This window comes from Bos taurus, chromosome 9 (genome assembly GCF_002263795.3).
Source record: "Bos taurus isolate L1 Dominette 01449 registration number 42190680 breed Hereford chromosome 9, ARS-UCD2.0, whole genome shotgun sequence".
Lineage (NCBI taxonomy): Eukaryota > Metazoa > Chordata > Mammalia > Artiodactyla > Bovidae > Bos > Bos taurus.
Genome location: NC_037336.1, coordinates 75,597,848 through 75,669,936, shown reverse-complemented (window position 1 = coordinate 75,669,936; position 72,089 = coordinate 75,597,848). Strand labels below are relative to the sequence as shown.

Below are 72,089 nucleotides of genomic sequence, written 5' to 3'. Positions count from 1 at the left end.
TGAGATACATACAGAAAAATGAATTTATCATTTGTTTAACTAAAATAGCTCCCCTCCCAAGTCCCTATTCACTGGTAAGTAAGAGAAAAGCTAAATGTCCAGTCTGATTTAAAGGTCCAGTGATTTTAATAGTCACTTAGCATCTTAAGTGACTTTTGGATAAAGCTGCTCAGTGACCCAGTTAGACTGGTCTTCCCCTAATTGAAATGGTGGATTCTAGAGCATGGTTTACTGATTCTCTGTTGTGTTGGGGGCTGGAGGGAAGGAAGGGTTTGGACAGGCCCCTGGCCTCATGAGGGTTCATGGGTTGCACTGGCAGAAATCTGCCCATCTCTAGTAGGCAGCTCCTTGTCCAAGATGCCCTGTTGCGTTTAAGGACTAAAGCTGCAGCTGGCAAACTCTAAATCTGCAGCTGGCTCCAGCAAGTTTCTTGAGAAGAACTTGTCATGCATTTCCTGCTCACTGACTCAAGGGGAGCCCATTCCTCTGAGTGATTCCTTCAATTTATAGAAAATATATACAGTCAATCCTCATTATTAGCAGATTTCATATTTGTGAACTGGCCCACTTGGTAACATTTATTTTTAACTCCCAAATCAATATTCCTGCGCTTGCACCATCATTCATAGACATGTGCAGAGTGGTAAAAAATTAGAGTTGCTCTTTGTATATGTTTCCAGATGAAGTCCTATAGGTGATACTCTGCCTTCTTCTTTCAGTGCTCACACTGTAAACAAGTGTTCTTTTCATGTTTGGCATAGTGCCACACTTTTCATATTTTTATGCTTTGAATTGGTGATTTTGCTGTTTAAAACGGCCCGCTAACGGCAACCCACTCCAGTGTTCTTGCCTGGAGAATCCCAGGGATGGCGGAGCCTGGTGGGCTGCCATCCATGGAGTCGCACAGAGCTGGACACGACTGATGTGACTTAGCAGCAGCAGCAGCAGTGTAGTGCTGAAGTGCTGTGTAGCCTTTCTAAGAGCAAGAAGGCTGTGTCCGACTCTTTGCGACCACATGGACTATACAGTCCATGGAATTCTCTAGGCCAGAATACTAGACTGGGTAGCCTTTTCCCTTCTCTGGGGATCTTCCCAACCCAGGGATCGAACCCAGGTCCCCCACATTGCAGGCGGATTCTTTACCAGCTGAGCCACAAGGGAAGCCAAGAAGGCTGTGAAGTGCCTTAATAGAGAAAATACATGTGGTAAGGAGAAGGCAACGGCACCCCACTCCAGTACTCTTGCCTGGAAAATCCCATGGACGGAGGAGCCTGGTAGGCTGCAGTCCATGGGGTCACTAAGAGTCGGACACGACTGAGCAACTTCACGTTCACTTTTCACTTTCATGCGTTGGAGAAGGAAATGGCAACCTACTCCAGTGTTCTTGTCTGGAGAATTCCAGGGACGGGGGAGCCTGGTGGGCTGCCGTCTATGGGGTCGCATAGAGTTGGACACAACTGAAGCAACTTAGCAGCAGCAGCAAGGACTGAATACTTGAGAAAATACATATGGTGTGGACTGAATGCTTGTGTCCTCAAAATTCATATGTTGAATCCTAACCTCTGGTGTTGTATGTGAAGATATCTAAGGACATAACGAGGGTCAAATGAGACCTTAAGGGTGGAGCCTTGATTAATAGCGTAAGTTGACAGCTCACTTTCTGCAATCAGAAGAAAGGCCATGTGAGGACAAAAGACCATCTAAAAACCAGGAAGAAAGCTCTCACCAGAAGTCCTCTGTAACCTTGGTCTTGGACTTTCCAGCCTCTAGAACTGTGAGAAAATAAATTTCTGTTAAGTCACACAGTTTGTGGTATTTTGTTATGGCAGCCTGAGCTAACTAAGACAACAAGCTTTAAATAAGCTTCCTTCATGTGTTATAGAGCTGTTGGCTGTGAGTTCAATATTCTTGAATTAATAATATCTATTAAGTAATGTCTTTTTAAACAGATACACACATTTAACAGGGTTATATATTGGTTGGTTAATGAATTTAAAACTTCTGCTTCATGAAAGACACTGTCAAAAGAATGAGAAGACAAGCCATAGAATGGGGAAAGTATTTCAAAAGATACATCTGACAAAGGACTGTTATTCCAAACATATAAAGAACTCATAAAACTCAATAATAAGTAAAGGAACAACATGTTTAAATCATGGGCAAAAGGCATGAATAGACATCCCACCAACAATGATACACAGATGGCAAATGACATATGAAAGGACACTCCACATCACATATCATTAGCAAAAGGCAAATTAGAATAGCAGTGAGATACCACCACATGCCTATTAGAATAGCCCAAATCCAGAACAATGACAACACCAAATACTTGCAAGGATGCAACAGGAACTCTCATTCATCACTGATGGGAATACAAAGGTACAGCCACTTTGGAATATAGTTTGGTAGTGTCTTACAAATTAAACATATTCTTACCTTGCGATTGAGCAGTCATGGTCCTTTACTCAATGTAATTACTCAAATGAGTTGAAAATTTATGTCCACACAGGAAATTTATGTCCACAACATGGATGTTGATAGCAGCTTTATTCATAATTGCCCAAACTTGGAAGCAACCAAGATGTCCTCCATTACATGAAAAGACCAATAAACTGTGTATATTAGTCTTCTTCAGCTGCTAAAATAAAATATCACAGACCTTATGACCTAAATAACAGAAATTTATTATTTTTCACAGTTCTGAAGGCTGGAAGTCCAAGATTAAAGTAATGAAAACTTTGGTCACTGGTGAGAAATTTATTCCTGGCTTGCAGATGGCCAAAATCTTGTTCTGTCTTCACTTGGCCTGTTTTCTGTGTGAGCATGTCTCTTCCGATAAGGACACCAGTCCTATTGCATTAGGGCCCCTCCTCTGAGACCTCATTTACCTCCGTAAAGGCTTTATTTCCAAATGAGAATCCCATGGACAGAGGAGTCTGGCGGGCTACAGTCCATCACGTTGCAAAGAGTTAAACATAAACTGAGTGGCTAATACTGCCACTGCTACACATAGTCATTAGGGCTTAGGTGTTCAACATACAAGTTTTGAGAGGTCACAGTTCAGTCCATAACACTGAGGTCTATCCAAACAATGGAATATTATTTAGCATTAAACAATGAGCTCTTGAGCTATAAAAAGACATGGGAGGACCTTAAATGCATATTATTAAGTGAAAGAAGTCAAGCTAAAATTGCTTCATAATGAGTTTCCAACTACATGACCGACTATGGAGACAAAGAAAGAGCAGTGATTGCAGGCATTAGAGGAGACAGACAGATTTTTGGGTAGTGAAACTATCCTATAAGATGCTATAATGGCAGCTAAGTGTCATTCATCAAAACCCACAGAATATACAATACCAGGAATGAGATATAAAGTCAACTCTGGACCTTGGATAATTATGATGTGTCAGTGTAGCTTCATCCATTGTAAGAAATGCACCACTGTGGTGGGGGATGGTGATAGTTAGGGAGCCTGCAAGTGTAGGGAGTGGGGGAGGACGCAGAAGCACACTCTACTTTTTGCTTGGTTTTGCTGTGAACCTAAAATTGCTCTAAAAATACAGTGTATTTAAAAGGGGGAAAAAAGGGTGACCATAGACTCACAAGATCATAATCTTGTATTTCCCCTGAAGCAATGGTCCAGTATTTGCTAACTCAGTGTTTGCAGTGATTTGATAGAACAGACTGCAGTGAGTAAGAATTGACTAGATATAGTCCCACTCTCAACCAAAAGCCAAGAAGGGGCAAATGGGACACTCATTTGACTATGTGCCTCCCTTCCTTTTTTTCTTCTAGTTCCTTGCTTCTCTAGGGTCAGAAAAAGAGCCTGTTCCCCACCGCACACACTGTGCTTCACTTACCCACTTCCTGTTCTTGAGATACCTCATGTAAAACTCTGTGATCTAGTTGGTCAGGCAGGCTCACAGCTTAGCTAAAGGGGTAAAGACCTGGGGACAAACTTTTCTCAAGGATTTAGGCAAGTTTGTAAAGCTGATGTTATGCTGCAGATTCCTGTTATGGACTACCAGAGGGTGATTATTGTCTTCCATCTCCTTCGGTTCCTTATAGTAATCTCCCTAATCTCCTCCTGCTGTGTCTGGCCTTTCCCTCCTCTAGATATTCCAGGGCAATGAAGAAAAAGATGAACGCCCCAACAAGGCCAAAAGAGCAAAGTCCATGAATTTGTGACAAGTCGATCTCATTTTCCCTGACAGCCCCATAGCACAGAGCTCTGTACCTTGACAATGACAGGTGTTCAGTCAGGGACCACACCTGAGCCAGAAGCAGTCAGGTCAGGCAGCCACACCTCCAGACTGCAGGCGTCCACGTCTATCTTTTCCCCTGCCTTCTTCCTCCTTCAGTTGTCACACCTTAGTGATCCAGTAACCAATTACCTTTAAGGACAAAACCCTCCATATATACAATCATCTTGGTGACACATTTTCTACCCTTTTCTGGGAAAAGTGAATGAGCCCCTCCATGAGCTACCATCCCTCAAGGAATCACAGGGTCTTCAGGTTTTCACCTAATATCCTCACATCCTTTCCTAATGTAAGCACTTGGGAAGGTGTCCCTAACAACTGACATGAGACTACACACTACGTTAAATTAAGAAATCAATGCCAGGCAGGAGAGGGTGGGTTCAAAGGCCCATTAGGCTCATCTCCTGTCAGCAATGGCCCAACTCTGGCCTGGCACCTGGCGGGTGGTGGTTTTGGAGGATGGAGCTACACCTGTCTCCACTGTTGATTTCCCCTCAAATGGATCTTTTTTCCTGAGTCCCAGAAAATGAGGAATTGTTTCTATGAACACTTTTTTAAGATTTTTTTTTTTTTGCTGTGGACAATTTTTAAGTCTTTATTGAATTTGTTACACTATTGCTTCTGTTTTACATCTTGTTTATTTGGCTGCTAGGCAAATAAAGGCAAATAGGCTGCTAGGGATCTTAGCTCTCTGACCAGGGATCGGATCCACACCTGCATTGGAAGAAGTCTTAACCACTGGACTGCCAGGGAAGTCCCTGAATATCCATTTTTAAAGGTGGAAAAAAGAAAAGAAATCAGCTCATCAGACCAGCACAACCATAGCAAGTGATCCTATACATTCACTAGGACTATCAGTAAACTGAAGGGATGTAGTCACATACAGAAAAAAAGAAATGTCACCCAAAAAAGAAATTCATCAGCCATGAACACAGAGGAAAAGGAGATTCACCAACACACATGTGAGAAGAAGGTATTCTATTAGGGACTATGCTTTTGCCCAGTGATTTGATTCACTTGGGCTTCCCTAGTGATTCAGATGGTAAGGAATCTGCCTGCGATGCAGGACACCCAGGTTCAATCCTTGGGTCAGGAAGATATCCTGGAGTAGAAAATGGCAACCCACTCCAATGTTCTCGCCTGGAGAATTCCATGGACAGAGGAGCCTGGTGGGCTATAGTCCACGGGGTTGCAAAGAGTTGGACACGACTGAGTGACTAACATATGATTAACTTGGTTGGCACCCGTGCTCACCAACCACTTTGGTGATAATGCAGATTGTCTGGAAGGAAAAAGTAGGCTACTCAGGCCATCATGAATGTTAATTTCTAAATGAGCATTCTAGCTTTACTCATCATTGACTTCTGGGCTTTGTTGGAATGAGTCAGCATTTCAAGTCTAGCCGACTCTAGGATGCTTACAAGATCATTTCTGCACCTACAAGATTACCAACAAGATTTGGGGAAGTAATGGGTTCTCCAAGGAAAGTGCTGAGTTGTAGGGTCTCTTTTGGGAACTGGCCAGCCTCCACATCACTCTCTAAAACTTCTGCTCCCTACTTAAGCCCTGGGGCTAAACACCAATTGTTGGGTAATGTACAAGAATGATGTCTCCTTTGCTAGATGGTTATGTTGCTTCTCACTGCCAGTCTGGTTGGAAATACCCTGGGGGCCTTGTTATCCCATACAACCGAGTACTTCTGCTTCTGATAAGACAGTGCTCTCAAGAGTTTAATGTTTGTAAAACATAGAGTAAATTTATTTAAAAAAAAATTACCAATACTTTAACAACTTCCAGCAAAAAGTTTCTGGGAAGTTTGGATTTAAGAGGAACTTCTATCCCACTCCCCACCCCTACCTAGTTTCCTGACCTAGCTCACACTAGGGGCTGTAGGCATGCTAGCAATGTGAGATTTCTTTCCAAAGCATTGTCTTGCATGGAACAGAGGTGGCAGTAGTCAAAGGAGTGGGTTGAAGTGGTTTCACTTCCAGAGCTGGCTGAAGCTAACATTTCTGTCACTGAATTAAACTACAGAAAGTTTAAAATGTGTCCAAGATCTTGATTGACTGATCTGGCTGTTTTCTAGCAACTTCTTTTCATTTCTGGACAGGTACCAGTGCCCTAAGTATTTTGCCCTGGCATCATGAGGATGCTTGTACAGAGAGCAGCCTGTTTTCATTCCTGAAGAATAGCTCATAATATTAATAGCTGCATGTGTGCATGCTCAGTCCCTCAGTCATGTCCAACTCTTTGCAACCCCATGGACTGTAGCCCACCAGGCTCCATGGTCCATAGGATTATCCTAGTAAGGATACTGGAGGGGATTGTCATTTCCTTCTCAAGGGGATCTTCCCAACCTAGGGATTGAACCTGTGTTTCCTGGTCTCCTGCATTGGCAGGTGGATTCTTTATCATCAAGACACCTGAGAAGTCCTCCTAATAGCACAGTGGTAGCAAATGTTAACCACATATTGTTGTTGTTGTTTAGCCACTAAGTCATGTCCAACTCTTACAATCCTAAGGACTGTAACCCACCAGGCTCCTCTGTCTATGGGATTTTTCAGACAAGAATATTGGAGTGAATTGTCATTTCCTTCTCCAAGGGATCTTCCTGATCCAGGGATTGAACCTGTGTCCAGTGGTTGGCAGGTGGATTCTTTGTCACTGAGCTAGCTGGGAAGCCCATGTTAACTACACATATAGTATCTTAAATAGGATTTGGTTTGGGATGTGATTCTGACCGAATAACAAACTATCAATTGTCTCAAGGAAGGGTCTTCATTTGACAGATGACTCAAGTCAGCCTTAGTCTTCATAATGTGGCTCTGATTGTGATGCACAACACTTCTTCCCAGATATCTTAGCTGGCTTGTTTCTTGTTTTATATTGAAAGTCAGGACCCTCCTTCTTGAATTTGCCTTCATGAGCTAGATGAAAATCTAATTCCATGGAACTTTTGAAGTTCATTGGCAAAGGCTAAATTTTATCTGCCTATTAAGTGACTGTAAGCCTTTGCATCTCTATACACAAACAATAGCATTTTCAAGAATATAATATATTTCCTAAGTAGGAAATTTAACATGGTCCAGAACCACTTCAATCGTGGACATCTGAGGTACTAAAACACATTTTTATAGGGGCCAACATTAACTTCTAGTTAATTCTGTTTTATCAATACCTTATCAATCACTTACTTTAATGAGGAATTGGCACATACAGCTTTTGATCTGGGCTGGTTTGTGTTCTTTTTGCCAGTATCCTTATTCTAAATTTCAACAGTGTTTGAAAGGTCTATTATTTATCAGTGTTTCCAAAGGTGTGAGTTAGAGTGGGGTTCTCTTCCTGTCTCCATCCACTCTCCACTCCCATCAGTCACCCTAGCACTCAGTCAGAGCTCACTGTCAGGGTAATGTTAGAGGACTCTTGTTTGGTGCTATCAGTGCATATCTTATTTTTAGGAAAATGTTAACTCATTGGGGGGAAAATTGTTGACAATAACCCTATTATATTAAGTTCACAGTTGCTGCTGTCTGCAATACCATTAATGTTTAGTCTGATAATTTTCTGGGGCAAGAAAACCCTCCTGTAATGTACCTAATGTATTATGCAGAGAGGTGAAATTTTCCCCGTCTTATTAAATATTCTATTTACTTGTTCTTATTTTACTTAGCTACAAGTTTTTTTTTTTTTAACTTTGATGGGAATTTATGTTTGTGAGTGATAGTACCTGTTTAATCAGATTCTAAAACAACTCTAATTTTATCATTTCAAATCTAGGACTCCATATCAGATGTTTCCTTAAGATTAAGTGGTTTTAAACTTGATTTATTTTAAAAAAAACTTAGAAAGGCAGCACAAGGAATTTTTTAAGAAGTGTTTTCAAAGTACACATGATTTTCATGGGATATATAATTCTTAAAAATGAAACAACTTGCATGTTTTTCAAGTTCAAGACTTAACCAACAATGTAAGTGAACAGAAGAGTACAACATCTCTTCTTTGACAAGTAGATTTTAAAAATTTATTTTTGACTTTTGGTTCAGTTTAGAACTTGATTAACATCTTTTGGCCAGCATTCCTGGGAGCAAGTAAATTCTGCTACAACTAAGAAAATTAGCTTATGCTTTAAATTTCAGAATTTTGACTTTCTTTAGGTCCTGAGTTTTCAGACCCAATGTGTCAGTCATTTGTTTGCCTTGCTATATCCATTCTCAAAAAGAACATGTAGGGGGGAGTTGGAAATGGTTAAAATGGACTCCATTTGATTGGTGTGTCAGAAGCCTCAGAAGTCAAGTTCAGATCCCAGTGGAAGGCTGTAGAGGGGCTTGAGACAGAACCTCTTAGCCCAGATCTCTGTATTGCTGGTCTGGCTTCTGTGACAGGCACGCTGTTTCCCCTTGCACAAGCTTCTGGCAGGCAAACCAGTGTTTCTCATATGACACAATGGTATCCCTAAACTTAGAACTAGGCGGGGGGAAAGCAATTTTTAGCATTTTTGATTTGGGGAGCTCTTACTGAATAGTGTTAGGCATGATCAATTTGAATGATAAAATTTTCTACATGAGAGGAGTAGATGCAGTTTATCCTAGTCTAGAACTTAATCCCTATGTCATTGGCAACTTTAGAAAACTTGAGAAAACAAGCTTCAGAAAACTAGGCAGACTGGCTAGGCAGTATCTACCTGGCAGCATCCCTTCCAAAGGCTTCCTCTGGCACCGAAAGTCGGTTCCAGCTCTCTGCTGCTCCGGGCACGTGTGTGATGTCCTGGGTTCTGCCCCACCCAATCCTTGCTGTTTTGCTTCTGATCATTCTTCCACGTAGCACCATCTGTAAAGCCCAGAAGCTGTGTACCCAGCTTCTTCAACACCTTCACAAACTAATTTTAAATGATTGTATAGTTGGCACTGGGTATCCACGGATTCAGTTTTTGCGGGTTTGTTGAATCCACGAATGCAGAACCCTTGAATAAGGAGGACTGAATTTACTGCACAATTTGAATAAGGGATTTGAGCATATACAGATTTTGGTATCCTCGTGGGCCGTGGAACCAATCAGATACCAGGAAACATGACCCATGAAATGCAATAAGGCTTGCTATCCTTTGCTTTGGGGCCAACGCTCTCAGAAAGCGGAGCTGTCTTTTCAAAGCAGGAAACTAGGCGCCATCAGAGACAGTTTTTGAGGTCTCGTTGCTTTCCATTCTGGCTTCTGGTTGCTAGTGGCAGCCCCACATCCTCTTAAGCCGCAGGCAGTGGAGGAACTGCCAGACGTTTCAACTAGTTCAGACTGGGTCTGAATTCCCCCAGGAAGTACAGCACTCTGTGTGTGTGTGTGTATGTGTGTGTGTGTGTGCGCACGCGCGCGCGCGTCTCTGTGTGTATTATCATCCATCAATCAATATGCCTGAAAGACCTAGTTCCTGGAAAAAACCCTGAAGAGAAGTATGTGGTGTATTTTTGGGGAACTTGGAGAGAGTAATACTCTGCTGCTGCTGCTGCTGCTAAGTTGCTTCAGTCGTGTCCGACTCTGCGACCCCATAGACGGCAGCCCACCAGGTTCCTCGGACCTGGGATTCTCCAGGCAAGAAGGCTGAAGTGGGTTGCCATTTCCTTCTCCAATGCATGAAAGTGAAAAGTGAAAGTGAAGTCGCTCAGTCGTGTCCCACTCTTCGTGACCCCAGGGACTGTATCCTGCCAAGCTCCTCCGTCCATGGGATTTTCCAGGCAAGAGTACTGGAGTGGGGTGCCATTTGCAGTAGCAGGCATTTAATGCAGAGAACTGAGAAAGCTGTAGCTTTCCTTACTGTTGACTGAATTTTTGTGTTGTAAATACTTCTATGGTAAAGGTTCTGTCTGCTGTAAAATAATCACTTTGAAAAGTAAGTGAGAGCAAAGTGTGTGTGTGTGTGTGTGGTGGGGGGAGGGTTGTGCTTCCTTTAGGGTAAAGTTGGGGGGGGGTCAAGAAAATGGACTGTCCACCCTCTGTCACCTATCCACCCCCCTCAAACAGAACCACACATCCTTGTAAAAGTGTCCACCTCTCCTAGACCACTGTCAACATTCTTGGTTCCCAAGAGTCCAAAGTTACATAATGTATTGTTCATACTCACAGTTTAATATCTCTCATGATTGTTATGATTATGATGTATTCTATTTGTAATAAAATCCACACTTGTTAAACTCCATGACTTTTGACAAATAGAGATGCCCAGTTACTGCCATATCAAGATACAGATTATTTCTATCACCTTGAAGAATTTCCTGGGACTTCCCTGGTGGTGCAGCGGATAAGAATCAGGTTGCCAATGTAGGAGACACAGGTTCGATCCCTGGTGCGGCCAGATTCCACATGCCGTGGAGCAACTCAGCCCAAGTGCCACAACTACTGAGCCTGCATGCTGCAGCTACTGAAGCCCATGTGCCTAGAGCCTGTGCTCTGAAACAGAAGCCACAGCAATGAGAAGACTGTGCACTGCAATGAAAAAGAGCCCCCATTTGCTGCAATTGGAGAAAGCCCATGCAAAAGCAGCAAAGACCCTGTGCAGCCAAAAAAAAAAAAGAAGTACATTTTTAAAAAATCTAAAAAACAAAATCTTTCCTCTTTCATAGTCAATCTCTCTATCTCACTCCAGGCCCCAGAAAACCAGTGATTTACTTTCAGTCAATATAGATTGCTCCCCTGATAGCTCAGTTGGTAAAGAATTCACCTGTAATGCAGGAGACCCTGATGTGATTCCTGGTTTGGGAAGATCCCCTGGAGAAGGGATAGGCTACCTACTCCAGTATTTTTGGGCTTCCCTTGTGGCCCAGCTGGTAAAGAATCTGCCTGCAACGCAGGAGACCTGGGTTCGATCCGTGGATTGAGAAGATCACCTGGAGGAGATCAGATTTGCCTATTTACACTTTTCAATAACTAGAATTATATGGGGTATGTATCTTTTTGGGAGTTTCCCATGTGGCTCGGTGGTAAAGAATCTACCTGCCAATGCAGGAGACACAGGAAACACAAGTTCAATCCCTGGGTTGGGAAGATCCCCTGGAAAAGGAAATGTTAACCCACTCCAGTATTCTTGCCTGGAAAATTCCATAAACAGAAGAGCCTGGTGGACTACAGTCCACAGGGTCGCACTATCAGACACGATTTAGTGACCCTGCTCGCATTTTTATGTGTCTTATTTATTTTTTTACATTGCATAATGCTTTCAAAATGTCAAAGATCTGTATTGCTGCATATATTAGTAGTTCATTCCTTTTTACTGAAAAGTAATATTTCATTAAAATAGACTTACCACAGTGTATCTGTTCATTCACCTCTTGATGAACATTTATGTTATTTTCAGTTTGGAGTTATTACTAATAAGGCTTATATAAGTATTGGGCTTCCTAGGTGTCACTACTGGTAAAGAATCTGCCTGCCAATACAAGAGATGCAAGAGACACAAGAGATGCAAGAGATGTGGATTCAATCCCTGGGTCAGGAAGATCCCTTGAAGTAGGAAATGGCATCTCACTCCAGTGTTCTTGCCTGAAAAGTTACGCGGACAGTGACCCTGGCGGTCTACAGTTCATGGGGCCACACATAGTCAGACGTGACCAAGCACACACACACACAACAACATATGAGCATTAGTCTATTGGTCTCTGGATAGATATGTTTTCATTTCCTTTAGATAAATGTGTAGGGATAATATTGCTGGGTCATTTGATTTCATTGATTTTTTTCTGTTTATGAATTGTATTGTATTAATTTTTCCTGTTTATAATTTCTTTCCTTTTAATTACTTTGTGTTCAATTTGCTCTTCTTTTTCTAGCTTTTGAGGTCAAAATTTAGACAATTGCATTTGAGAATTTTCTCTCTTCCTCCGGTTTTATTGAGATATTGACAGGTAACATCATAAGTTTAAAATATATAATATAATGTGATAATTGACTGACTACATGTGTATATTGCAAGAATTTTCTTATTTTCTAATGTAAACATGTGTGTTTTAGTTGCTCAGTCTTATCTGACTGCTTGCGACCCCATGGACCATAGCCCACCAGGCTCCTCTGTCCATTAGAATTCTCCAGGCAGGAATACTGGAGTGGATTACCATTCCTTCTCCAGTGGATCTTTCCAACCCAGGGATTAAACTCAGGTCTCCTGCATTGCAGGCAGATTCTTTATTGTCTGAGTCACCAGGGACCTGATGTCAGTGTATACAACTACAAATTTTCCTTTAAATATCACTTTGACTTCACAAATTTTGATACACAGGCAGTTTTTGCTTTACATAATAGTGAAATAATAAAAATGACCAAAATGATCTTAATAATCTTGCAAAGTGATCTTAATAATCAACAGGAAAATGACAACTGTTCTGTGATTTTGAAAGTTTTTGTTATCACATTAAAAACTCTGTTATAAATATATAGGAGAAAATTTAAATTAGTTTTATTTAGCATACTTTAATTAAAAACACTTTAATGTTTCTAATGAAACACTTTGTGAATTAAACTGTTTGAATTCTTTGTAAAAACTTAGGCAATAGATACAGAATTTCAGTCTGGGAAAATTTTAAAAAGTTCTGCAGATGGATGGTGGTGATGATTGCATAAGAATGTGAATGTACTTGATGTCATTGTACTACACACATTGTACTACACATGTTAGAATGGTAAATTCCATATTATGTATATGTAAGCACAGATATTCAAGCTGGATTTAGAAAAAGCAGAGAAACCAGAGATCAAGTTGCCAACATCTGTTGGATCATAGAAAAAGCAAGAGAATTCCAGAAAATCATCTACTTCTGCCTCATTGACTATGCTAAAGCCTTTGACTGTGTGGATCACAACAAACTGTGGAAAATACTTAAAGAGATGGGAATACCAGACCACCTCACCTGCCTCCTGAGAAATCTGTATGCAGGTCAAGAAGCAACAGTTAGAACTGGATATGGAACAACAGACTGGCTCCAAATTGGGAAAGAAGTACATCAAGGCTGTATATGTCACCTGGTTTATTTAACTTCTATGCAGAGTACCTCATGTGAAATGCTGGCCTGGATGAAGCACAAGCTGGAATCAAGATTGCAGGGAGAAATATCCATAACCTCAGATATACAGATGACATCACCCTTATAGCAGAAAGCGATGAGAAACTGAAGAGCCTCTTGATGAAAGTGAAAGAGGAGAGTGAAAAAGTTGTCTTAAAACTTAACATTCAAAAAACTAGGATTATGGCATACGGTTCCATCATTTCATGGTAAATAGTTGGGGAAACAATGGAAACAGTGACAGACATAGTTTTTTTGGACTCCAAAATCACTGCAGATGGTGACTGCAGCCATGAAATTAAAAGATGCTTGCTCCTTGGAAGAAAAGTTATGACCAACCTAGACAGCATATTAAAAAGCAGAGATATTACTTTACTGACAAAGGTCCATATCGTCAAAGCTATGGTTTTTCCAGTAGTCATGTATGAATGTCATAAAGAAAGTTGAGCACTGAAAAACTGATGCCCTTGAACTGTGGTGTTGGAGAAGACTCTTGAGAGTCCCTTGGACAGCAAGAAGATCAAACCTATCAATTCTAAAGGAAATTAGTCCTGAATATTCATCAGAAAGATCAATGCTGAAGCTGAATTTCCAATACTTTGGCCACCTGATGTGAAAAGCTAACTCACTGGAAAAGACCCTGATGCTGGGAAAGATTGAAGGCAGGAGGAGAAGGGGATGACAGAGGATGAGATGGTTGGATGGCATCATTGACTTGATGGACATGAATTTGAGCAAGCTTCGGGTGTTGGTGATGGACAGGGAAGCCTGGTGTGCTGCAGTCCATTGGGTGGCAAAGAGTTGAACACAACTGTGCGGCTGAACTGAACTGAAGCACAATTGAAAAAAGAAATAATCAGGAACAGTTTGAACAGTGCTGCTGCCTCTTCACTGCATAGGTTGTGATATGGAGTGAGTGAGCACTTTTTCTATGCCTCTGTGAATTGATATACATAGAATTTTCTAAGTTTGAATCAACTTCTCACTGTTTACCCTTTATACATTCAATGGTATGAAGTATCTGAGAGTTCCTTCAATGTTACATTTTTGCCAGTATCACTTCCTCATTTATGTCACCATCACCACATTCCTCTGATTACAAATCTAGAGTCTTTCAAAAAACAGCAATGGTAACATTCCCACAGTAGATATTTCTTCAGTAATTCCAGTTGGATTCAGTTCAAATTATGCTTCCAAGATGATCACTCTTAATGTTTCTGATACACTTCCATGTTTGTTAGCCAGTTCCTTCTTTGGCTCACCCATTTCTGTAAAATGTCATGTGGTTTATTACTGGCAGACAAGAAGGAAACAGCTTTACTATGTGTGTGTGAATTGAATAATAGATGCACAGTGATGAATCACCAACAGATTTTGGAAGAAGTAATGTGATCAGTCACTCATCATGATGCTCATTTGTTATTTGTATAGTGATTTATGGACTGATGAGTTCACATTAAAGTTTATACTTTATAGGGTTACTTGCATTTAGTATTTTGTGATATTGAAATGTGGTAACTGAACTTTGAACCATGTTGATGGGGGACTGTTATTAATGTTTATAATGTTATTAATGGTAACTGTTATAAAGGTGTTATTAATGGTAACTGAAATCTGTGCATATTAGAACCTGTGCAAAGCAAGGATTGCTTGTATTGTGTTTTCTTTCTTTGTGATTTCTTTTTTACCTATCAGTTATTCAAAATGTGCTTAATTTCCAAATATTTGGAAATTTTCCTGATATCATTTTATTATCATGTTGTATTTTAACTTGATTTTGAGCAGAGAACATATTCTATATGATTTAAGTCCTTTTCAACGTGGTAAGATTTGTTGTATGGTCTAGAATATGGTATATATTGGCTAATGTTCTACACGCACTTGAAAAGACTGTGTATCCTGCCATTACTGAGTGCAGCACTCTCTTAGGTCAAATTGGCTGATCATGTTGTTAGGTTCCCCAGGTCTTTACCAATTTTCTGTTGAGTTTTTAAATCAAGTAGTGAGAGAGAAGTATCTTCAACTATAATTGTGGATTTGAATATTTCTCTCCTCAGTTTATGTTTTAACTTTTTTACACAGTTTGAAGCACTAATATTAAAAATATGTATATTTAAGATTTTTATGTCCTCTTGATGTATTGAACTTTTTTGTTGTTAATGGAATGAGCTTTTCAAAATTTTTTTTATTGGAGTATAGTTGATTTACAATGTTGTGTTAATTTCAGGTGTTCAGCAAAGTGATCCAATTATACACAAACCTATAACTACTCTTTTCTTACATTCTTTCCCCATATAGGCCATTACAGAGTATTGAGTAGAGCTCCCTGTACTAAACAGTAGGTTCTTATTAGTTATCTAGTTCATGTATGGTAGAATCTCCCAATTTATCCCTTCCTCTATCCCCTGCTTACTATATAAGTTTGTTTTCTACATCTGTGACTCTACTTCTGTTTTTGAAGTGACCTTCTTGATCTCAACAGTATTCCTGAAGTCCATTTGTCTGACATTAATATAGCTATTCTAGCTTTCTTCTGATTGGTGTTGATATATTATAATTTTTTCTATCCTTTTACTTTTAATCTACCCTTGTATTTATGCATGTTAAGTTGCTTTAGTCGTGTCTAACTCTTTGTGACCCTATGGTTCTTAGCCCACCAGGCTCCTCTGTCCCTGGGATTCTCCAGGCAAGAATACTGGCCTGGGTTGCCATGCTGTCCTCCAGAGGGTCTTCCTGACTCAGGGATCGAACCCTCATCTCTTATTTCTCCTGCACTGGCAGGCGGGTCCTTTACCACAGCACCACCTGGGAAGTCCATCCTTGTCTTCATGTTTAAGAGTATTTTCCAGAGTAGCTTATACTAGGTCTTATTTTTCATCCAGTCTGGCATTCTCTGCCTTTTAGTTGAAGTATATTCAAATATGAAATCCAAATGTCAAATGGAGGCTATTTATATTTAGTGTAATTATTGAAAGACTCACTGTGTTTATATCCTTCTTTAAATATGGGAATGTATTTAAATCCTTGGATGTTGGCTCTTGCCTATTGGGCCAGTGGTTAAGACTCCACCTTCCAATGCAGGGGGTGTGAGTTTAGTCCCTTGTTGGAGAGCTAAGATTCCGCATGGTTTGTGACCAAAAAACCAAAACATAAAACAGAAGCAGTATTGCAACAAATTCAATAAAGACTTTAAAAATGGTCCACGTCAAAAAAGAAATCTTAAAAAAATCCTTATATGCAAATTCCATCACCCATGCTGGCTTTGTGTCTACTGACTGGTTTCCCTCTTGGTTATAGGACTTGTTGTGTTATTTTGCAAATCTAGTAATTTTTCACTGAATGCCATATGTTATGAATTATGCTCTTGACTGTTTGGATTTTGTTATCTTCCTTTCAGTTCAGTTCAGTTCAGTCGCTCAGTTGTGTCCGACTCGTTTCGACCCCATGAATTGCAGCACTCCAGGCCTCCCTGTCCATCACCAACTCCCGGAGTTCATTCAAACTCACGTCCATCGAGTCGGTGATGCCATCCAGCCATCTCATCCTGTTATTTAACAGGCAATTACATTACTTGCCATCAGCTTGATTTTTGAGACTAAATTTTCAGCTTTGTTACGAAGGGTCTAAATGAATTTTTACTCTAGAACTAATTTAACCTTATTACTAAGGCACGATCCTTCTGTGGTCTCCACTGAATGCATGGGGTATTCAGTGAGGCTTTTTCACTCTTGCTGGTAGGTGCTCAAATTTCTCCCAGATTTGTATGAGCTCAGGAGACTGTTCAGCTATCTTTTGTCTGTTTAATTCTCAGTCCCAGCCACAGAACCAAAGAGAGTAAAGAAAAAGTCTTTCCTTCTCTGTGGCACTCAGCCCAAAACTAGATTTTTTTCATCCAAATTCACATACTTTTTTATTTCAGTCATTGCCCAGATCCAATATAATTTGGTGAGGAGTAAATACACTTAGAGAATCTTTCCCTACTCCCTCTTTACTCTTTTCTAAGTTTCTGGGGGAGAGACAGGGATCAGTTCTATGATTATCTCCTCTGTTTCCATTAATCCTAGTACAAGGGATCTCTTCAAAGGCTGGGGAAAAAAATCTCATTGATCCTTATATTCCCAGAACTGAGCACAATGTCTGTCAGATAGTAGGTGCTCAATACACACTAGATGGATTAAAAAATATCCAAACACTCATGGCCAAACCACAGGTGAAAAGAGGCAAGGAATTGGTGTCTGATTGAAAAGGTCTGATATCTTCCTCTAGAAGCGTGTCCCCAGGGCCTCAGACTCTTCCACAGGGGACCCTGCATTGAGTCCAGTGCAAACTCCTTGCTCTTCATTATTCCATTGCTAGGCATCAGCACCTTATCACAGATGAATTCAGCTGAGTGAGGGCAGGGAGTGGGATTCTAGAGGAAGAAAATAAAATAGACAGGAGCTCCAAGGGGTGTTATAGGAAAGGCTGTTCCCCTAGAATAACCAGGATGCTGCTTCTTACGGAGATTCAAGGCAGTGTAAGGAGACCAAGGATGTTGCTGAGGAGTGTGGAACATGGATGTTTCATGGATGTGAGACCAGTACATTTATACATGACCCCCACACTTAAAGGGCCCATGCTTGGTTTAATCTGTTGTCACTGTCTTGAAATTCTTAATAATTTTTGAATAAAGGACCTGCATTTTTATTTTGCATGGAGCCTCCAGATTATTCATCTGGTCCTGGTTAGAAGGAGAAACAAATGGAAATAAAGGACACAGAAAAAGAGTCACAAGAAGTGTTATTCCATCCTCATGGTTTTGTACAAGGTCCTAGGTCAAGCCATAAGCCAGCAGCATGGCCAGGAGGACCAGGGCAACAGAGAAACCTGAGTGGCCACCAACTAATGTTTAGTGACTCCTACTGAAAGGCAGGCTTCCGAGACATCAGGATGCAGGGCCCTTGGGAGCCTCTCACCCGCTTCATTTACCAGAGTTCACAGCCTCTTTTTCTGTTGTGGTCCATCACTAATGCCATCTGGATTGTGTCACCAATGGCCCAGGCTGCATTTCTTTGAAATTGATGACCAAGAGTTGGATGTCCTTTGCTAATATCATGTCACTGACACTAGCGATATTCCAGGAGGTAGCCAGACAAAAGGGTCATCATAGCTCTGCTGTCCACTAAGAAACATTGGCAAGAGAGATGATGGAGATCATATAATACATTAATCATAAAATTGGACATCTTCATCTTTCTTTTTTTTTTTTAATTTTTGGTAATAATCAGTGGTTGCAGCCTGCTAGGAAACAGTTAAAATCATTAATATCAGATCTGAGAACCTTGTAAAGTACACTCATGGTTGACATACTATGGTTAGGAGTGTCCCCCAATCCCTTTCATGTGATTTGAAACAAAAGATGACAATCTGCTTTATCTAATACATTTCCTCTGTGAATTCATCATTAGCATTGTCATCTTCCTTTCCAGATAAGAATTCTTCAAGTACAACTAATCAAACATGTAAGGCTTTACATGTTTTTTTCAGTATAAACTGGAGTGAAGATGGATGGAACACTTTGTTCTTCATCTGTAACTAGAATAAGACAAAAATGACAAGCATTGCATAAAGAAAAGTCCCCTTTTTGTCATTTTCATGGACGTCTTTCAGTTCAGTTCAGTCGCTCAGTCATGTCCGACTCTGCGACCCCATGGATTGCAGCATGCCAGGATTCCCTGTCCATCACCAACTCCCAGCTTGCTTAAACTCATGTCCATCGAGTTGCTGATGCCATCCAACCATCTCATCCTCTGTTGTACTCTTCTCTTCCTGCCTTCAATCTTTTTCAGCATCAGGGTCTTTTCCAGTGAATCAGTTCTTCAAATCAGATGGCCAAAGTATTGGAGTTTCAGGTTCAGCATCAGTCCTTCCAATGAATATTCAGGACTGATTTCCTTTGGGATTGACTGGTTTGATCTCCTTGCAGTCCAAGGCACTCTCAAGAGTCTCTCCCACACCACAGTTCAAAAGCATTATAAGTATTTAATATATTTGGCTCTGGGCTAGACTTAAGGAAAATCCAGAGATAGTCCTTGTCCTCAGGGAAGTAATAGAATATTTGGAACATGTGGGGGAACACACAAATACCTCCTTACTGCTGAAGAGGGGCCATTAATTGCAGATATAGAATTCCCATGAGTGGTGGTACAGAAATCAGTTATGCTACAGATACTACATTCAAGATCAGATGAGCTTTTATTTTCCATTTCAAGAAGCAGGACAGAGACTGTGTTTTGAAGGTCTGCCACTCCTCAAATTAAATGGCAGGACTTTTCCAGAGTAACATAAGTGAGAACACAGCACTGGTGGCCAAAGGGAGCTCCTATTCATTGTTTACTGTGCTATGTCCATGGCAAACATTCTCTCATTTAGTCAGTACTAGACTCTTCATATGGCTGGCACTGGATAAATATTTGTCTAATGATAGAGGATATGAATTTAAATCTTGTGCTCCCCAAAAGAAATTTTGTTTGGACTCTTTTAGTTCTGTGGAAATCAATAAGTAAGTGTCACCAGGATAAAAGATATCTCCTTTTATCTCTCTTTTCCAATTACCATCTCCCTGTTCTCCTCTTCTCTGAGATGGGAAGAGAGAGGAGGCAGGTTTCATCTTGCATCAACCTGCAAGGTTGATCTCCTTAGTCTGGTTGGAGCTGACTCTTCAGTGTCCCGATAGGTAACCAGGAACATCTACGCTTAGAGGCTACACTATTTGCTCTCTCTCGCCACAATAGGGTAGTCTTTAGCTTTGGCCTGAATAATACAGTAAAAATAAGGTCTCACCACTTCCTAGAATAGGCCATTCAACTTTAGAAGCAAACATTTTAAGCAATTATTCCATGTGTTGAATTAAATATTTGTCTTTTTAATTCTTACTGCTGCCTTTGAACTTCCAGAGGGCATTCTATTTCCTTTATATCTCCAGCCCTCAGCACTGGCCTGACAAAGAACAATGTTTGTGGAACAATGGAAAGCTAGAATGGGGTCAAGATTATGAACAAACTGGGGTGTTGAGCCGATTCTAAGGGAGGTTGATAAATTTGGGTTTGATAAGATAACCAACTCCAGCTATAAACAAGAAACTAGGAAAATCCAATAGCCATTCAGGAATGAGAAAAAAGTGACAAAACTTAGGAAGAGATGAGATCATTCATGACAAGCGTATAGTGAAAGAAGAGAAAAAAATCACCACAGGACTTGGTGTCCCTCAACATGACCCATGGAAACTTCTAGTTGCAGTGTGTGTTTTCTGTGGCTCATGGGAATGTAGAGCGCTCCGTCGGATACATCATTTATTCACTGTCCTCCTCCAGTGTTGCTCTGTAGCTCCTTCTCCACGGTGATGTGGCTGTATCCCAAATGTGCTATTAGTCCAGAATGATCTCAGTCTTTCCATACCCATACAGGTATTTCTGCCGTTAAATTGTTGGCTTGAAAGTCTGAACCTTCTACCACTTCTCTCTGCTTCTCTTCTCCCTCCCATCATCCACCAAGACCCAATGGCAGACATTCTTGCTGTCTGTTGAAACCTTTCCTTGCATTGGGCCCTTCGGAAGGGGGACTCACTGTGGTGCTTCCCCACATAGCTGTGTGGGAAAGGAAATTTTAAAATCTATGAATATAATAGCTTTAAAGCATTATCACTATTATATAGGGTACTGGAGTTCTTGAAAGTAGGAGCCATCACTGGAAGACAGAGCCAAGGGAAGAGAAACTATGAAAACCACAAAATAGTTGAGGAGGTTGCTTAAACAAGGACAGCTGAGACACCCTCTGGGACACCCTTGTAAGCTTGAAGAATGCATTATCTTTATAAAGACTCTTTCATAGAAAGCAATCATTCTGTATCACCAACAAAAAAGTATTACCTTATTTTGGAATTTCATGCCTCTAAAAACCCATACTGGCCCTTAAGGATAGCTGCGTTTTAAAAAATGTGCTCTTAAACCAGATATGTAATAGTAGGTTTAGGAAATTTGCTAAGAATAAACATTAGCTCACTAGTCTGTAAAAGTCAGTTTCTATTTTCTCCTCACTAATTAAAGGATATTTTGCTATTTCATTTTCTTGAAATTTTTGATTGCCTGTAATACCAGAAAATGAAAGAGAGTGATTCTGATATTACATGGACTCTCAAGGGGCAAATAATATTCTCCAAAGTATGACTTTCCATCAAATTCTGAGGACTCATGTGAAGTATGAATTCAAATGCAGTGTCTTGAGCAGACCTTAGGTTTTCTCGAAGGTGTCTTTTCCTTTCCCTCTCAAAGGATAGGAGGATAGATGTTTGGGTCTCCAGATAGCAGCTAAGACAGGGCTTCCTGAGATAATTCTGTCAAAATGTGCAGGTTAAACAGCTCCTTATAGGAAATCACAGTAAAAAGTGGTGGTGAAAATGAGATCATCAAATTGAAAAAGTAAAGGATTCTTCAATGTAGCTTAATCAGTATGAACCCAGATATAATTTCCTGTGAATTACATGTCCTTATAAAATAAACATTTATGCACACACATACATGCTTAGTCATCCGGGAAATAAATGCTTGGCTCTTTCTTCATGTTTAACATTTGTGTTGGACTCATTCTCAGAGGAAGTCAGTGGCTTAGGGTCTTACCAGTAGGAGTAAAGAGGGAGACTCAAGAGTGCGAGTTTCTCAGAAGCTTAGGATGTACTAATCAGTTCAGTCCTTGTCCTACAAAATAGATACAAATTCATATCTTTATTGACCATATTCACATATGTTCACACGTGGAGTTGTGTGTTAAACCTACCTATGTCCACCTTTCTACAGCAGTTCAGAACTACAGTTCTTCTGGATGACTGGTTCACTGTAGGGAAGGAGGGAAAAAACCTTGTTCTCCATCCTTCTAAGTTTTCTGACTGGGGCCTTACACATTAGACTGACGAAAGGTATATCAACAAGAGGAAAACAGAGTTCATTAATGCCTGCATGGCACATACACTTAGCAGGACTTAGTGATGAGTAACTCAAAGGGGTGGCTAAAACTGGGACTTATGTAATATCTTGACAAAGATCAACAACTTTGTAAAGAAGTGATAAAAAGGGGGTTTAGACTTCCAGGGGTGGCAGACCGTGAGAAAGTAGATGTGTGGGGGAAACTAGTGAGAGATAAGGCTTGTTTTAGTAAGATTGGTTATGTAGATCCCTCTGGTGGCGTCTCTGGGCTGACATGAGTCTAGAGTTGTCTCCTGTGATTAAGAGTCATCCTGCCTTTCCTGGTAGAGAGGAGGATGCCAGAGAAGTCTCCTTGCCTCTGCTTCTTCTCACTTGCCTTTAGCCCAGAATAACCCTTACGCAAAAGTCGTAGACTTGAGGTTGGGATAGTCCGATTTCCTGCCCCAACCCAGGAAAAGCTGACAACAGTAACTACAGCTCTGTTTTGCTCTGGTTCTCACATGAGGCACAAGATTTCCAATTTGAAAAGGGATGAAAAATGTTGCCTTGAGGAGTGTTGCAATAATGATGGGAAATCTTGTGGTCTAGTAGACTATATGTGGTCTAGCAGACTAGCATTTATTGAGTATTTCCCATGTTCCAAGGCCTGGGCTAAGGACTTTACACACATTTAACAAAATTAAATGTGTCATTTAATTTTCATAATAACGCCCTGAAGGAGGTACACTTCTTATTGTTTTAACAGATGAAACCCTTGGAGTAGAAATACATTTACTTGTCCAAGGTCTAGAATTAGGAGTGATTCTAGGGTTGGAACCTGAACAGTCCCTTTATTAAATGAAGAAGTGAAGTCGCTCAGTCGTGTCTGACTCTTTGCCACCCCATGGACTGTAGCCCACCAGGCTTCTTGGTCCATGGGATTTTCCAGGCATGAATACTGGAGTGGGTTGCTATTTCCTTCTCCAGGGGATCTTCCCGACCCAGGGATCGAACCCCGGTCTCCTGCATTGTAGGCAGACACTTTACCATCTGAGCTACCAGAGAAGCCCGCTAAGTTAAATGAAGCCCCCTAAGTTACACTATGTTGTAGGCACAACCACGGCCCAGCTTTCACATACCAGGTAGGTAAAGAGGGACTGTATCCAGCCCCACAGAGAGCACACTACTGAGCTCAGGTACCCCAGTCTCCTGAACCTGCTTCCTCCTTTTCAGAACACTGCTGTCCCTCTGAGAGAGGCCTCTGCCCCCCATTCTGAGATGTCTCTTTGGACTTGGAGATGTGGGACACCCTAAGCATTCATTTACAATAGTCAGTCATTATGTAATCTCTTTGAATGGTTGGCAGGTCTTAACTAGACTTATCGGGATGATCATTTTGTAATATATCAGTTCAGTTCAGTTCAGTCCCTCAGTCGTGTCTGACTCTGCGACCCATGAATCGCAGCACGCCAGGCCTCCCTGTCCATCACCAACTCCCGGAGTTCACTCAGACTCACATCCATCAAGTCGGTGATGCCATCCAGCCATCTCATCCTCTGTCATCCCCTTCTCCTCCTGCCCCCAATCCCTCCCAGCATCAGGATCTTTTCCAATGAGTCAACTCTTCGCATGAGGTGGCCAAAGTACTGGAGTTTCAGCTTTAGCATCATTCCTTCCAAAGAAACCCCAGAGCTGATCTTCAGAAAGGACTGGTTGGATCTCCTTGCAGGCCAAGGGACTCTCAAGAGTCTTCTCCAACACTATAGTTCAAAAGCATCAATTCTTTGGTGCTCAGCTTTCTTCACAGTCCAACTCTCACATCCATACATCCCCACTGGAAAAACCATAGCCTTGACTAGACAGACCTTTGTTGGCAAAGTAATATCTCTGCTTTTCAATATGCTATCTAGGTTGGTCATAGCTTTTCTTCCAAGGAGTAAGTGTCTTTTAATTTCATGGCTGCAATCACCATCTGCAGTGATTTTGGAGCCCAGAAAAATAAAGTCTGACACTGTTTCCACTGTTTCCCCATCTATTTCCCATGAAGTGGTGGGACCAGATGCCATCAAATTACTATGTTATGTGTATCAGGAACTAACATAGTATTGTGAACTAAATTGCTTCAGTTGTGTCCGACTCTTTACGACCCTATGGACTGTGACCCACCTGTCTCCACTGTCCATGGAATTCCCCAGGCAAGGATACTGGAGTGGGTTGCCATTCCCTTCTCCAGGGGATCTTCTCTACCCAGGGATTGAACTCTCTCCTTGCTCTCTGCTTAGGAAATTGATGATGTGTTTGGGAGTGGATGCTCTCCTTTGCCACCTCAACTGTTCTCTAGACATAATTCTGAACTTGCTTGTTTCCACTTTTCCATCCCTCCTCTTAGCTCGTGCCTTAACTTTTAGCGTCTTAAGTTGCAGGCTCTAGCAGGGCCTGGCACAGAACAAGCTCCGAGGATACAGTTGGTGACATAGCAAGGAATGACAATGACTCATGTGCTGTCTTCCCAGATAATCTTGCATCAAAAGTGGTCACACAGTGCAGTAAACTAGAAGAAACTAGAAGAAAGTTTGAAGGTGAGACTTTCAAACAAAACAGCAGCCCTTAGGGCATCTCTGATACTTTTCTTCAGAAACTAGTTCCATAGAAGAATGATCAGGAAGCCCCTTTGGGGGTGGGGGGTGGGGGAGTGGTGCTACGGCTTGTGTGCCAATGCAGATATAAGGGATCTAACTAGGTGTTTGGTGTCCCTGAGGCGACAATGACACCCCACTCCAGTACTCTTGCCTGGAAAATCCCATGGATGGAGGAGCCTGGTAGGCTGCAGTCCATGGGTCGCTAAGAGTCGGACACGACTGAACGACTTCACTTTCACTTTTCACTTTCCTGCATTGGAGAAGGAAATGGCAACCCACTCCAGTGTTCTTGCCTGGAGAATCCCAGGGACGGGGGAGCCTGGTGGGCTGCCGTCTATGGGGTCGCACAGAGTCGGACACGACTGAAGTGACTTAGCAGCAGAGGCGACTTTGCTGCAGCAGCTCGTGAGACAAAGCTGTCGATAGTGGTCTCCCGAGGTCTGTTCCCCTCACTGCAGTCAGTCCTAGTTCTTTTGTAGAAAGAGCGTAGAATTAGTCAAGAGGGCCAACTCTCCCCTGTTCACCACTTTTTAACTGTGGTGATTTTAGAAGTCACTTTGCCTCCCTAAGCTTTCTTTCTGTCATCTCTAAAGTAGGAATGACATATGGCCCGACTATCTCATAGGATTATGGCAGTGTGCATCAAAAAAGATTGCAAAGATGAAAATCCTTTGTCAAACAGAGCACTTGGTTGAACGAACTGTCTTCACATGCTCACTTGGGCTGCCCATGGTGATTTATGTTTCTAGATCCCTTTGATACCTTTCAGGAAATTCCTGGCAGTTGTGACACTCAGGTGTAGCTTACTTCTCTTTGAGTTTTAAGACATGTGGGAAGATTCTCTTTATAACATTTCTTATAACATTTTCTGTCTCTCTGGTGCTTCTATTTTTTTGACATCTGTAAATTGAATGTATGATGTGCCTTTAGGCCAGTAAGTAAAAACCACATGCCTCTTATCTCTGTTCTAAGGAGGAGGTTAAGTTACAGATCCTGTGAGAAGGGAACTTATTCGTTCCTTTTCTAGATGAGGCTAAACTTCAAATGGTCGGCCAACCCCAGAGGTACTTTATGGGGCTCATCAGGGGTCGCTGGAGTCAATTGGTGTAAGGGCAGGTGGCTTCACCGAATTGATAGTTCAGTCATCAGCAAGTAGAAAAAGCAGATTTTTTTGCAGCATTGAAGAGAGAAGGGGCCTGGGAACAAAGGTCTGGATGTACCAGAGAGAAGGACTGGAGAAGTAGAAGGAAGTCAGAGAGGCTGAGGAGAGCCTCAATGGAGCAAAGAGGGAATCTGGGTGGGGGAGCAAGCCTGTTCAGGCTGGGGCCCTGAGGGCAGTAAGTGGTTTCGAAGAAAGCTCAGTGGCTTGGGTCCTGCTCCTACCACACCCAATTCCTGTCAGTCATTACTAAAAGGAAAAACTTTTTTTTCTTCAGACAACATGTCTTCAACAATATAAAAAAGAAGTTATTTCATTTATTCATTTATTTGCATTAGCTAGTGAATGTGAGAGTCAGGCAAAGGCATCCTTGTTCCAAATCAAGACTTTGTTTCTTACTGGGTCTGTCTAGTAGTCTCAAGAGATACTCAGGCTGTGTCCTACCAGCTTTGGGTTCTCTGTGAGGAGAGGCTGTGGAAAGAGTGCTCACTTGGCCAGAAATGCAAGCCTCACCAGCTATGTGTTGAAAAATGCCCTGTGGTCTGCGCCTGTCCGCAGGGAGCCTGAAATTACACTGTTCTTGGTTCGTTATCTCTTCTTGGCCCAAGACAGCACCCTCAGCTAGAATGAGGTCTTTCACCCTGAGGGCAGTCCAAAAACCTAAAAAGGAAAAAAAAAAAAAAAGCAGAGATTTTTTAGGATTATAAGGGCTTTTTAGAGAGTTTTACCCCAACAACTGACTTTTTTTTTTTTTTTTTTCATGGAAAGAGACTGAGTTTCAGAGACAGGACTGCCACTGAAGGTTGAGCAGGTTGTTCAGTGCTCAGTCCTAGGGATTCCAGATGCCATATCGTCTTGAAAAACTACCCCCCACCCGAACTCAGGGTGGTTCAGAGTCCGAGGAACGGTTGCCTCTGGTGCATGTGAGGACACTGCATAAACTAGCAGCTGCGTTGCTCTGGAGTGGAAATTGACTTATTTAAGAGATAAAAAGAGGAAAATACCCGTCTTATTTACTGCTGTACTTCTTAGCTGATTAAAGTCATTGGAACCATGGTATAGTAACATTTACTGAGAATTTTCTATGTAGGTACAATTATCAACCCTATTTTACATGTGGGGAAGATGAGATGCAAAGAGGTCAAGCAATTTTCTAAAGGTCATCTAGCCAGTAAGTGGTAGAACCAGAATTTGAACCAAGGTAGTTAAGCTTCATGGAGAAGGAAATGGCAACCCACTCCAGTGTTCTTGCCTGGAGAATCCCAGGGATGGGGGAGCCTGGTGGGCTTCCGTCTATGGGGTCGCACAGAGTCGGACATGACTGAAGCGACTTAGCAGCAGCAGCAGCAGTTAAGCTTCAATGCCTACTCTCTTAATCACCTCAGTCACCAAGACTGTATCTTCATGATTGTAAGGACATTATTTACCAGAGGAGTCTCTGGTGGAATGAGTTGAGGAGAAATATATAATCACTTGGGAGTCTTTTATTCTAAGTTGTCCAGCAAACACCATAAAATTAGGAGGCACCTTATGGTTGCATCCCTGACTCCAACACCCTCACCTTTAGCTCCAAACTTGGTCTTGGTCTTGGTTTACATGTGTTTTATAGATATGACCACAGCATCAGAGAATACTGAAGTTTTTCCATTATAGTGAGTTTTCTTAAATAATGAGGAACGTAATAGTAAGTTACATTTGAGTAGTTATTTTGTTTACAAAGCGCCTTCATGTTTATTTCTTCATTTGAGCTTCATAACAACTTAAGTTAGAAAAAAAAGCATTATTAGCCCATATTACAAACAGGAAACCTTATTGCAAATAATTTTTGGAGGGATGAAGGTAGAGATGATTCTCAAACCAGGTGTCTGGCTCTTAATTCCATGTTCTTTTTAAATACAGTATTCTTTATGGATATCTGATGCATGTATCTAGCTATATAGGTATTTTAAATTTTATTTTGATTGAAAAATGTGATTTTGAAAAGTACTCTCCCAGGCCCAGGGAGGATTTAGCATGAGCTTTGTCATATTTTCTGGGCTAACATAGATCCTGTCTGTGGGATTTATTAGTGACAGGCTTTGGGATGGCTTGGCACGGCTGCCCTCAGGACTTCCTGGGAAATGAATTTTCCCACTCTGTTTGTTGATTTTATGTGCTATATAATCAGTTACCAAAATTCTGAGACTCATTATTTTCCACCTCTGGTGGGACCTTTGTGAAATTTCCCCATTTTCCATTCAAGGAATTTCAAGTTAGTCATTACCCTTCACAATGACTTTGGAGATTTTTCTATACACAGATCTCAGCAGGATCAAAAGAAATCCCCACACAGTCAGACAGCAAACACCCTGCGTCATTCAGGCACCCAAGTGACTAAGCCTATCCAGGTATATGTAAAATGTAATCTTCAACCAGGAGCTTGACATTTCTATGTAGACTTCCAAATATGTCCTCTTTCTGCATGTCTCTTACAATTTTCTATAGTCATTTTCAGGAAAGAATCTGAAAACCCAAATTTAGAAAGCATACACATTATTATGAATGGGAAAGCAAATTTCATCACCTTCCCAGTTAAAATGATCTTGACCATTAACTAATGTCCTTTCTCATTCCTCTCAGTGTTATGGTTTGTTCTTGACTACTTACTTTTCGTCTTTCATCCATTGACATATCCACAAAGAAATAAAAAATGTCGTGTGGCCCTCTCATAACTTCCCTTCTTCTCAAAGACTTAATTGAGTTGGAATTCATTTGTACTTCAGTGGAAGATGTCCAAGGCAACTCCCAGAGTATTCAGGAAATCCTGTTTCAGTGACTCAAAAATCATACTACTTTAGTGTTATTGAAGTGTTTCTTGTTTGAAGTGATTTATACTTTATCTAGTCATCCTAAAAGAGTATATTTCTTCCCTGAGACAGAATACCTTTTTGTGACCCAGGGTAAATTACTTAAGCCATCTTCCTTCAATTTCCTCAGTTGCAGAAAAAAAATGAAAGAAAAAGAAAAAAACGGGGCCAGGCATGTTGAACTGATTACATCATAAAGCAGGTGACTGAGTTTACATATCCTGAAAATCAAAAGCCATATATGTACAGCATAATTAGTAATACTCTATAGTGTTTGTGGTAACCTAAAGAGTTAATTACTTGAATTACTATGACTCATCTTCTGCATCCTATTCAATCAAGTCATTCTCAAAAAAGGAAAGTAGCGTGAAATAAAGCACTGGCCCAGCATTTTGACCACACAACAAATTGAAAGAGGACCAGAGGAAAAGCCTTCTTCAGTGGTGGGTGTGGTTTTAGTAGACACAAAATAACCAATAGGGCAACATACAGGAAAGACAGAAAACGTCCACATGCCTCTGCGACTCCTTGATCCATCACTACTTTCCTGGAGAGCCCCACATCATGCAATTCATGCAAATCCTGTGAGGTGAGACCATCTACCTGCTCAGGCATGCAGAAATCGCTGAGAAGGCAGGGATGGGAAATCTTCAGAGGAAAAGACGTGCCAGTGGTTGGGAAAGGCATGACCTTAGGAATTGAATATGCTGAGGGAAGGAGCAGACGTCTTGGGGCAAAGCTTTTTTTTTTTTTTCCCTCAAAACTTTCTTGTCCTTCACAGACGGAGAGAACAGACTCGTGGTTGCTCTGGGGGAGGGGGTTGAGGGAGGAATGGAGTGAGAGGTTGGGGTTAGCAGATGTAAGTTGCTACGTGCAAAAGCGATACACAACAAGGTCCTACTGTATAGCACAAAGAACCATATTCAACATCCTAACAGTAGTGGAAAAATATTTTAAAAAGGAATGTATATGTATGTATACCTGAATCACTTTGCTATACAGCAGAAATTAACACAACATTCAAAATAAAAAAATTTTTCTCATCTTGAAGTTCAACTGAATAATGATGGGCAATCCCTGAATTCAGGTCACATGCCCCATGGAACAGAATACATTGTGAAAATGCATCTCAGCAAATATCCTTCTTCAAAACATAGCTTTAAAATCAAGGACATGTTTAGCTTGGTAAAAGGAAATAAACAAAGTGTTCTGGAGAAACCCTGTGACCCACTGTTAAAGGAACCAAAACCCACAGGCACAAGACACGAGTCATGCTGAGGCAAGCAGCAGTTTCTTTGTGAGCTCAGAGGCTGTTCTTGTGAAGTCACACTTGGGGCTGCCCACAGCTGTGAAAGACCCAGAGTGTTCAATGCCTGTTCTTGCTAACCCTTGCTTTTGGCATCCCTGGTCTAGGCAGGTGGGCATGCACATGTAAGTTTGCTTTTGCATCAATTTCAATTGCCTCCTCATTTTTCAGGGTAAAAATGAGAAATAGTTTACCAGGAGTTACTGAATACACACATACATAATAAATCTAGAGAGACACTGAGTAAAAAATGTTATAAACTTGTTAAAATTCAAGAGACTTTTGTATAGGGAAGAAATTCATTATTGTTTAAAAGTCTGATTTATTTATTTTAAAGTTGACTTTAAAAACAGGCAACATTCTTTTAAATATTCACACACTTCTTGTCCAAACAATAAATAAAAAATAGAATTCCCTAAACTTTCATACTTTATTATAAACTTAAACATATCAAAATATAGTTTAAAATCATAAGTAAAGTATATCAGATTTTCTTAGTAGTAGGGAGAAGGCAATGGCACCCCACTCCAGTACTCTTGCCTGGAGAATCCCATGGACGGACGAGCCTGGTAGGTAGTCCATGGGGTCGCTAAGAGTTGGACACAATTGAGCGACTTCATTTTCACTTTTCACTTTCATGCATTGGAGGAAATGGCAACCCACTCCAGTGTTCTTGCCTGGAGAATCCCAGGGACGGGGGAGCCTGGTGGGCTGCCGTCTATGGGGTCGCACAGAGTCGGACATGACTGAAGAGACTTAGCAGCAGCAGCAGCAGCAGACTGAATTATGACCACCTACAGATATCAAGTCTTAATTCCTAGAGCCTGTAAATATTACTTTATAAGCAACTGTTGGCCTTTGTGATGTGGTTAAATTTCTTGATAAGGGGAAATTACCCTGGCTGGGCCTTAAATACAATCATAAATGTCCTTATATGAGAAAGAGGGAGATTAGATGGACACACCCTGGTAGCTCAGTTGGTGAAGAATCTGCCTGCACTACAGGAGACCTGGGTTCAATCCCTGAGTCAGAAAAATCCCCTGGAGAAGAAAATGGCAACCCATTCCAGTATTCTTGCCTAGAAAATCCTATGGCCAAACACCCTGGCAGGCTACACTCCATGGGGTCACAAGAGTCAGACATGACTTAGCAACTAAAACACCACCAGATAGACATACAGAAGAGGAAGAGACAGGGATTGGAGTGATGTGGCGACCAGTCAAGGAATGCTGGCAGCCACTAGAAGCTGGAAAAGAGGCAAGGGATGGAGTCTCCCTGAGAGCGTCTGAAAGCAGTGCGACCTAGATTTTGGACTTCTGCCCTCTTCTAGCACTGAGAGACAATACATTTCTGTTGTTTTAAGCCAGTAGGTCTGTGGTAACGTAACAGCCAGCACAGGAAACTAATGTACTCTTTAACATCCCAAGAAGCAAGCAGAACAAGCTAAACTGTCACTATCATCATACAACTTTTTCATCATTCTTGCTTTAAAGAAAATCGATTTGATTTTGCCTTTTAATCTTATTTTCTAATCAGCTGAGATTGTGTATTCTGGGTATATTGCTTCCTTAACTAGATCAGAGCCTATGTCCTGGTTTACAGGTCAAGATGATTCAAACCTGAGCCACTGATCATAGGTGAGGTCCTTCTATAACCAGGCCATCTGGTTTTGTCATGGAATTTTAATTGCCTTTCCTATGACTTTCATTTATTTTTCTTTTGGCTTTTAACTATAATACAGTGATATAGACTTTAGGATATTTATAAGTTTCGCATGGGTAATTTAGTATACCAGTTAGGAAAAATATAGCAGATTCATTTTCTTTTTTTTAATATAAATTTATTTATTTTAATTGGAGGCTAATTACTTTACAATATTGTATTGGTTTTGCCATACATCAGCATGAATCTGCCACGGGTGTACACGTGTTCCACATCCTGAACTTCCCTCCCACCTCCCTCCCCATACCATCCCTCTGGGTCATCCCAGTGCACCAGCCCAGAGCATCCTGTATCATGCATCGAACCTGGACTGGTGATTCGTTTCACATATGATATTATACATGTTTCAATGCCATTCTCCCAAATCATCCCACCCTTGCCCTCTCCCACAGAGTCCAAAACACTGTTCTATACATCTGTGTCTCTTTTGCTGTCTTGCATACAGGGTTATCATTGTTGCTGCTGCTGCTGCTGGTAAGTCACTTCAGTCGTGTCTGACTCTGTGCGACCCCATAGACGGCAGCCCACCAGGCTCCCCCATCCCTGGGATTCTCCAGGCAAGAACACTGGAGTGGGTTGCCATTTCCTTCTCCGTTTCCTTCTCCATGAAAGTGAAAAATGAAAGTGAAGTCGCTCAGTCGTGTCCGACTCTTAGTGACCCCATGGACTGCAGCCTACCAGGCTCCTCCGTCCATGAGATTTTCCAGGCAAGAGTACTGGAGTGGGGTGCCATTGCCTTCTCTGGGGTTATCATTACGATCTTTCTAAATTCCATATATATGCGTTAGTATACTGTATTGGTGTTTTTCTTTCTGGTTTCCTTCACTCTGTATAATAGGCTCCAGTTTCATCCACCTCATTAAAACTGATTCAAATGTATTCTTTTTAATGGCTGATTAATACTCCATTGTGTACATGTACCACAGCTTTCTTATCCATTCATCTGCTGATGGACATCTAGGTTGCTTCCATGTCCTGGCTATTATAAATAGTGCTGCGATGAACATTGGGTACACGTGTCTCTTTCCCTTCTGGTTTCCTCAGTGTGTATGCCCAGCAGTGGGATTGCTGGGTTGTATGGCAGTTCTATTTCCAGTTTTTTAAGGAATCTCCACACTGTTCTCCATAGTGGCTGTACTAGTTTACATTCCCACCAACAGTGTAAGAGGGTTCCCTTTTCTCCACATCAGATTCATTTTCTTGAATGAACCATTAGCTTTCCTTCAAGTTGTCTTAGAATGCCCCTGTTAAGATTGCTCCTGGGACTTCCTGGTGGACCAGTGTTTAAGAGTCCACCTTCCAAAGCTGGGGCCATGGGTTTGATCCCTGGTTGAGGAACTAAAATTCCACATGCTTTGGGGCAACTAAACCCACGTGCTGCATCTAGAGAAGCCCGTGCACTGAAACTAGAGAAAGCTGGCACATCAAAACGGAAACCAACTGCAATTTCAAAATTTAAAAAAAAAAAGCTCCTTAACTGATCATGTCTCCTTGCTCTCAACTGTTTGTACCTGGCGGTTGTGTGGACCAGCAGCAGTAATGAATGGCTCTTCATGTCACTGATACAACTCCAGGACTCCCTGGGCATGTGCTCACCTACAGTTTTCTTCTCACAGTCTTGACTACATCACAGTTCTACAAAGTCACTAAATTTTAGACACATTCCAAATGCCTGTCTCCCACTTGAGGCCTTTCTCCTACTTTGCATCCTTAGTGTGTTGACTTTGTGTCTCTTGCTTCATGGATCACAGTTGACTGTTGCTCCAGGTGTTAGGCAGAGAGAAGAGTAAAATTGGGCAGTGACCTGTGGTTACCCTTACATCCCAAAGGCAAAAGCTTTCCCTAAATGACCAGTCCCAACAAAGCAGATTTCCATGCACCTCTCATTGGCCCAAAGTATGTCATGTGACCTCCTGACTTCAAAGAAGACTGGGTATAGGTGCTTAGAATTTCTAGTCTCTGATAGGGTGAGGCCAGCAAGGAGAAGGGTTGGGAAAGGTATTTAATCAGCCAGCATCCTGTCTGCCCAGCAACTTCTCTTTGTATGTCTGCCTTACACTTCTCTTTCTCTAGACCTTTCTTCTGCTTCACCATTTACATGGCCCAAAACGACCACCTTTGATCTAGAGATCCTCCCAGTCCAGAAGCCTTTTTCTCTATTTGTGATCTACACCTTTCTGCTCTAGATGCATTGGTGCATTCTCAGTCGCCTCAGTCGTGTCAGACTCTTCATGACCCTATGGACTATAACACACCAGGCTCCTCTGTCCATGGGATTTCCCAACAAGAACACTGGAATGGGTTGCCATTTCCTCCTCCAGAGGATCTTCTGGACCCAGGGATCAAACCTGTGTCTCCTGCATTGGCAGGCAGATTCTTTACCACTTGAGCTGCCTGGGAAGCCCCAGATTCACTGGGGATACTTGTTAAAAAGATCCTGAGCTCCAAACCTACTGCATCAGATACATCCTGGAGATCAAAGATCCTGAAGATCAAATATCCTTCCCAAAGTCCCAAAGATATACTGGTGGAGCTTTGGAGTCTTGCATGATTCTCATGTAAATAAACTTTGAAGGTCAGTGAACTGCAGTCCTTGGGTCCCAATCCCAAATTTCTGGGGAAGGTCTCCTGATTGGTCTGCTTGGGTCCAGCATGTATAACCCTCAGTCATTCAAATGAGCGTGCCATCGAAAAGGTCAGTAGACTCAGGATTCATGGCACTCATCTCCTATCAGTGATGCTAGGAGTAGACTTTCTGAGGAGCAAGACAGGGCAAGAGAGGCAAATCTGCTAACTTCTGTTACACGACTTACAAATCCCAACATGCAATTTCTCATTTCACAGGTGCTCTCTGATGATCCCAGATGTCTATCTCACCCAGCAGGTTTCTGATTATGCAACTTAGGCATTGCCTCTGACCCAGTGACCAGCCCTCTCCTGTCTATTTGGGTCCAGCCTGCTACAGAGTTCATCTCATTTCAACTCCTTCCTGCCCATTACCTGCCCAAGCCTGACCTGACACATGTCACTCAGTTTTAAAATGCTATAGGGTTTTTTTTGTTGGTGCATCACAATTCAGCCCATGTAGCAAGTTCCAAAAATCAGATATGAAGAAATGTCCCATTAAAATTTTTTTCTGTAATTAAAAATAGTTCGGTTCCATGTCTAGACTTCATTTGTTGTTGTTTTTTTTTTTTACTCATAAACTAAATTTCTTAATCTTTACATGTTAAGGTAAGTCATTGCTTCCAATTGAAGATTTTGCATCTTTTAGTAAGGTTGCAGTCAAATTCAGAGTTTTCTCTTTTTCTCCCTAAGAGTGATGTTGGTAGATAAGAGTGATATTGGTAGACAAGAGTGATGTCAGTAGACAGGCGGCTTAGGAGTAATCTGGGTTCTCCTGTAATCCTCTGCCTTTGATAATCACTGTATTGTCACATTCTGGGTTTTGGGAAGTTCTGGCAGGTACCCATGAGGCATCACCCATCTTGCCTGACCTTTGACTTGGTGGGCTGGCTGCTGCTGCTGCTGGCTCTGCCTCAGTTCAGTTCATTCAGTCGCTCAGTCACGTCCGACTCTTTGGGACCCCATGAATTGCAGCATGCCAGGCCTGCCTGTCCATCACCAACTTCTGGAGTTCACTCAGACTCACGTCCATTGAGTCAGTGATGCCATCCAGCCATCTCATCCTCTGTTGTCCCCTTCTTCTCTTGCCCCCAGTCCCTCCCAGCATCAGAATCTTTTCCAATGAGTCAACTCTTCGCATGAGGTGGCCAAAGTACTGGAGTTTCAGCTTTAGCATCATTCCTTCCAAAGAAATCCCAGGGCTGATCTCCTTCAGAATGGACTGGTTGGATCTCCTTGCAGTCCAAGGGACTCTCAAGAGTCTTCTCCAACACCACAGTTCAAAAGCACCAATTTTTCGGCACTCAGCCTTCTTCACAGTCCAACTCTCACATCCATACATGACCACTGGAAAAACCATAGCCTTGACTAGACGGACCTTTGTTGGCAAAGTAATGTCTCTGCTTTTGAATATGTTATCTAGGTTGGTCATACTTTCCTTCCAAGGAGTAACTGTCTTTTAATTTCATGGCTGCAATCACCATCTGCAGTGATTTTGGGGCCCAAACAAATAAAGTCTGACACTGTTTCCACAGTTTTCCCATCTATTTCCCATGAAGTGATGGGACCAGATGCCATGATCTTCATTTTCTGAATGTTGAGCTTTAAGCCAACTTTTTCACTCTCCTCTTTCATTTTCATCAAGAGGCTTTTTAGTTCCTCTTCACTTTCTGCCATAAGGGTGGCGTCATCTGCATATCTGAGGTTATTGAGATTTCTCCCCGCAATCTTGATTCCAGCTTGTGCTTCTTCCAGTCCAGCGTTTCTCATGATGTACTCTGCATAGAAGTTAAATAAGCAGGGTGACGTACTCCTTTTCCTATTTGGAACCAGTCTGTTGTTCCATGTCCAGTTCTAACTGTTGCTTCCTGACCTGCATACAGATTTCTCAAGAGGCAGGTCAGGTGGTCTGGTATTCCCATCTCTTTCAGAATTTTCCACAGTTTATTATGATCCACACAGTCAAAGGCTTTGGCATAGTCAATAAAGCAGAAATAGATGTTTTTTCTGGAACTCTCTTGCTTTTTCCATGATCCAGCAGATGTTAGCAATTTGATCTCTGGTTCCTCTGCCTTTTCTAAAACTAGCTTGAACATCAGGAAGTTCACGGTTCACATATTGCTGAAGCCTGGCTTGGAGAATTTTGAGCATTACTTTACTAGCATGTGAGATGAGTGCAATTGTGCGGTAGTTTGAGCATTCTTTGGCATTGCCTTTCTTTGGGATTGGAATGAAAACTGACCTTTTCCAGTCCTGTGGCCACTGCTGAGTTTTCCAAATTTGCTGGCATGTTGAGTGTAGCCCTTTCACAGCATCATCTTTCAGGATTTGAAATAGCTCAACTGGAATGCCATCACCTCCACTAGCTTTGTTCGTAGTGATGCTTTCTAAGGCCCACTTGACTTCACATTCCAAGATGTCTGGCTCTAGGTCAGTGATCACATCATAGTGATTATCTGGGTCGTGAAGATCTTTTTTGTACAGTTCTTCTGTGTATTCTTGCCATCTCTTCTTAATATCTTCTGCTTCTGTTAGGTCCATACCATTTCTGTCCTTTATCGTGCCCATCTTTGCATGAAATGTTCCCTTGGTATCTCTAATTTTCTTGAAAAGATCTCTAGTCTTTCCCATTCTGTTATTTTCCTCTTTTTCTTTGCATTGATCACTAAGGAAGTCTTTCTTATCTCTTCTCGCTATTCTTTGGAATTCTGCATTCAGATGCTTATATCTTTCCTTGTCTCCTTTGCTTTTCACTTCTCTTCTTTTCACAGCTATTTGTAAGGCCTCCCCAGACAGCCATTTTGCTTTTTTGCATTTCTTTTCCATGGGGATGGTCTTGATCCCTGTCTCCTGTACAATATCACGAACCTCATTCCATAGTTCATCAGGCACTCTATCTATCAGATCTAGGGCCTTAAATCTATTTCTCACTTCCACTGTATAATCATAAGGGATTTGATTTAGGTCATACCTGAATGGTCTAGTAGTTTTCCCTACTTTCTTCAATTTCATTCTGAATTTGGTAATACGGAGTTCATGATCTGAGCCACAGTCAGCTCCTGGTCTTGTTTTTGTTGACTGTATAGAGCTTCTCCATCTTTGGCTGCAAAGAACATAATCAATCTGGTTTCAGTGTTGACCATCTGGTGATGTCCATGTGTAGAGTCTTCTCTTGTGTTGTTGGAAGAGAGTGTTTGCTATGACCAGTGCATTTTCTTGGCAAAACTCTATTAGTCTTTGCCCTCTTCATTCCGTATTCCAAGGCCAAATTTGCCTGTTACTCCAGGTGTTTCTTGAATTCCTACTTTTGCATTCCAGTCCCCTACAATGAAAAGGACATCTTTTTTGGGTGTTAGTTCTAAAAGGTTTTGTAGGTCTTCATAGATCCGTTCAACTTCAGCTTCTTCAGCATTGCTGGTTGGGGCATAGACTTGGATTACTCTGATATTAAATGGTTTGCCTTGGAAATGAACAGAGATCATTCTGTCATTTTTGATATTGCATCCAAGTACTGCACTATGGACTCTTTTATTGATCATGATGGCTACTCCATTTCTTCTGAGGGATTCCTGTCTGCAGTAGAAGATATAATGGTCATCTGAGTTAAATTCACCCATTCCAGTCCATTTGAGTTCACTGATTCCTAGAATGTCGACATTCACTCTTGCCATCTCTTGTTTGACCACTTCCAATTTGCCTTGATTCATGGACCTGACATTCCAGGTTCCTATGCAATATTGCTCTTTACAGCATCAGACCTTGCTTCTATCACCAGTCACATCCACAACTGGGTATTGTTTTTGCTTTGGCTCCATCCCTTCATTCTTTCTGGAGTTATTTCTCCACTGATCTCCAGTAGCATATTGGGCACCTACTGACCTGGGAAGTTCCTCTTTCAGTATCCTATCATTTTGTCTTTTCATACTGTTCATGGGGTTCTCAAGGCAAGAATACTGAAGTGGTTTGCCATTCCCTTCTCCAGTGGACCACATTCTGTCAGATCTCTCTACCATGACCCGCCCGTCTTGGGTTGCCCCACGGGCATGGCTTAGTTTCATTGAGTTAGACAAGGCTGTCATCCTAGTGTGATTAGATTGACTAGTTTCCTGTGAGTATGGTTTCAGTGTGTCTGCCCTCTGATGCCCTCTTGCGATGCCTACCATCTTACCTGGGTTTCTCTTACCTTGGACAAGGGGTATCTCCTCACTGCCGCCGTTCCTGACCTTCAACGTGGCTCTGCCTCAGTAGTGATCAACCATGAAGCCCATACCTCTGCAACCTTCTGTTCTTTTCCTAGACCTTGTGATTCCTCACCTCCTGCAGCCCCTCCACACCTCTGCTTGGGGTTTCAAAACTCTCAGTTTCCTATTATTATTTTATTGTTGGCCAAAAGTTTCATTCTTTTATGGAAAAAGCCAAATGAACTTTTTGGCCAATCCAGTGTTATATTCAGGACTCTGCAAGTCTCTGTGAAGACCTGTCTTCTTGGTTGCTTCCCTCATTCATTGCCAGTCTATTACCCAAGAGCTATGTTGCTTCAATGCCTTCAAAATCAAGGCTTTACTATGAGACTGGCTGTCCTCTTGGACTCTGACTCGGAAAGTCACGCTGTCTTTACCAAACTCCACCTAAGATTTGGCTGCACAAGGAAACAGATTTCACCACCAGCTGTCTTAATCTTATTAAGCACCTTGCCTTGTCCTCTCTGAATCTCCTTCTCTTATTCACTGGTAGATCTTTATTTTGTTTTGGGTAGGAAGATACACACAGCAACTGACATACTTCACTGTCTGTGGAAGTTACTGCAAACAGTGCTCAGTCCACCAAAGTAGGTCCTTGATCATCAAAGCCTTGCTCTTAGAATTCCATGCAAGCCATTCATTTCTCTCAGCAAAGGCTGATTCTTGTATATTAAAACAAATTAAAACAAAACTCTTCAGCTTTCAAATTGCAGTGTCTAGTCTGCATTTAAGAAATCTAGTCACAGTTTTCAAAGACTTCTTGGTTTTAGGCTGATCTGCTCACCCCTGACAAAAGCTCATATAAAAAGTATCACTGATACTTGAAAAGTCTGAGAAAGGGTAGGATAAAATCAATCAAGAACATGTAGATTAATATAAAACACTATCATCCTATTCACACTCTCGGTTATAATTTCACCTGTGACTCATGTGTGTTGATCTTGTCTCTCCTAATAGATTAATATCTCCTTGGTGATGGGGGTCATGTATTTGCAATCTCCCCTCAAACTTCCACTACTCAACAAGTTTTTTTTTTCCAAAATCTATTTAGCGCCATGGTTTTTTTTTTTTTTTTTGCATTTTTTTGTTTTGCTTTGGTGATTTCACTGTTTGAAATGATACCTAATCAGAGCACTGAAGTGCTAACTCATGTTCCCAAGTACAAGAAGGCTGGGATGCACCTTATGGAGAAGGTATGAGTGTTAGATAAGCTTCATTTGGGCATGTGTTAGTGTTCTTGGCTGTGAGTTCAATGTCAATGAATCAACAACATACATTGAATAAGGTGTCTTTAAACAGAAACACATATGACAGTAAGTATTGGTTGGTCAATGGACATGTTGTGAACAAGAGAGTCTTGTGGGACCTTAACAGTGTGTTTCCCCAGGAGCGAAGTGATTCAGTTCTGCTAAATCAGTGTTCCAGTGACTTTATAGAACATAACTACTGAAAGTATTGTGAATCAAATGTATGAGTTTGCAGAACTATGTGAAAGTTGAAATCATTGGGACAATTTATCCCCACATCTTCATCTTCATGATGCTTATCTTATGGAGGGTCACAAAATAATAGAACTACACTTAGGCATAAATCTAGATATAAAAACAGAACTACACTTAGATATAACCATATCTTATGGAGGGGAGGGTCACAAAATAATAAAACTACACTTTGATATAAACATATAAACTACACTTCGGTTCAGTTCAGTCCCTCAGTCGTGTCCGACTCTTTGCGACCCCATGAATCACAGCACGCCGGGCCTCCCTGTCCATCACCATCTCCCAGAGTTCACTCAAACTCACGTCCATCGAGTCGGTGATGCCATCCAGCATCTACACGTACTACATCCAGCAAACTACACTTAGATATATACAATTAGATATAAACAAGTTCTTCCTCTGGTCAAGTAGGATCAATGAATCTCAGTTTTATTATTTTTAAAATAAAAACCTTCCAAATTAGTTGTGATGATTAAAATGAGATAATACAGTAGACATGTAACAAATAGTATGTATAACTGTTGTTATCAGTCAACCAATAGTTGATTTCTCAAGATAAATCTAACCGGATGTTTGAGTAGAGGCAGGTAACTATGTCAACACCTGATGCTCATTTCAACTGGGAGTTTGGGATTGGATTGATTGCCTTAGATCACATTTCTGAGATTGTGGGAACAGGTTAGCATTAGGACCCTACCAGAGCAGAATAGAAAAAATTCAACCCAAATCAGTTTATCATAATCAGTGCCAAGCTAGTTTGCATATTATTATGTGTTTCAGGAAAAATGCAACTCTGAGGGTACCTCACTTTCTTTTTTCCTCCCAGAAGAAAGAATTTTAGCTATACCCATCACAAGATCTGAACAAGTGAAGCAGCATTTTATCTAGAATAAATAACTATATGCTGTAAGAATTCTGTTGATATGGAAATCATGCTTCTGATACTCCAATTGGATCATCACTTGCTTTGTCAGGTTTTGATGACCACAGAGAAATTATGGTTTTTACTGAGCCAACTCTTGTGTGTCAACAAAGTAGCTTCAGAGTCATTTAAATAAAAGTTTTCAAGAAGATCTAACTTCACAAAAAACAGTACATATCACCAGTTAATAGAGTTAACTTTTGTTTTTCAATTTGGTAAGACTGAATTGGACATTTTACATAGAACAAGTTTACATTACACTTTAAGCAAATCTTCTCACAGGAGTAGTCCTGATCTCTAGACTGTGTGCTTGGCATCTCCACTTAGGTGTCTGACTATCCTGACACCAACCATCCCTCCCTCCTCTTTCCTATCCTGGCAATGGGTTTACTAGTCAGGCTGAGGCTCAAGTCTAATATCTGGGAATTAGCCCTGATCGTGTTCCTTCGTTCACATCCTATTCTTTAGGAAGTCCTGTCAGCTCTACCTCCAAAACATATCCCCCATCCAAATACGTCTCATCCCCTCTACTGCTACAGGCTAGTCCCAGAAACAATAGTCTCTCATCTAAACTGCTACAGCCTCATTACTGGTCTGCCTGCTTTCATGTTCTCTCCACCCACAATTACTACCCATTCATTCTTCAGATATCAGACATAATGCTCTTTTTAAAGATTATATTTGATCATATCACTCTCCACTGAAACCCTCCCCATTGTAATTAAATAGACTCTGAACTCTATTAGGGACCAAGAGTTACCTGAACTGTTCTTACCAACATCTTGGACCTCATCTTGTACCCTTCTCCCTTACATTCCTCTCCCTGACACTCACTGCCCTTCTCTTTGTCTCTGCAAAACACAAGATTTGTGCTGGTCTCATAGCCTTTTCTCCCAACATTTGTTCTGGTTGGAATGGTCTTTTCCATGATCTTAACCTACTCTGGCTTCCTTTCTTATCGTCCAAGATTCAGAGAAAATGATCCTTCGTCAAGGGTCCTCCCGTGACTACTAGCTAGAGTAGGTACCCCATGCTGTAAGACAACTTCCATCTTATGACTGTTGCTCTAGGAAACATCACTCTCTGAATCTCTTTCTTCTCCTCCGCTCACTCCCTCTCTTACCATCTGTCTTCCTACTTTCCTTCTTCTTTTCCTACTTGTTTGTTGGCTATTTTCTCCCATCACAGTATTAAAGACACTAAGACAAAGATTTTCCTTCATTCCCCACTGTAATTCTAGCACCTAGAATAGTACCTGGCTCATTGCAAATGTTCTATTAGTAAATTCATAATGTTTATTGAGTGGTCTCTGTGAGCCAGGCACAGTGGTATCTTCATTAGATATCTATTTCTCAAAACAATCTTTCAAAGATTTAAATATGAATAAATAGAAACATAGAGAGGTTATGTGATGCAGCTAATTGGTGTGAAACTAAGTTGAATTGAGACGGTCTGTCCAATTTCAAATCCTTTTTTTTTTTTTCCCCTGTTATTCAACACTGCTTCACTCTACTTGATTTCTGGGCTCCATGTTTGTGAATAAGTTTCCTTGTATTTAGGTTTCCCTGGTGGCTCAGTGGTAAAGAATCCTCTCCCAATGCAGGGGACTCAAGAGACCTAGGTTCGATACTTGGGTCGGGAAGACCCCCTGGATGAGGAAACGACAACCCAATCCAGTATTCTTGCCTTGGAAATTCCATGAACAGAGGAGCCTGGCAGACTACAGTCTATGGGGTCACAAAAGAGTCTGACATGACTTAGCAACTAAATAGCAACAATTCTTGTATTTATCTTTCTAATTTGATTTTACCAAATAATTGTCATTATACAGCTGTTTGCTATTTTGTGTCATTTTTGCTGAGATGGATATTAAGAAATTTACTAATCTTTTGGGTTATTTTTCTTTAGAGGTATAACACAACTTTTAATCAAGTACAATGAAACTGATGGCAATTAGCATCATAGAAATTAGTTTTTCCCTGAGATATTAGTAGATACAGAAAATAGTACTTCGTAGTTTATCTTCCTCAATTAATTTCTTCATGGCTGACTCTGTTATAGTAATTATATCAGCTTGTATATTAGCTTCCCCTCTGTCTCCACAGAGTTTCTCATTCTCTGTTTCAGTTTGTGTGCTATGCTGTGCCGTGCTGCTTTCAGTTCAGTTCAGTCGCTCAGTCGTGTCCGACTCTTTGCGACCCCATGAATCACAGCACGCCAGGCGTCCCTGTCCATCACCAACTCCCGGAGTTCACTCAAACTCATGTCCATCGAGTCAGTGATGCCATCTAGCCATCTCATCCTCTGTTGTCCCATTCTCCTCCTGCCCCCAATCCCTCCCAGCATCAGGGTCTTTTCCAATGAATCAACTCTTTGCATGAGGTGGCCAAAGTATTGGAGTTTCAGCTGTAGCATCATTCCTTCCAAAGAACACCCAGGACTGATCTCCTTTAGAATGGACAGGTTGGATCTCCTTGCAGTCCAAGGGACTCTCAAGAGTCTTCTCCAACACCACAGTTCAAAAGCATCAATTCTTAAGCACTCAGCCTTCTTCACAGTCCAACTCTCACATCCATACATGACCACTGGAAAAACCATAGCCTTGACTAGACGAACCTTTGTTGGCAAAGTAATGTCTCTGCTTTTGAATATGCTATCTAGGTTGGTCATAACTTTCCTTCCAAGGAGTAAGCGTCTTTTAATTTCATGGCTGCAGTCACCATCTGTAGTGATTTTGGAGCCCCCCAAAATAAAGTCTGACACTATTTCCACTGTTTCCCCATCTATTTCCCATGAAGTGATGGGACCAGATGCCATGATCTTAGTTTTCTGAATGTTGAGCTTTAAGCCAACTTTTTAACTCTCCTCATTCACTTTCATCAAGAGGCTTTTTAGTTCCTCTTCACTTTCTGCCATAAGGGTGGTGTCATCTGCATATCTGAGGTTATTGAAATTTCTCCCGGCAATCTTGATTCCAGCTTGTGCTTCTTTAGTCGTGTTCAACTCTTTGTGACTCATGGACTGTAGCCTGCCAGGCTCCTCTGTCCATGGGATTCTTCAGGCAAGAATACTGGAGTGGATTACTATGCCCTCCTCCAGGGGATCTTCCTGGCCCAGAGACTGAATCCTCATCTCTTATATCTCCTGCGTTGGTAGATGGCTTCTTCACCACTACTGCTGCCTGAGAAGCCCATTTCAGTTTATATAGGACATTAAATTTATAGACCTTGGATCCTTTTTAAAAATGTGTGTGAATAGTGAGAGTAGAAACCATGAATGAATACATGCACTTGGAACTGTACTTGTGATTGAGTAATGTCATTCTGAACATCTTAAAGACAAATATTGTTGGAGTAGGAAATGGCAACCCACTCCAGTGTTCTTGCCTGGAAAATTCCATGAACAGAGAAGCCTGGCAGGCTTACAGTACGTGGAGTCACATGAGTCAGACATGCCTATATAAGTTTCACTTTCACTTTCAAAAGAAAGACTGAGAAAGAAAAAAGAAATCACCAGCTAACAGTCACATATGTGGTTCTGAAGGACACTGTTATTTGATACTGTTTTGGTTTCTGGAGAAGATCAGATTTTTTAGTACTCATGTATAGCTTTTCTCTTTTCTTTTCCTATTAAAGGACAAAGCTGAAAGAGTATTCTATATATCTATGAAAAATAAAGTGCATTCCAAATGCGTATTCAATCCCACAAGGACTGATTTTATTAGTACTTGTACAGCCTTGTGAAAAGTGCACCATGTGCCAGGTCCTTCGGGGGCACATTCAGTCTCACAGAAAAGAGCAGCATTTCATGGGGAGAAGTTCTATAACCCACATCAAAAATAGTTTGGAAAACTATTATGTTCAAAGTTTAAAAATAAATGGGAAATGGATGTCTTAAAAAGACACAAAACCAGAGTCTCCACTCCTTGCAGACTGCTGATTAGAAGATTCAAGGATTTTCACAACATAAATCTTTGTTTTGTGTACTGTTTATTCAAACAGAAATTAATTCAATGATATGCAATAAAGGTTTTCTCAAAACAGACAAACAAAAGACAAATATCATGAGGGAAGTGCTTGTGGTGAATCAAAAGAGAGAGCATAGGGTTGACTGAATTGAGGCCAGATGTTCCTCACTAGCGTCTCACGTACAAGCTGTATTTTTATATCTCAAGTTGGTGGGGCAAATCAGAACACTAGCAAGAATTACCCCAGAGCAGTGGAGAGAGTACCAGTCTCCATCCTCAGCCCTCCTTCCACCCCACCCTTGTCTTCGAACACCCACAGACTCCCCAGCATCTTCTCAATGTACCCATCCCTGCCACCAGCAGATGGATGATACTCAGAAGCCTGGCTTACAGTTGTCCACTAGTGCCAGAATTAGCTATTGTACCTCTTTGGCATAAAAGGACACCAAAAATTAGAAGAAAGGAAATATGGAAGACCTAAGACTTACTCATCAGTTTGGAAAGAAACAGAGAGGCTGCACCATGGGCTCCCCAGACACCCCATACTTAAGCTTCCTTGACTTATAACTGACAATTCCTTTGCATTCTTGGCACCAACACACACACACGCCTTTACCAGGACTCCCTGTACTCCCTGTGTGCTTTCTGTGCTCTGCCCCCACCCACTTGCCCATCAACCTGTCCTGACAGTCAGATTCCTGTTGCTGAAGGCCTAGTATCTCTGGCTTTGTCTCCTTCCAGCAGGGTTTTAAAAAGATACCTACCTGCCCATCTGCACTTTTTCACTGCAATTCACTCTTCCTTTATGACAGGATACCCCAATTCCCTCTATTAGTCTTGAAGAAAATAAAAAGCTCATTATCAACAAGGCTTATGCCTTTCCCAACCATCAAGTTCTAGAGGGCTGCTGAAGTGACATCTTGTGCCTGTAGCCCAAGCAATTTGATTTCATGCATAATATATCATGCAAAACAAAATAAGAGTGTAGGCAGTTCCTTCTCTCTACTTTACAGTTTCAAAATCTAAGTAAAAGTCGACTTATACTTGGTTCATTTTCAGTCTATTCTAACAGAAAGTCTGCACCACTCAGAATGTTTCAAACGATTAAACTATGTACAAAGAGGGATTTCTTTTTTTTCCTCCAGGTAATTCAATCAGATAACAGCCTAACAAAAATAACTAATTCCTTTTGTTCATATCAATCAGAAGATCACTGTGTATTAACCTGGCCTGTGGAAAAGTTTATGTGAATAATTATAATTTCTATGTAGTAATTTTCGATCCCTAGGTCAGGAAGATCCCCTGGAAAAGGAAATGACATCCCCTCCAGTACTCTTGCCTGGAAAATCCCATAGACTGAGAAGCCTGGTAGGCTACAGTCCATGGGGTCTCAAAGAGTCAGACATGACTGAGCGACTTCACTTCACTTCGGAGAAAAAGAAACTAGTTGCTGAAAAGTTAAGATGCATGTGTGCATGCTCAGTCATGTCCAACTCTTTGTGACCCTGTGGACTGTAGGCCGCCAGGCTCCTTCTGTCCATGGGATTTCCCAGGCAAGAGTACTTGAGTGGATAGCCATTTCCTTCTCCAGGGAATCTTCCTGACCCAGGGATCAAAACCATGTCTCCTGAAGCTTCGGAAAAGCTAATATAAACAAGGTAAATACTATTCTGATTAAGTTATTTTCAATATTTATTTTAAAAAAGTAAATTTTATGATAGGGTAATAAAAGTAAGAACATTTTTGTATTTCATAAATCTTGACTGTTCTGACAGTATAACAGTACTGTCAATATAGTGTGAATTTATTTATTTATTATGTAAAACAAAGATACATTTTTCAGAATAATTTCTTTACTGAGCATAAATAGAATTTCCTCCAGGAAAAATTCAGAGCACGTTGTGGTATGTTAGGCTGCTTTTTGCCATACTCTTTTATGAGCATTTCCCTGGGACAGTAAACATTCATTTGAAAACATGATTTGTGATGACTACATACTATGTGATCAAATGCTGCTTCACAATTTTGTTGATATTTCATGAGATTTTGGTTGTTCTTTAATTTTGCATGTTAAAACATATGGCTGTAAGATTTTTTGGTTTCTTGAGCTCAAAATTTATTTTCCGCTGATCTGAAAGAGCAAGAATTAGTGCTGATTTAAGACCAAGCTTCTAAGCTGCTTCTGGAGTCTTCAGTCCTTCATGTTAGCCTTGCGGATACATGGGGAGTTTTTAGGTGTCAGATTTCCTGACAGCCTTGGCCTGCTACTTTCTTCCTCCCTGACTGAGAGCTGGGCCTTCTGACCACAGTGGGCCAGGATGGGTGGAAACAGGCCCACCTGGGTTCTAAGTGGCCAGGACCAAGCAGGAGGTGAGGATCTTGACCTCATGTTCCCACTAGATAAACTAGCCTCCCATTTCCTCCTTAGAGCATTCCTCATCTGATACTGTAGTTTTGATGGCTTGGTTTCTGTTGCTTCCAGTTCTCAAATTCCTCTTCTGGTAGCTGCTAGGCAGCTATGATAATGTGATTTATAATAAGAGAGAGATATTTGGTCTTTGATCCTGTTTCTGAAACAGAACTCCTAAAACCCTTGGAATTTCCTAAATGATGAGGGAGGTAAAGGTTATCTTTTGTGAAGTTAACAAGGTGGCTTCTGGAAAACACCTAAGGGTGGGAGCTGGTTGCCAGGAAAAATCTGCTATGTAATTAGAAGCTTGGAATATTCTGTCCTACCCACCCCCTGACCCTCCAGAGAGAGGAAAGGAGTTAGAAATTGAGTTCAAATGGCCACCAGGGGGTGGCTCAGACAGTAAAGCATCGGCCTGCAATGCAGGAGACTTGTGTTTGAACCCTAGGTTGGGAAGATCTCCTTGAGAAGGGAATGGCCACCCACTCCAATATTCTTGCCTGGAGAACTCCATGGATGGAGGAGCCTGGCACTAACACCAATGGGCAAGGATTTAATCTATCATGCCTATGTAATGAAGCCTCCATAAAACCTAAAAGGATGGGGTTCAGAACCTTCCCCTGATGGTGTAGGGATTTGGGGACGCTGGTGTGCTTGGAGAGGGCACTGAAGTTCCCTGACCTTTACTCATACCTCATCCTGTGCATCTCTGCCATCTAGTTAGTTCTGAGTTATATCCTTTTATAATAAGCTGGTAACCTAGTGAGTATGATGTTTCCATGAATACTGAGTCTTCTAGGCCTGAGCCCTTAACCTTGGGGGATCAGATGCTGTCTCCAGGTAGACAGTTTAAGAATGATATTGAATTCTTGGACACCAAACTGCTGTTGGAGAATTGCTTGGTGGTGTGGAGAAAACCCCCACAAGTCGGAATTATTTGGAATTAGAATCTTAATAACCCAGAACTGTTTCAGTACCAGAGTCCATGTTGGGCTTTCATGATATATCCCCAGAAACTGGGTGTTGATGTGTCAGTTGGGTCCTGCTCTCACTAAAGAGCTCCATGTGACACATAGTCCTGTCTTATGGACAAGAGATTTGCTCTTTCACAATTTCTTCATCACTGCAGTTAACTCCTATTTGCTAAACTCAATAGCCTTGGGTCTTTCCTCAAATATTGCCCTTTCTCTGATAAGTGAAGACCTCTTTCAGTGTCTGCAACTGTACTGTTCTCTATTCTTTAAGTACCCATCCTACATCAGTGGTCCAGACCAGCTCCTGGGAGTCATCCCTTCTGATCCTGGTTCCTCTTTACTTTGTTGGCAGGTGATCCCACCTCTCTGTTCTTCTGTATCTTTATAACAGTACTTGCTCATGGAATTATGAGGACGCAGAAAATTAACATGTGTAAAGAGTTTTTAACTCAGATGACTACTACTGCGGGCAGGAATCCCTCAGAAGAAATGGAGTAGCCATCATGGTCAACAAAAGAGTCCGAAATGCAGTACTTGGATGCAATATCAAAAATGACCGAATGATCTCTGTTCATTTCCAAGGCAAACCATTCAATATCACAGTAATCCAAGTCTATGCCCCAACAGTAATGCTGAAGAAGCTGAAGTTGAATGGTTCTATGAAGACCTACAAGACCTTTTAGAACTAACACCCCAAAAAGATGTCCTTTTCATTATAGGGGACTGGAATGCAAAAGTAGGAATTCAAGAAACACCTGGAGTAACAGGCAAATTTGGCCTTGGAATACGGAATGAAGAGGGCAAAGACTAATAGAGTTTTGCCAAGAAAATGCACTGGTCATAGCAAACACCCTCTTCCAACAACACAAGAGAAGACTCTACACATGGACATCACCAGATGGTCAACACCGAAATCAGATTGATTATATTCTTTGCAGACAAAGATGGAGAAGCTCTATACAGTCAACAAAAACAAGATCAGGAGGTGACTGTGGCTCAGATCATGAACTCCTTATTACCAAATTCAGAATGAAATTGAAGAAAGTAAGGAAAACTACTAGACCATTAGGGATGACCTAAATCAAATCCCTTATGATTATACAGTGGAAGTGAGAAATAGATTTAAGGCCCTAGATCTGATAGATAGAGTGCCTGATGAACTATGGAATGAGGTTCGTGATATTGTACAGGAGACAGGGATCAAGACCATCCCCATGGAAAAGAAATGCAAAAAAGCAAAATGGCTGTCTGGGGAGGCCTTACAAATAGCTGTGAAAAGAAGAGAAGTGAAAAGCAAAGGAGAAAAGGAAAGATATAAGCATCTGAACACAGAATTCCAAAGAATAGCAAGAAGAGATAAGAAAGCCTTCCTCAGTGATCAATGTAAAGAAATAGAGGAAAACAACAGAATGGAAAAGACTAGAGATCTTTTCAAGAAAATTAGAGATACCAAGGGAACATTTCATGCAAAGATGGGCACGATAAAGGACAGAAATGGTATGGACCTAACAGAAGCAGAAGATATTAAGAAGAGGTGGCAAGAATACACAGAAGAACTGTACAAAAAAGATCTTCACGACCCAGATAATCACGATGGTGTGATCACTGACCTAGAGCCAGACATCCTGGAATGTGAAGTCAAGTGGGCCTTAGAAAGCATCACTACGAACAAAGCTAGTGGAGGTGATGGCATTCCAGTTGAGCTATTTCAAATCCTGAAAGATGATGCTGTGAAAGGGCTACACTCAACATGCCAGCAAATTTGGAAAACTCAGCAGTGGCCACAGGACTGGAAAAGGTCAGTTTTCATTCCAATCCCAAAGAAAGGCAATGCCAAAGAATGCTCAAACTACCGCACAATTGCACTCATCTCACACGCCAGTAAAGTAATGCTCAAAATTCTCCAAGCCAGGCTTCAGCAATACGTGAACCATGAACTTCCTGATGTTCAAGCTAGTTTTAGAAAAGGCAGAGGAACCAGAGATCAAATTGCTAACATCTGCTGGATCATGGAAAAAGCAAGAGAGTTCCAGAAAAACATCTATTTCTGCTTTTTTGACTATGCCAAAGCCTTTGACTGTGTGGATCATAATAAACTATGGAAAATTCTGAAAGAGATGGGAATACCAGACCACCTGACCTGCCTCTTGAGAAATCTGTATGCAGGTCAGGAAGCAACAGTTAGAACTGGACATGGAACAACAGACTGGTTCTAAATAGGAAAAGGAGTACGTCACCCTGCTTATTTAACTTATATGCAGAGTACATCATGAGAAACGCTGGACTGGAAGAAACACGAGCTGGAATCAAGATTGCTGGGAGAAATCTCAATAACCTCAGATATGCAGATGACACCACCCTTATGGCAGAAAGTGAAGAGGAACTAAAAAGCCTCTTGATGAAAGTGAATGAGGAGAGTTAAAAAGTTGGCTTAAAGCTCAGCATTCAGAAAACGAAGATCATGGCATGTGGTCCCATCACTTCATGGGAAATAGATGGGGAAACAGGGGAAACAGTGTCAGACTTTATTTGTTTGGGCTCCAAAATCACTACAGATGGTGACTGCAGCCATGAAATTAAAAGACGCTTACTCATTGGAAGGCAAGTTATGACCAACCTAGATAGCATATTCAAAAGCAGAGACATTACTTTGCCAACAAAGGTCCGTCTAGTCAAGGCTATGGTTTTACCAGTGGTCAGGTATGGATGTGAGACTTGGACTATGAAGAAGGCTGAGTGCCAAAGAATTGATGCTTTTGACTGTGGTGTTGGAGAAGACTCTTGAGAGTCCCCTGGACTGCAAGGAGATCCAACCAGTCCATTCTGAAGGAGATCAGCCCTGGGATTTCTTTGGAAGGAATGATGCTAAAGCTGAAACTCCAGTACTTTGGCTACCTCATGCGAAGGAGTTGACTCATTGGAAAAGACTCTGATGCTGGGAGGAATTGGGGGCAGGAGGAGAAGGGGACGACAGAGGATGAGATGGCTGGATGGCATCACTGACTCGATGTACGTGAGTCTGGGTGAACTCTGGGAATTGGTGATGGACAGGGAGGCCTGGTGTGCTGCAATTCATGGGGTTGCAAAGAGTTGGACACGACTGAGCGACTGAACTGAACTGAAAGAGCTTAGAATATTGCCATCTAAGTGTTTAATGTATGTGCAAGCTCAGTTGCTTCAGTTGTGTCCAACTCTTTGTGACCCTATGGACTCTAGCCCTCCAGGTTCTTCTGTCCATGGGATTCTCCAGGCAAGAATACTGGAGTGCGTTGCCATGCCCTCCTTCAGGGGATTTTCCTGATCCAGGGATTGAACCCATGTATCCTGCATTGCAGGTGGATTCTTTACTGCTGAGTCATTGGGGAAGCTCAAGTGTTTATTACATCTTAGCTTTATTATCTTAGGAAATTTCTCTCCAAGCACTATTATCACCAGTGAATTCAGGAGGGTCTTTCCTCTTAAGATGGCAGAGTAGAAGGATATGTGCTCATCTTCTCCTGCAAGAACTCTGAAATTACAACTCACTGCTAAACAACCATCAACAGGAAAATGTAGGATTCCACCAAAATAAGATATCCCATGTCCAGGAGTAAGGAGAAGCCCCCCAGCAAGACGATAGGAGGGGCAAAATCACATTTAGAATCAAACCCCATACCCACCAGAGACACTCAGGGAGCTCAAACAAAACCTTGTGCTCACCAGGATACCCCATAGAGACTGAGCCAGACCTACCTTTGAGTATTTGAGTGTCTCCTCTGGAGGTATGGGTCAGCAGTGGCCTGCTGCAGGGACAGGGGCTCTGGGTGCAGCAGACTTGGGTATGGCATAAGCCCTCTTGGAGGAGGTCACCATTAACCCCACAATAGAGCCACCAGAACTTACACAGGAGTGGGGAAACAGACTCTTGGAGGGCACAAACAAAACCTTGTGTGCACCAGGACCCAGGAGCAAGGAGCAGTGACCCCACAAGAGACTGACCCAGATTTTCCCATCAGTGTCCAGGAGTCTCCAGTGGAGGCGTGGGTTGGTGGTGGCCTGCTGCAGGGTCAGGGACAATGAGTGCAGCAGTGTGTTCACAGGACCCTTTGAAGGACGTCACCATTATCTTCATTATCTCCACCATAGTTTGGCCAAACAACAGGGAGGGAACACAGCCCCACCCGTCAACAAAAAAATTGGATTAAAAATTTACTGAGCATAGCCCCACCCATCAGAACAAGACCCAGTTTCCCCCCTCAGGCAGTCTCTCCCATCAGGAAGCTTCCCTAAGCCTCTTATCCTTATCCATCAGAGGGTAGACAAAATGAAAACCAGAATCACAGAAAACTAATCAAACTGATCACAAGGACCACAGCTTTGTCTAACTCAGTGAAACTGTCAGCCATGCCATGTAGGGACACCCAAGATGGACAGGCCATGGTGCAGAGTTCTGACAAAACGTGGTTCATTGAAGAAGGAAATGGCAAACCACTTCAATATTCTTGCCTTGAGAACCCCATGAACAGTATGAAAAGGCAAAAAGATAGGCCACTGAAGATGAACTCCCCAGGCTGGTAGGTGCCCAATATGTTACTGGAGAACAGTGGAGAAATAACTCCAGAAAGAATGAAGAGATGGAGTCAAAGCAAAAATAACACCTAGTTGTGGATGTGACTGGTGATGGAAATAAAGTCTGATGCTGTAAAGAACAATATTGCATAGGAACCTGGATTGTTAGGTCTATGAATCAAGATAAGTTGAAAGTGGTCAAACAGGAGATGGCAAGAGAGACCATCAACATTTTAGGAATCAGTGAACTCAAATGGACTGGAATGGGTGAATTTAACTCAGATGACCATTATCTACTACTGTGGGCAAGAAGCCCTTAAAATAAATGGAGTAGCCCTCATAGTCAACCAAAGAGTCTGAAATGCAATACTTGGATACAATCTCAAAAACAACAGAAAGATCTCTGTTCATTTCCAAGGCAAGCAATTCAATATCACAATAATCCAAGACTAGGCCCCAACCAATAATGCTGAAGAAGCTGAAGTTGAATGGTTCTATGAAGACCTACAAGACCTTCTAGAATTAACACCCAGAAAAGATGACTTTTTCATTACAGGGGACTGGAATGCAAAAGTATGAAGTCAAGAGAAACCTGGAGTAAAAATCGGGAAAGCCCAGTGTTTCTCATGATGTAGTCTGCACATAAGTTAAATAAGCAGGGTGACAATATACAGCCTTGACATACTCCTTTCCCGATTTGGAACCAGTCTGTTGTTCCATGTCCAGTTCTAACTGTTTTTCCTGACCTGCATACAGGTTTCTCAGGAGACAGGTCAGGTGGTCTGGTATTCCCATCTCTTTCAGAATTTTCCACAGTTTGTTGTGATCCACACAGTCAAAGGTGGCATAGTCAATAAAGCAAAAATAGATGTTTTTTCTGGAACTCTGGAACTCTCTTGCTTTTTCGATGATCCCATGGATGTTGGCAATTTGATGACTGGTTCCTCTCCCTTTTCTAAAACCAGCTTGAACATCAGGAAGTTCACAGTTCATGTACTCTTGAAGCCTGGCTTTGAGAATTTTGACCATTACTTTGCTAGTGTGTGAGATAAGTGCAATTGTACAGTAGTTTGAGCATTCTTTGGCATTGCCTTTCTTTGGGATTGAAATGAAAACTGACCTTTTCCAGTCCTGTGGCCACTGCTGAGTTTTCCAAATTTGCTGGCATATTGAGTGTAGCACTTTCACACATCATCTTTTAGGGTCTGAAATAGCTCAACTGGAATGCCATCACCTCCACTAGCTTTGTTCATAGTGATACTTCCTAAGGCCCACTTGACTTTGCATTCCAGGATGTGTGACCCTAGGTGAGTGATCACACCTTCGTGATTATCTGGGTCATGAAAATCTTTTTTGTATAGTTCTTCTGTGTATTGTTCCTACCTCTTCTTTATATCTTCTTTTCTGTTAGGTCCATACCATTTCTGTCCTTTATCGTGCCCATCTTTGCATGTAATGTCCCATTGGTATCTCTAATTTTCTTGACAAGATCCCTAGTCTTTCCCACTCTATTGTTTTCTTCTATTTCTTTGCATTGATCACTGAGGAAGGCTTTCTTATCTCTCCTTACTACTATTTGGAACTCTGCATTCAGATGCTTATATCTTTCCTTTTCTCCTTTGCCTTTCACCTCTCTTCTCTTCACAGCTATTTGTAAGGCCTCCTCAGACAACCATTTCGCCTTTTGGCATTTCTTTTTCTTGGGGATGCTCTTGATCCCTGCCTCCTATACTATGTCATGAACCTCCATCCATAGTTCATCAAGCACTCTATCTATTAGATCTAATCCCTTGAATCTATTTGTCACTTCCACTGTATAATTGTAAGGGATTTGATTTCGGTCATACCTGAATGGTCTAGTGGTTTTCCCTACTTTCTTCAATTTAAGTCTGAATTTGGCAATAAGGAGTTTATGATCTGAGCCACAGTCATCTCCCAGTCTTGGTTTTGCTGACTGTATAGAGCTTCTCCATCTTTGGCTGCAAAGAATATAATCAATCTGATTTTGGTATTGACCATCTGGTGATGTCCATGTGTAGAGTCTTCTCTTTTGTTTTTGGAAGAGGGTGTTTGCTATGACCAGTGCATTCTCTTGGCAAAACTCTGTTAGCCTTTGCCCTGTTTCATTTTGTGCTCCAAGGCCAAATTTGCCTGTTACTCCAGGTCACACCTAGGGAGCTACAAAGGATGGGAGGAAATTCTCTGAGTATTGTTTCTCTACCCAGGAAACCACAAGTGCCATAGTAGCCCTTCTGCCAAACTCAGGGCCAGTGATCAATAATATTTCCCATTTATCTTATCCGAAAGAAGCAAGTGAAAGGCAATACGCTCTTCTGAATTGTACACAACAGGATTCTGACTGATGTCTGTTAAAGGGAATATTCTCCATGTACCAAGGTCTTGATTTGAGCTGCATCTTCCTTAATCTCACATTTTATGCTTATTGTGAGATAGGAAGAGACTGGCAAAAGCATGTGGAAATTTAGTATGTCATGTAATTCTCAAGGGTTGGATCACAGAAAAATGTATGTTGACAAACTCAGAGAAACAGAAAGTAGAATAGTGGTTGCCAGGATCTGGTGGGGTTAGGGAACAGAAGGGGGGTTTCAGTCAAAGGGACAAACTTCCACTTTTAAGATGAATAAGTTCTGGGGATCTAATATCAGTATGATGGCTATAGTTAACAACACTGTATCATATGCCTGAAATTTACTAAGAGAGATCTCAAAAGTTTCACCACACACACAAAAATGTAATAATGTGAGGTGATGGATGTGTTAATTAACTTTATTATGGTAATCATCCTGTGTATATACCTGTGTCAAATCATCCTCCTGTATATTAAACTTAAACGTCATCTGTCCATTATGTCTCACTAAAGATGGGACAAAGAAATGTGATGAGAACCCTTTATAGACGGGCCTCCAAATTGCAATCATGGTTTCAAATTTACTGGCAGCAAATCCATTTACTTTTGCAATGTCTACTTGTGAAAACACTGAACCAAGCCCACGAGATGATGTTGAGTAGAGCAGGTGTTTTAGCTGTAAGAGATCAGCATCATAGTTGGAGGTGATGATACCCTTCACTCCCCAGTATTAAGGTCTGTTAACCAGAACATACAAAAACTGTGCCTTGAGCATCTTCAGGAGGATGTCATCAGGGCAGTATCCAGTTATCCCCACAAACCTGTGACTATGTTGAAGGCTGACAAAAAGAAAGAGGTAGGAACACTTTTTACATGCACACAGAGACACTGTTAGTCAGTATTGATGGTTGAGTGGTAATCATTCCCAACTTGTTTTGTTCTGTGTAGAGCCCATTACTCCTTTAAATCATACCTAAAATTTTTGCACTGAGTTATATATATTTTTAAAAAATTTGTTGCCACTGGAATATTCTAAAAATTGTAAAAGTGCCACTGGAATATTCTAAAAAAGGCAGTAGAGATCCTTCAAGTGCATACACAGCACAATTAGAAGTCACACAATGCAGGCGATGATAATGACAAACAAGACTGTCAAGTGGAAGACCTCTTGTTTGAACTCGAACCTTCCCAGTTTGCTAGGTCTGAGGCATCCCCCGAAATAGCAGCAAGTCCTGGAAGCCTTGGTCACAGCCTGACTAGGACGTGGAATCGAGAGGAAATTGGGATGAGGTGGCCGGCTATGCCTCATTCCTCTCGGACACCCTGACGTACACAGGAAGTAACAGGCAGGACTGTCATCCGTTAGGACAAAGGATAATGATGTAAAAAGAGTCCAAAATTCAAAGATCTCAGATAATCATCCCCAAGTCATGGGAACTGCTTACCTGACAGAAAATCAAATTTACTATTGGAACTGTAACATGTCATGTCATTTCCTTGGCTGTGTATCCCCTTCTGTTCCCTGATGATGAAACACATTTTTTTTTTCTCTCGTCAGGTTTCCAAGACCAGCCTGATGATGCCTCCCTCAGGGGCACAACAGCAGCTCCTGTTGAAACTCTTTTGACATGACTCCATGGAATTTTGAACTTGTCCTAAATCCAGGTTAAACGTGAAAAAACAGAAGGTCTTTGGAAAGAGATACTTTTGCTTGTTTTCTTTTTTTGCCCCCAAAACAAAAGAGAACAAAGCAGGCTAACCAATGGAATTAAATGCCCCCTTGAGATCATGTTTGCTCTGATAATATCAAAATTTCTTGCCCTTAAGCCCTCATGTTGATGCTGGTGTTTGTATATGCCAAACCTTTACGTTTTGGGTGTTCTTGAGCTATTTTTATCCATGATTATACCAACCACTTTTTAAAAAAACTTACATTTCCCTATGTTCTGGAATACTTTTGACTAAACATCATATTAGTTCATAATAAATGAAAAGTTTGAAGTTTTCCTTGGAAATATCAGGTTTTAAAGAGTTGCTTTTCATTATAGGCATCTGCTCAGAATTTTCAGAATACTATTGTAATAATTGCCTTTGATAGATATAGATTCCAAGGCAGTAACATCTAATACATTTTTAGTATCTGAATCCTTGCAAAGTAATTTTCTGGACTATTTCATTTTCACTCCTTCTGAACTTATGACAGGAAATCCTTGTTTTCCACGTGTCCTGTTAACTGAAACATGTTTGTATCAGAACCATCCAAACCATGCATTTTTTAATTTAACCTTGTCAAGATTCAAGCATCACTGTTCTAATAGCAGTGGCATTTTTCTCTAAAATTATTAAAAAGTTACTCAGATTGCCTTAAATCTATGTATTCTTGGGCTACTGATGGAGTGCAGGACAAGCACAAAGGGCTTCTGCAGAGTTCTCCGTGATCTCATGGGTTCCTAGTCCTGGATGGAGCAGCCACGTACTTCTAAGGAGCCTGGCCAAGCTGTGCCACTGTCCCCAGACACTGCTTTCTAAAAATCTGTCAACTGCACAGCATGTGGCTCCACTCTCTAGTTTCCATGCCTCTTGCCCCTAGCAGTCTATTCATCTCTGTTGAGAAAAAAAGGAAGAAAACTATTAGTGTGTACCCCAGTTATGGGTTTTTGTGGGGGTCAAATTAAAAGCCTACAAGGCACTCTGTGTTTTCTAGGCAGAAAACACAGTAAGGATTCAATGAAAAGTGAAAGTTGCTCAGTCATGTCCTACTTTGTGACCCCATGGAATGTAGCCTGCCAGGCTCCTCTGTCCATGGAATTCTCCAGGCAAGATTACTGGAGTGGGTAGCCATTCTCTTCTCCTTGGAATCTTTCCAACCCAGGGACTGAATCCAGGTTTCCTGCATTGCAGGCAAATTCTTTGCCATCTGAGCCAACAGGGAAGCCCAAGAAGTCAATAAGTGTTAGCAATTTAATGAGTGTTTGCCACAATTCTGTCTGCTTGTAGGAGATAATTCTGAGGCTTGTAGCCATATTCATAAAAGACATTCATTTTCCCTTTCCAAGAGCCATTTGAAGCTTCCATGTTAATTTGATCTGGGTTATTGCATTAGTTTTCTACTGCTGCTATAAAAAATTACCACAAATGCAGTGGCTGAAAACAGCACAGGGCTGCTTTCCCCAGGAGGCTCAGGAGAGAACCCATCTCCTTGTCTTTTCTAGCTTCTACAGGCCTCCTGCATTTGTTGGCACATGAACTCTTCCTTAATCTTCAAAATCAGGAGTGTAGAATTGTCAAATCTCCCACTGCTTCCAAAACCACAGCTCTTTCTGTGACGATGACATTTTGGCTTCCCTCTTCTAAGGAACCTTGTCCTTACATTGGGCCCAGCCAAATAATCCACAATAACCTTCCCATCTCTCCATCTCAAGATCATAAGTCTTGGAGATTAGGATGTGGACAGAACTGAGGGTCCATTAATCCATCTACCCCAGCACTTGATTTCTCATCTTCAGTGAAAACAAGGGACTAGGTGACATTGGAATTTTCAGATGACTCAAAACTATCAAAGCTATTTATTTTCAGGATTGTTTACATATTATCATGTATCAGAAATATCCAGATAAAAACTCTGTCAAACATTATGAGTTGGTTGATACATCATCCATTTCTAACTCTTTTCTTGCTTTGTTACCTCTGCTCAGAAAGTGCATACTTTCTTGGAATGGCCAAGTGACACAGTTCTTGCCAATGAGATATAAGTCAAATCTATTGGGAATTTTGGGGAAACTTTGCTTACATCATTCAAAAAAACCTATGTCTCCCCCTTATTTGGGGGTACATACCTGATTGCTGGAATTTCAGCAGTCATCCTGTAACCATGAGGAGAAGGCTAGGCTAGGGAATCACAAAGACATTGACCCTGCCATTATTAAGTTACTGAAACAACAGTAGCAACCACCCTAGTAACTTCCTGTTATGTAAGAATAAGTAAACTCATATTTGTGCTACCCACAGTACTTAGGTTCTCTATAACTTACAGTTGAACAAATATAGCAGCTTAATAAATTACCGAGTCTAACCCTGAATGCCATATCCCATAGAAGTCACATAGCAGGACAATAGCAGGAATAAACACTGATAATATTTTACTGGATAATGAATTTATGCTATTATCTGATTATTTTTAAACTTATTAATGGAAAACTCCCCTCTTGAGTCAAACCGATAACTTTACAGGCCAGAAATAAATTGTTGTCCAACGTAAGCCGGCTGAGGAAAGCTTGCCAAGTATTTTTCTCTTTAAAAGCATCTCCTATTTCTTATGCTGAGTGCTGAAGAATTGATGCTTTTGAAGTGTGGTGTTGGAAAAGACTCTTGAGAGTGCCTTGGACTGCAAGAGATCAAACCAGTCCATCCTAAAGGAAATCAAAGCTGAATATTCATAAGAAGGACTGATGCTGAAGCTGAAATTCCAATACTTTGGCCACCTGATGTGAAAAGCTAACTCACTGGAAAAGACCCTGATGCTAAAATGATGGGAAAGATTGAAGGCAAGAGGAGAAGGGGATTAGATTGTTGGATTAGATGGTTGGATGGCATCACTGACTCAATGGACATGAGTTTAAGCAAGCTTCGGAAAGATGATGAAGGACAGGAAAGCCTGGCATGCTGCAGTCCATGGGGTTGTAAAGAGTCAGACACGACTGAGTGACTGAACAACAACAGCAAATTCCTTATGTTTAGTCTTCATCTCTGCTTACCCTTAAAGGTCTATTATTTCTGCAATAGAAAATATTTTTCTACCTCTATTTACATTGGACTTGGATTACTTATTGTCTCACCATTGTTTTTTTCCCTTGGGTAAGTGAAGTTCCTTTCAGTTCTGAAAGTCAAGGTTTTGTATCACTGCAGAAGAAAAACCTTTGTTTTTGAAGCTAAAATACTTTGCTCATAGGGGATTTCCAAAAGAATTGAATGGCACACTCAGGGGTGCAAATTCTAGGGAACCCGCTTAACTTCTCCTGTTCCCCCAATAGTGGCCAGTTTCCATGAAGCACTGGCTGCAGCCTGGATAAAGGGATTTTCATACTTTCTGACCCCTGAAGATACTTACCTTGGGTCAGAATGCTGAGTGGTCAGCAACCTTTATGTAGAATTATGTGGAATGTGCAATGCAGAAGTAAAAACAAGGAAAAGCAGAAAGATAAGAGACAGAGGTTCATGGTCATGCAGTCTTGACAGAAGTATTAATCATAAAAGAAAAGTCTACAAACCCGTCTTAAACATAATGGTTAGTGTATTAGTCGAGAAGGCAATGGCAACCCACTCCAGTACTCTTGCCTGGAAAATCCCATGGGTGGAGGAGCCTGGTAGGCTGCAGTCCACAGGGTTGCGAAGAGTCGGACACGACTGAGCGACTTCCCTTTCACTTTTCACTTTCATGCATTGGAGAAGGAAATGGCAACCCACTCCAGTGTTCTTGCCTGGAGAATCCCAGGGACAGGGGAGCCTGGTGGGCTTCCGTCTATGGGGTCGCAAAGAGTCCGACATTACTGAGGTGACTTGGCAGCAGCAGCAGCAGCAGCAGCAGTGTGTTAGTCCCTCAGTCATGTCCGACTCTTTGCAACGCCATGGACTGTAGCCTGCCAGGCTCCTCTGTCCATAAGAGGGTAGTTACTATGAGAATTGCTGCTGCTGCTAAGTTGCTTCAGTCGTGTCCCACTCTATGCGACCCCATAGACGGCAGCCCACCAGGCTCCCCCGTCCCTGGGATTCTCCAGGCAAGAACACTGGAGTGGGTTGCCATTTCCTTCTCCAATGCATGAAAGTAAAAAGGGAAAGTGAAGCCACTCAGTCGTGTCCGACTCTTCGAGACCCCATGGACTGCAGCCCACCAGGCTCCTCCATCCATGGGATTTTCCAGGCAAGAGTACTGGAGTGGGGTGCCACTGTTAATTCTTGAAATGTTAGAAAACTTATAAAAATTTTTATAATTTCAGGTATTTCGACTCCATTTTCAGTGTAGACACTTTAGAGATACCCATATACGTGTTTAATTTTAAGATGGTATAAACTTTAGAAAACACCATCAATTTAACTATAATTTTTTTCTTTTTGTGTGGAGGACATAAAGCAAACCACACTGTGTAGACAAACAAATTTTTATGCAGCCTAATTTTATAAAAATATACAGCATGAAAAGTGAGAATTTTTGTCTTGAAGGAAAATTCTAGTTCTTGTGGCTCTGCCAGAGAGATCTAAGCTCAGATTCTTCACTGTGAACCTGGAATGTGAACTATGGTGGTGGAGCACGTGGTGGGGCTTGTGTTGTGAGGGCATGCTTGGAGAAATGTAAAAGAATTAAGAAAAAGGAAAAATCATGTCACAACTTGGTCAATATTTACAACAAATTTTGGACTTGAGTGCCATAGAAAGTTAAGAATTGAGTTGATTTCACATGTCCTGGTTTATCTGAAGATAAATGGGTCCTACCCTTGACAATATTGTGAAAAGATGAAGACCCATTAGAGCTTATCAGGAAACACACAGGAAAACCAAGAATGAGAGTTTGGATTTCAGCTTACAATCAATTTGTGATGTGACCGAGCACATTGTTTAGGCTTGCTGGCCTATGATATCTTCTGCAAAATTAGCACAAATAGGCTATTGATCTCCCACAAAATATCTGAGCCATTGAAAGCACAGGGTTGTACTTCTTTGGGATTACCCAGCGAGTCTGGGGCAGGGATGTGATGGAGGAATTTTCCTCATTTAAGCAGAGTGGCTGCAGGGCCTTGACTGGCGTAATGTAGGTTCTGGGGCCAAAGTGAGGAGCAGCACTGGGGCCAGGAGCTGGCACCTGCCACCCACCAGCATTGTTCAACCTTCTGAACTCCAGCCCTCTGGGCCAAGGGTCTGTGAGAGGAGTGAGGGCGAGCCTGCCAAAGACCACAAGACCATGTGGAGGCTGAGGATACAGACCTTGGCTTTCAAATCTGTATGACAGATGGTGAAAGTCAAGTGGTCATTTAGTTTCTGCCATCAGGCCTTAGCTTTCTGTCCATTCCTGAGTTCATGTCTGGTATGAGGCACTCATAAGCACTACTAACCTGATGAAATTTGTGAAGGGATGGAGCTGAGGGTAAGAAGAATTCTAAGGGCTACAACGTGACCACAGTGTGAGAGAAAACAACTAATCGCAAGTGGGAACAAAATCTTCTGCAAATGCAAATGGGAGAAATCTTAAAATAATAAAAAGGATTCTGGAGAATAAAAATCTATCACAAAGTAAATTGATAAGCGTCCCATGCAATGCAATCAACAATGCTCACATGCTTTCTACAGTTAAACAGACTTAGGAACAATCTCTTGGGATCTAACTGAATCATAAGAACAAGAGTTTTTGTCCTCATTCTAGAATGGTGCTTTTCAAAATGTAGATTACAACTCATAAGTGGGTCATAAAAATTAGTGGGCCATGACTAGCATATTTTCTTTCTAATGAAGTAAAGTAGAATAGATGATATCAGATTGAATGACACAAAGTGAGTTCTGTGAAGCTTTTGCTTCAATTGTGTGTGTGTGTGTGTGTGTGTGTGTGTGTGCTGGGACACAATGCAGAATATACTTCTTACTGTGGGTAGCTGTCAATAAAAGATTAAAAAACTTTTTTTGAGACTTTCAAAAAATCTGGAGTAAACTTTGTGTTGCGGGCTGAATTGTATTCCTCAGAAACATATGTTGAAATCCTAAGCCCAAATGTGTATATGAACTTATTAGTATATAGCATCTCTGCAGGCCTAACACAAGTCGATACATTAGGGAACATTTTAAACATAATGTGAATTTCACATTTGCTTATGTATGATTTATTCTGGAAGAAATACTAAATGAATGCACCCAGCTGAACCTAACTGTCCTGGAAAACTCAAAATGCTCATAAGCACACATCTCAAATACCTACCTAAGTTGAACAGGTGTTATGAGCCATACCCATCTGCTGTTACAAGTCCCCTGACTGATTTCAGACAACTCTCCTTCCACCATATCACACTTAACTCACAACTGCTACCCTTCTTGTCTTTGTCAAGATGAAGTAACATTAATTTTAGTATTTTTGCATTTCTTATCCATTCAAAATATGTGGTTATGTTTTTTTCCAAGGTTCTATTTTTCTTTACATGTTACTGCTGACATTTTTGAGTATTGTGTCTGAATCACATTTTTTAAACAAGCCCTGAGGTTGTCATTGTGTGATTCTGTAGGACACAGTGAATGTTTTAGGAATGCTATGTCCTGTGATAGCAGAAGTGATTGCACAGTATTTAAAACCATGACACTGAATGAGATTATCTAAGGGGTAGCAACAGAAGAAGTTTGAGTCCAGGGGCACATAAACCATAAACTTCACAGGTAGAGGAGAGGAGGAGTCAGCAAAGGAACCATCTGGTGAGATTGGAGGAGTTGGCTTCTAGAGCTGTGGTTCTAGAGAGTGTTTCAAGGAAGCGCTAATCCACTGTGTCCAGTGCTACAGAGAAATCAAGAAGGAAGAGCACTGACTAAGCAATGACCCTGAATATAGTCACATGGAGGTCTTGAGGGATTTTGATAAGTGCAGGTTGGGTAGAGTAGTGAGGGTAAGCTGAATTGGAGAAGGCTTAGTAGAGAAAGGGAAGAAAAGAACCTATTTCTGAGTAATCATGATATACATTTTATTTGATTTTGATACAAGTCTTTTTCAAGTAAGTTCTATCTTTAACAGGCATATTTATGTGTTGCATGGTATCTCATAGATCAGATCTACTTATAATTTTCAAAGATGACTTTGGAGTTCCTACTGTATGCCTGGCAGTGGGAGGGAGGCGCTGTGTTTACGAGGGTAGAAGCTAGAATTGAGGCAGACTTCCTTGTGAATTGTGGTCCCACCCCTCACTAGTTGTCTGAAGTAAGCTTTGCTTTGTAATTCCTAAAATGGGGTTAATATCCTATCTCAGTGGGTCACTGTTGGGACGATGTAAGTGAAGTGCTTCAGGATCTTATCTGACACACAGGATGGCTTAATAAAGATCATTAACTTTTTTAAAAACAATGCTGACAGTAAAATTTGGCTTTGAATTTACAATAAAGTCAGGGAGATGAGACAGATAAAAAAAAAAAATTAAATATGTAAATAAGTATGGTCGAAGTGATTACAGAAAATGGGACTTAAAATGGAATCTAATAGAGCAATAGCTCTGAGAGGGATTCACTCACTTTTACTGAAACCTGCCACTCTGCATAGAGGCTGTAAGCTCTTATTTGTTCAAGCCTCACAATCATGCCCCGAGAAGGCATTTCTCCCCAGCTCCTGGGAAGAAGACTGAGGCTCCAGGAGGCTCCTTCTTTTGCTCCAGGTCAACAATTTGTTGGGTAGCTGAATGCCAAGGCCCCTATATCTTCCCCAGCAGGCTGTTCTGCAATGCATCCCAGAAGATTTCTCAGAGGACTGAAGGACTGAGTGCCACTTAATGAGAGCCATGGCTAGTTCAATAACTCACCCATGTTAAGGCTTTTACTCCCTCTCCAATTCCCCTGCCTCTCATTCCTGTGCTCCGAGAAAAGTTTCCGAATAAATTATGTGCACTCAAGTCTTCACCACAGCCTCTTCGTTCAGGGAAACTCAGGCTAAGTAACCATGCTAAAATCAGCAGGAGCAAGGAGGTTACTGGATTTGAGGAGTTAGTTGGGGAAAGAGAGAGGATGCAAGTCAGAGGGAACTGAAGCGAAAGGAAACAAACTGTAGTCTTCCAAGGAGGAATGCAGGGTCAGCAGGCGAAAAGTCCGGGGCAATTCCCAGCCCAAAGCTGATCTTCTTACCCTCACTGTCTTCTGCCAGGACCCTCCATGGCTGGACCAGTTCTCAGATAGTGAGGAAGGGTTAACCTTGATGCAGTCTATAGAGGTCAGCCTCCTAGGGCAGAGAAGGATGGAATGTAGAACAGGAAGCAAAAAAATTCTTAGCACAACTGGGCTTACTCACACATCAGATTTTCCTCCTGCAGACCATGTCTCACACAATTGACTGTAGCTTCGCCTTGCTTCTAAAGGCCATCTTTTCAAAGTATGTCAATCCTTCTAAGATGAGGTTCCTCTTCTGAGCACACAGGAATCGCTTGTCTGCAAAACAGATTATTTTTATTTATTACTGTTGAGCATGGGTTTCCCAAGTGGCGCCAGTGGTAAAGAATCTACCTGCCAATTCAGGAGACACAAGAGACATGGGTTCAATCCCTGGAACCTGAAGATCCACTGGAAGAGGGAATGGAAAACCACTCCAGTATTCTTGCCTGGGAAAACACCATGGACAGAGGAGTCTGGTGTGCTACACAGTCCTTGGAGTCACAAAGAGTCAGACACAACTGAGCACGCACGCCATCATTCGTCCATATATTTTATACATGTTATTTATAGTTAGAATTAATGAATATATATATTTGTATATTTATTAGAATTAATGAACAAATCTTGATACATTATTAAAGTCCATAGTTTACTCAGATTTCCTTATTTTATACATATTGTCTTTTTTCTGATCTAAGACCCCATCCAGGATACCACATTAGTTGGCGTGTCTTTTTAGGCCCTCTTGGCTTTGGCAATTTCTCATAGGTTACTTGCCATTGATAATCTTGACAGTTTTGAGGTGTACTGATCAGGTTTATTGTAGGATGTCCCTTTATTTGTCTAATATCTTTCTCTAAGATAGATTTTTGGGGAGAAAGATTGTTACGGAGTCCAAGCTCCCTCTGCTCACCACACGATAAGTCGATGAATCTGAGACGAGGTGTTCGGACTAGGAAGTGCCTCTATTCTGGAGCTGGTTGATGGAGAAGATGGCAGGCTAGCACCTCAAGATAACCATCTTATCCGGGCCTGGATGTTAGATTCTGGATTAGAGATGGGGGAGGGGGGAGGTGAGGAAACAAAGTAAAAAGACCATTTAATTCTAGCGAACATCTCCTAGAATGGCAAGCCTCAGGTAGGGGGATGTGTTAGTTTCACTTCCTTGCAGTTATTTCATGGGTGGTATAAAATGGAGTATCTCCTGTCATATCAACAAACAAAGATGTCACATCTATCTGTGATTCAGTCCTCTGCAAATGTGAATTTCTGAAAGCCGTAGATGAGGGGTGCCAGGGCACTGTAGTCATTTGCCACACAAAGAATTCAAGAATGTCACGTCCTTCACAGGTGGGCGGGGTCAGGTTATCTCCCTGGAGGCAGGCCATTATGCATGCTTATAATACCAAAAGTGGCAAGATAAGAGTTAAAGTCACAGAAGCAGATCCAGCCTAAAATTCAGCCTAAATTAACCCTTCCTAGTTACAAGATCACAGAGGTGAAGTATATTGTCATCACATCATATCAAAGGTACATCCTGTCAATCTGATTCATGACCATTGATGCTGACCTTGATCACCTGTCTGGAATAGTGTCTGTCAGGTTTCTCCCGTGAAGTTATTCTCCTCCCAGCACTTTTCATACTATTCTCTTTGGAAGGGAGTCACTATGCACAGCCCACACTTGAGAAATGGGTAGTTACATTCCTCCTACTTTAGGGCAAATACATCATTTAGAATTCTTCTGCATTAACTGAATATACAACATTATATAATATGTAATGGAATAGATAGCTATTCCATTCTAGTATACATGCATAGTAGCATTAGAATTGTCAGCCTGTACCTCCATGAGAAATAACCTCATCAACTGCTCATATACAGTTCCTTTTTACCCTTAGTCTTACAAACTTCTCTCATGTCCAAAGTGACTTAGGTCTGCATGTCTCCCTCCACCCACTTGGGTAAGATGGTCTAAAACATTCTTAATACATTTAGATTCCTTTTTCCCAATTTCATCAGTCTACAATGGTCTTTAATTAAAATCAACAGCGATGAAGTAATTTATGAAAGACTCTCCACGACAGTTTGCCTGATTACCACAGGGATGAATCACGGAGGGAAAGGCCCGCATTTCTGTGCTGCTGGAGGCGAGCTCTGAGTCGGCTGGGCTGCAGTCTGGCTCACTGTGACCTCTGCCTGGGAGCCCTGCACAAGGGACCTGCCATAGTAAGACAGCCTCAGCTGTGCTGTGACGGTTTTGCGAATGCATCTGTCCTCCGTGTGTTCAGGAGGGTGTGCTCCGATATAAGTCAGCCTTTAATATCCGGGTATTTGTGACTCTGAAACACAACTTTTGTTCTTACTGTTTAGTTCCTTAGTCTTGTCCAACTTTCTGTGACTCCATGGACGGTAGCCTGCTCGGCTACTCTGTCCATGGGCTTGCTCAGACAAGAATACTAGAGTGGGAAACCATTTCCTCCTCTGGGGGATCCTCCTGACCCAGGGATCGAACCCACATCTCCTGCACTGGCAGGCAGATTCTTTACCACTGAGCCACCAGGGAAGCCCGAAACACAACATACTTGGTTCTTTTCTTGTTCTTTGAGAAAAATCTACCAATTTCTTTTGGAGTCATGGAGCTATGTATAGGGTTGGCTAAAAGATTCATTCAGTTTCCCCAAACATCCTATGGAAAAACTCAAATGAACTTTTTGGCCAACCCAATAAATAAAATCTCTCTCCAGCCTCAAGAATAGTTTCTTCCTCTTATTTTTTCTCTTTCCCAAATAGGATTTATTTTTCTTGAGTGTGAGTTAAAAGATACTACAAGAAAAAGAGAGTTTAATAAAAAGAAAAACATGGGCACAACCCTAGCTTAATTTTTCTTAAAAAATGATGATAGTGCATCTAACTGGATAATGAAGAAAAGATTAGATATATTATGAAAATAATAACATCTCTGCTTTCTCTCTGGATTATGTAGCTGTTAAGCCGTTTATTTAATTTGTTGAATATTTTTTGGTTTTCACTCTGTTTATAAAAAATGGTTGCCAGTTTCAAGTCTCATTGAGGAGAAGGAGCCAGAGGGCATTGTAACAGATATGCACTAATCCTAAAACAGTGTTTGAACACGACAGCTGGCACTCCTTAGCAGGACTCAGGTGTTACAACCAAGTCTTAAGCCACAGCAGAATTAGAAAAATATCCTACATGGACACTTTTCTCAGTGGCATATAGTTTGAATTTCTATTTTCAGTGAACAGAAGGGGAAAGGACTGTGAAATCCATTTTCAGTTGGGGACATATGAAGAGGGCTTATGGAAAGAGGGAAGTTAAAAGATGAATCCAATCTTTCCTTTGAGAAAATAAATCAGAAAAGCCCTATTTAGACTGGACATTTGGAATACCATTGCCTTTGGGACTCTTTCAGTGGGAATGTTTGAACACAGATCCTTGGGAAATTGACCAGGCTCCTTGTGTCTGTGTGTGTTAGTTACTCAGTTGTGTCCAACTCTTTGCAACCCCCTGAACTTTAGCCTACCAGGCTCATCTGTCCATGGGGTTCTCCAGGGCAAATTACTGGAGTGGGTTGCCATTTCCTCCTCCAGAGGATCTTCCTGACCCAGGGATTGAACCCAGGTCTCTTGCACTACAGGAGGATTTTTACTATCTGAGCCACCAGGGAAGCCCTTCATTGCTCCATACTTTTCTTTATTTAAGTGTCTACCTGCCACAGAATTGTTGAAACCCTTACACCTCCTGGAATTGGAAAGCCAGTCCTTCCCAAACCCTGCCTTTTGGGGGAGAGGCAGAGTTCAGGGAAGCCCTCCCTCGTCTTAGGGAGGTGCAAGCCAGCGTGAGCAACCTGACAGCGGGCCTCCTTGTGTTTTGCATCCGAGATGCCTCACTGGTCTCATCCTTGCCTTGGTCCCCGGAGGCACCCAACGTTATCTGCAAGATTTGAGGTTTAGGCACTACAGCAGCCTGGGCATCTCCCAGGCACATGCAGGAATGTGACAGCACGGGGTTCAGCTACAGCATTAGCCCCAGTAAAAATGAAGGGCAAGTTGCTATCCCTCAACCTCAGCTGTGGGAAATGAGTTTACTCCTCTGATCAAAATGCACCTAGAAGGCCCAAGTGCACCTGTAACCGATTAATCTCCCAGAGTCAGCCCAGTCTAATCTGCCTTCTTGAGCAGCTGAGAATGTGTGTTTTCGCAGCTGTGTAGTTTGACTATTTTTCCAGTGGCTTAGGGCTGGCTGGCTTGGTCTCCAAGTAGATCCTCCTTGGCCCATTCTTTCTAACTCTGACTTCTGTCCCCACTACAGGTCCTCAGACCCACCCTGGGTGGTGTTCTGTCAATGATTGTTAACTTTTCTGTAATCAGAATGCCTAGATGCTGATTCTCAGCTGGGTTGTGTCTGTCCTACTGCAGGGAAATTAACTTGTTCCTGGAAAAGTCTAGCACCTCAGTGTCTTGACTGCTCAGATTTTGCATATTTAGAGAAAGCTTTTCCTTATAATTCCCAGATATGACACTTTCCTCTCTACTCCCCCAAGCACCTGGCTTGCATTTCTCATTACTGCTTCCTCTGCCCTGTATTTACAGGGCCTGCCATACATCTCTTGCCCTCACCAGTCTATGGGCTCCATGAGTCCTGGGTCAGTATCTCATTAGGCTCTGATTCTTCACAGCATTTAATCCAGTGCATGTGGACTTGGGATGTGCCTCAGAAAAAAACAATTCTTAAACAAATAAACTAGTGAATAGTTGAATTTATAACTATCAAAGAATTCACAGAAAGCTTTGCCTCTGATTGGACAGGAATGTCTTCTTCCTGGTGTTGAAGCTTCTCTTTGTCAGCCAAAGAGCTGCTTTAGGGAGATGTTGTGGTCACTGAGGGGTGGCCACAGGGAGCGCTAAAACAGATCCGGGAAAGAGACATTGTCATGAGTCAAACTTAGGCACTTATTTGGATAATAAAGGGTAATGCCGGAGTTTGTAATAAGGTAGATCAGACAGTTACAAAAGTACAATATGAAGAAATAACTGTTAGTTGGAATCCTGTTGCTTTCAACTGTCAGTAAAAATGTATTTATGCTGGATAAGAGCTTTTAGACTCTATTTTTCCAAGTGTAAATTTTCTTATGATTCAATACTATGTATCTGCAGAGTTGAGTCTGGAGTATTATGATTTGATAGAAAAATTCCCCAGTGTACCCATCAAACACTCTCTGGTTGGTTGTTTTCTTTTTTAAGTTTTTTTTTGTTTTGATGTGTATCATTTTTAAAGTCTTTATTGAATTTGTTACAACATGGCTTCTGTTCTTTTTGTTTTGACTTTTTTTGGCCACAAGGCATGTAGGTCTTAGCTCCCTCATTAGGGATTGAATCCACACCCCCTGCACGGGAAACCAAAGTCTTAAAACCACTGGACCTCCAGGGACGTTCCTGGTCAGTTATTTAATTTAGAGTAAGCTAAAGGATGCCCAAGAGCTTGCCAATCTTTGAAACATTAGTTTATGCTTCCCAATGGTTTTTGAAAACACAATTATTTAAAAACAAAACAAAAGACACAATTACTCAGAGTGCTCATTACTTAGAGATCCAAATGTACTTCTTGTCATAAATATAATTTAAATATTTAAATGTGATTTGTTATATGTTCAATGGCTCATTTGAATATATAGTGAATAAAATGTTAATATTTCAATAAGTAATATCTATTAACAAGACCTCAAAATGTATCAGCTATTTATTTAACACAATACCCACATTTTCCTCAAATACAAAACAAGAAGTACTTTCTGCTAGAAATTCCACACCATGATGATGTTCTCATCACAATTTGTGAACGACATTTTGTCAGAGCTGAGAGGAAGGGATTTCTCCTACAGCCCTGAGAGCCAAAAAAGTATTTATTTAAAACTCCGGTGGGAACATGTCGATCCCAAACTGACACACTGCTATATTTAAAACAGGTAACCAACAAGGACCTACTGTATAGCACAGGGAACTCTGTTCTGTGTTAAGTGGCAGCTTGCATGGGAGGGGATTTCGGGGAGAATGGATACATGTATATGTATGGCTGAATCCCTTTGCTGTCAACCTGAAACTATCACAGCATTGTTAATCAGCTATACTCCAATATGAAATAAAAAGTTAAAAAAAATTCCAGTGAGGAAATGAGCATGTCACAGGACCTAAGTAGGAAAGGAAGGGAAAAATCATCACTCGGATTAATGCCTTCTGCTGTAATTGTTCTCCTACCACCATGTCCATGGAACCAGAAAGAAGTATGGAGGACACAGAGATGAGTTACCTATGTATCATATACAAATTGAAATCCACCAGTTCCCCTCTCCTTCCCATTATTTCCCAGTGTTCCCCTTTACGAAACAGAGTAACCTGATATCATACACAGAAGACAGTAGAGTATGGCCCTGACTTAAAGAAAACTTCTGGTGAAAATTTAATTCCTTTTGCTTCACAAAAATATATAAATTAAGTATCCCTCAAATTCTTTATGATCTGACTTGAGCATGGAATCCCATTGACTCATATATAGCATGCTATGTTTTTTGGTCCACCAAAGTGTGTTTAAAAATGAGATTTTGTGGCTTTCCTAAGCTGGTTTAATAATGAGGAAGATAGTCAGGCTTGGCTTTTCCCTGTTTTAAGTTAAATAAGGTTCTGATAAAAAACAAACCAAACTTCCCCTTTCCTCTGTGTTTCTCCTCT

General features: G+C 41.4%; 2 long non-coding RNA genes across 3 annotated transcripts in view; one reads left to right on the top strand and one right to left on the bottom strand.

The window, feature by feature from the left end:
- Nucleotides 1-29,873: 29,873 nt before the first annotated feature.
- LOC132346125 (uncharacterized) lies at nucleotides 29,874-57,425 on the top strand. The gene is made up of 3 exons (XR_009495863.1): nucleotides 29,874-30,317; nucleotides 32,360-32,388; nucleotides 57,030-57,425. It is a non-coding gene; the product is annotated as an uncharacterized lncRNA (long non-coding RNA).
- Nucleotides 57,426-63,657: 6,232 nt separating this feature from the next.
- Nucleotides 63,658-72,089, bottom strand: part of LOC104969604 (uncharacterized) — a 20,554-nt gene continuing 12,122 nt past the window's right edge. The window contains exons 2-4 of one of the 2 annotated variants that reach the window (XR_003036430.2): nucleotides 66,258-66,390; nucleotides 65,484-65,620; nucleotides 63,658-65,414 (exon numbers count right to left, since the gene is read on the bottom strand). This is a non-coding gene — a long non-coding RNA (uncharacterized lncRNA). Of the gene's footprint in view, nucleotides 65,621-66,257; nucleotides 66,391-72,089 lie in introns of both variants that reach the window. The other variant, XR_808891.3, reaches the window with a different exon arrangement.